General features: G+C 42.9%; 4 protein-coding genes across 7 annotated transcripts in view; 3 read left to right on the forward strand and 1 right to left on the reverse strand.

Moving 5' to 3' along the window:
- Positions 1-8291: 8291 nt before the first annotated feature.
- Positions 8292-40406, forward strand: CD163 (CD163 molecule). Its single transcript, XM_026080316.1, has 16 exons — positions 8292-8390; positions 16502-16816; positions 21684-21992; positions 23581-23895; positions 24721-25032; positions 26600-26917; positions 27684-27998; positions 31160-31474; positions 32244-32306; positions 32392-32706; positions 32902-32937; positions 33249-33386; positions 34061-34156; positions 34883-34966; positions 38379-38531; positions 40140-40406. The coding sequence occupies exons 1-16, from the start codon at positions 8321-8323 to the stop codon at positions 40247-40249; spliced, it is 3264 nt and encodes a 1087-aa protein (XP_025936101.1). The 5' UTR covers positions 8292-8320; the 3' UTR covers positions 40250-40406.
- Positions 40407-44928: 4522 nt separating this feature from the next.
- On the forward strand, positions 44929-49148 carry LOC112973017 (olfactory receptor 2A12-like). The gene is given in 4 exon segments (XM_026080361.1): positions 44929-44989; positions 48432-48638; positions 48641-48681; positions 48684-49148. Coding segments are annotated over 4 exon segments (774 nt in total).
- A 2372-nt stretch (positions 49149-51520) lies between these two features.
- On the forward strand, positions 51521-58277 carry GSTK1 (glutathione S-transferase kappa 1). 4 transcript variants are annotated; one of them, XM_026080318.1, is made up of 9 exons: positions 51525-51637; positions 52346-52427; positions 53243-53371; positions 53725-53825; positions 54253-54288; positions 55861-55977; positions 56498-56591; positions 57862-57949; positions 58031-58277. In XM_026080318.1, the coding sequence occupies exons 1-8, from the start codon at positions 51566-51568 to the stop codon at positions 57909-57911; spliced, it is 681 nt and encodes a 226-aa protein (XP_025936103.1). In that variant the 5' UTR covers positions 51525-51565; the 3' UTR covers positions 57912-57949; positions 58031-58277. The 4 variants fall into 4 exon arrangements, with proteins under 4 accessions (XP_025936105.1, XP_025936104.1, XP_025936103.1 ...); XM_026080320.1 differs by lacking the exon at positions 56498-56591 and having other exon boundaries at positions 51521-51637; XM_026080317.1 differs by lacking the exon at positions 58031-58277 and having other exon boundaries at positions 57862-57996.
- Positions 58278-60605: 2328 nt separating this feature from the next.
- The window catches only part of LOC112973018 (rap1 GTPase-activating protein 1-like), a 45041-nt gene continuing 34641 nt past the window's right edge, over positions 60606-71005 (reverse strand). Inside the window, exons 19-21 of the mRNA XM_026080362.1 lie at positions 67264-67390; positions 67073-67175; positions 60606-61602 (exon numbers count right to left, since the gene is read on the reverse strand). Coding sequence (XP_025936147.1) covers positions 61469-61602; positions 67073-67175; positions 67264-67390 — 364 coding nt within the window. The 3' untranslated portion in view covers positions 60606-61468. The remainder of the gene's footprint in view (positions 61603-67072; positions 67176-67263; positions 67391-71005) is intronic.

Consider the following 71005-nt stretch of genomic DNA (forward strand, 5'->3'; position numbering starts at 1 on the left):
TAATAACAGCTTGATTCTGTTAATCATAACAACTTAACTAATAAAGGTGATCTAATAAACATTGATGGTGATTTTTGCCTCTCCTGACTCAATCCCCTATCAGGAAAATTTACAACTTTTCTAGGATGAAATCATCCTGTCCTTGCTTGATTCTTTAGGGTTAGCACAGGCTTATCAATGGTTGTCTGCCTGAGTCCCATCTGTGCCGCTCCTGACCAATAAATATTCCACTGATGCTTCTCATTCCCCCCTCACTAAACACTCTCAGCCCCTTGCATTTTGTGGGTCACTGTGTAAGGAAATCTGAGACTTTGGAAGTATGCTGGGGAGAGTCTATCTTCAACTACTAGGTGAAATGCGACATCGTTTCTACAGAGTAGGGCATTTTTGGCACCTCTACAGCAAATTTCTCTTGTTCATATTCAGCTTCAGATTTGTTTCTCTAGGGAGTTCCAGGAGACAGAGGAGGTTGCAGTCCTGATGTACCACGCCTTTCGCCATATTTGTGTTTATGCCACCTCAGTGTTTATCAGCAAAGATATGATTTATATAAAAGGTTTTTGGTGGTAATTTCTGAATCACAGGGTCAAGGGATTTAAAAGGATCATCTCAATCATCAAGTCTGTGCTTGTGTTATTCCAGGGAACCCTGTCCAGTAATTTATTTCAGTGACTAGTCAAGACCTTGCTCATTACTAGATAGTTTTTTTGCTATTACTGTTTTTATTGGAAGGTGATTCCAGGACCTTATTTTTCTGATTGCTAGAAACCTCCTTGTGACATCCAGTCTTACACATATTCATAGCAACTTTATGTCTTTCTTCATCTTATACAGTCCTTCTCTCAGTTAGTGTTAATCTCTCTGATGATATTTAGAAGTTGTTCGTTTTGTTAGACAGACATTTTTGGTTAGCCTCTTAGTTGCTCAATCCACTCCTTTGGTTATAAGATGGACTTTTTGTTCCTTTGATCATCCTTGAAGCCCTTCTTTGTATTGTTCCAACTCTAATATATCTTTTTTGATCCTATGTGACCAAAATTGTTCAATGTATTCCGGATGAAAGTACTCTGTACAATGATCTTAATAATCCTATTGTACAACGATCATAATAATCCCCTATCTATACTGAAAATTCTCAACTGATACCACTTAGAATTGCATTTGCCTTTTTTATAACTATAATGGTTCCTGTTCATTGATTACAAAATGACAAGATACAAGCATTTTTCTTCTCCTGTCATAAGTATTAGTTCATAGCAAAGAAATCTTATTTTTAGTCATCCTGTGCCTGATCTTGTATTCTTTAGTAATATATTTCATCCAGTCACCTTACCCTTGTCCTCAAATTATCTTTCCCATAGGATGCTGTGATCCTTCTCTGTACCATTGATGCCTCCCAACCTTGTGTCATCAGCCCAGATTAGTCTTCCCACTTTCTTAAGGGAACACCACACTTTTTTTCAGTAGACTATCTTGACCATTTTAACTTCCAAAATTTACTTGCCTTCTTTCTGGAAAGATAACAGGTTTGATCTTAAGATATTTCCCCATAGGAACATTCCAGGAGAAAACACAGATGGCTGTTGGTATCACAAGTGTGTCTTCCTTGTGAGAAGAAGAAAAAGAAAACAAAGCCTGCTAACAGAAAATAGTTCGAGTTAAACATAAAAATCAAGCCCTAATATCCTCAGTGGAACAGAGTTATGATAGAATTAGTGTTGCAGTGGGAACTGGGGTATGAAGTGACCCAGAGAACAGATAAAAAATGAAATTAGAAATAGACACACAGAATAACATCAAAATGATTGCAGGCAAAAGATGAAAGGAGCTTTAGGGGAAAAGGGAAAATATAGCCCATTGTGAAAGAAGTAACTACTTATGATTCAAAGACCTCTTTCAAATACAGAGAATGGAGAGATACTTGAATATTTATAGAATGCCCTCCACCTCTGCTATACATACCAGAAAAAGCAACAGCACAGCTTTCTGTACCCTTAATTCAAATCTAGCTATTTTGAACAGAAAGGAGGATTCTGAAGAACAAGAAGGGAAGGTGTACCATACATTTTAAGAACTGCACAAGCTGCTTCTAAGAATGGCAGGAATTAAATGAGATTCATTGTCTGTTTAGGAATGCAAACTTAAGATGAAGATGGGGCTTTTCTTTGAAAAGTCTCGTTACCATCAAGAAAAACAACACAAGAAAGAAAAGTAAAGATGAGAAACATTCCAATTCTGAGACACTGAAAGTGTTGGAAAATAGTCCAGACAAAAGGATTGGCTCTGATACAGAGGGGAAGAAACAAGGCCACAAGATAAAATAACAAATCATAAATAAAAGCCAGGAAAAGAAGATTAGGCATGGGACTCACAAGATTTTTGATATTCACAATGACCTGAATGAGACCAAACAACAGTATCAGAAAGGGAGAGGAGAAATGGAAGGGGAAAAATATGACAAGAAAAAAAAAAAGTAATGGAGAAATCTGAAAGAAGGATGAGGTGAGAGAGGAAGATTCTAAGATTAAGATCAAAAGTGAAGACATAAAAGTCCAGCAACAAAAGGAAGACTAGGGAGAACGTGGGCCCGCTACTGAATGGGGCAGGGGCCCTGGTGACAAATGATATAGAGAAGGCAGAGATACTGAATGCCTTCTTTGCTTCAGGCTTTACTGCTCAGGCCAGCCCTCAGGAACCCCAGACCCTGGAGGCAAGAGAGAAAGTCTGGAGAAAGGAAGACTTTCCCTTGGTCAAGGAGGATCGGGTTAGAGATTGTTTAAGTAAACTTGACACCACAAATCCATGGGCTCCGATGGGATGCACCCACGAGTGCTGAGGGAGCTGGCAGATGTTATTGCTAGGCCACTCTCCATCATCTTTGAAAGGTCCTGGAGAACAGGAGAGGTGCCTGAGGACCGGAAAAAAGCCAATGTCACTCCAGTCTTCAAAAAGGGCAAGAAGGAGGACCCAGGAAACGACAGGCCAGTCAGCCTCACCTCCATCCCTGGAAAGGTGAGGGAGCAGCTCATCCTGGAGGCCATCTCCAAGCATGTGGAGGAAATGAAGGTGATCAGGAGAAGTCAGCATGGCTTCACCAAGGGGAAATCATGCTTAGCCAACCTGATAGCCTTCTATGATGGAATGACTGGCTGGGTAGATGAGGGGAGAGCAGTGGATGTTGTCTACCTTGACTTCAGCAAGGCTTTTGACACTGTCTCCCATAACATCCTCGTAGACAAGCTCAGGAAGTGTGGGTTAGATGAGTGGACAGCGAGGTGGATTGAAAGCTGGCTGAACGGCCAGAAAGCTCAGAGGGTTGTGATTAATGGCACAAAGTCTAGTTGGAGGCCAGTAACTAGCAGTGTACCCCAGGGGTCAATACTGGGTCCAGTCTTGTTCAACTTCTTCCTCAATGACCTGGATGAAGGGACAGAGTGCCTCCTCAGCAAGTTTGCTGATGATACAAAACTGGGAGGAGTGGCTGAGACACCAGAAGGCTGTGCTGCCATTCAGAGAGACCTGGACAGGCTGGAGAGGTGGGCGGAGAGGAACCTCATGAAGTTCAACAAAGGCAAGTGCAGGGTCCTGCACCTAGGGAGGAATTACCCCATGCACCAGTACAGGTTGGGGGTTGACCTGCTGGAAAGCAGCTCTGTGGAGAARGACCTGGGAGTGCTGGTGGACACCAAGTTAAGCATGAGGCAGCARTGTGCCCTTGTGGCCAAGAAGGCCAATGGTATCCTGGGGTGCATCAGGAAGAGTGTTGCCAGCAGGTGGAGGGAGGTGAKCCTCCCCCTCTACTCAGCCCTGGTGAGGCCACATCTGGAGTGCTGTGTCCAGTTCTGGGCTCCCCAGTACAAGAGGGATGTGGCACTACTGGAGCAAGTCCAGCAAAGGGCTACAAAAATGATTAGGGGACTGGAGCATCTCTCTTATGAGGAAAGGCTGCGAGAGCTGGGCCTGTTTAGCCTGGAGAAGAGAAGGCTGAGAGGGGATCTTATCAATGTATACAAATATCTTAAGGGAGGGTGTCAAGAGGATGGGGCCAGACTCTTTTCAGTGGTGCTTTTTATAACATAAATTAGTATTTCCCCACTTAAAAGTAAAACCAGAGAGGACCACACTATCCTCTCTTCTTGCACAGCACTTCACAGCTATCCTCTTCCTGGGAGGGCTGCACTCCTGGAACAAAAGACTTAGTGCTACTTGCAAGATTCCTTTTAAGCGGCTATGAAGATCTGGTGTGCTGAGTCTTGGAGTCCCTCCCTTCAGTAAGGGTAGCTGCAGAATCAGAGTTCCTGCAAGTTCAGGGTTCCCATGTAATATCAGCTGGACCTGTGGCAATACCCTTCACCTGGCTTATTTTGGCATCTCAGTGGTGCTGCTGAGTTGCGTTTCAGTTTGCAGGCTGAGGTAGGATGCTTTGTTCCTCCAGTCCATGGGTTTCCCCCAATTTCCCATTGCTATCCCATATTGTTGAGGGCCAGGACAGCTGAGTTTGACTTCGTTTCCTGCAGTGGACACCAGATTGGATCTGATGAGACTGCAGCACGGCCCAGGCGGAGGAGGTGGCAAGCCTTCCCCCTTTCCATCAACTCCCTACTTCTGTTCTAGATACCACTGGCCTGAACCACTGCCTGCAGGAGCAGCTCTTCTCTCTCTCCCATTGCAATCCACAAAATGTGTGGATCTCAGCCAGGCAGTTGATGTGGTTCCAGGTGCCACAAGAGAAACCAGGCAGAAACCCAGGGAGACCCCACCTGCCTGTGCTCCCTTGTCTCCACATATTGCCCTCCCTGTGCCTCAAGCCTCCCTCAAGCCATCCCTTTGCTTACAGCAAGACCTAAGTGCTCTTCTGCAGCAATAGTGAGGAAATTGCAAATGACAGGCCTAGCAGCTCACCTTTGCTGAGCTGCCACTGGCTGAGGCTGCCACTGGTGTGTTCTGTGGGAGGTTCAGTAAAGTTTAGTGTTGATGTGCCTAGACCTTCGGGAGTTGATGGCATTCCTGTTGCTCTCCCCCCCACCAGAGTTGCTGTTGGAGGGCAGGGGAAGGGACGGAAACAGTGTACATTAGTGTTCCTTGTTTAGGCCTCCTGAAAGGTCTGAAGTAGAGCTTGAATCAATTCCTGAAAGGAGGGCTCCTTGGTATGCAGTAGGATGAAACCAAACCTGCAAGCAGTGGGGCTAGAGTCACCAAGCTTTTTGTGACCTGCAGGCCACTTTGGACAGTGCTTGCCTATCTGTTAGACAGTAGTACCACATTCCTGTGCCAGAACAGTTGGAGTACCTATTCCCATGATCTCCCACCCCTCTAACTATGACCTTCTCTACTTCACCTCTGTTCCTCAGGAGATGTTCTCTAACAAGCATTTTCCATGTTTCCTTTCTCATTTTCTAAAAGGGTTTGCACTGCTTCCCTTGTTGCTTGTCCTGCACTAATGTACATACCTTGAATCCTGCAAGGCTCTTGGGCCGTGCAAATAAGCCAGCACAGAGGTTGCTGATGGGCCTTCTTAGTCATCTCCAATACAACTGCTGTCCAGAAGACCTCCCCCAAGACTGCTTGGTACTGCCAGGCCTCTGCCTAAGGTCTTGAAAACTCTTCTAGCAAGCAAGTCTGTTACAACCTTCAAGAAGGGGCTTTTCTCACTGACTTCCTGCTCTAATACCTTCCTCATAATTAAGTGCAAGGGGAGGGATCCTTCATGCTGCCATGGGGGTGGATCCTGGCAGATGTCATGAAGATCAGGTAGTGCTTCCATTGCAGAAGAGAGGGATGGGAGGGACCCTCTGGGTACCCCTGTACTGCTCAATAAGCAAGCAGACTCAAGCACTTAACCTCTGTCTGTGGCACAGGTGCTGTTTCAGCCCTTAGCTTTCTTTTGGCCCACTTCTAGAGAAATATGTTATAGAGAGAATTAGCCCTATGCAGTGTTGGCACAAGTCAGTCTGTGCCACTTGGCATCTGATCTTTTATTTAGCACTGTGGACAATACTTGTGCTGATTGCTTGAAATATGAGGTGAACCTCTAACCACATCCTTCTCTGTTTGCTCTAGGAGATGAATCCCCATGATACTTGCTGTCTTAGCTGAGTCTGTGTGAAAGCAGTCCCCACACACCTCTCAGCTGTGGGTTCCTGCCTCACAAGTCTCCCAGCTCTTCTCACTGCACAATCCATGGGTGATACCAATGCAACCTGCTTCAAAGCCGTGCTGCAAGAACATTTTTATGTGCTTCAGTTCCCCGTGCTGCATTTCTTAGCAGATGGAAAGTGGCAGAACTGAGGACCATCAAAAGAGGGCACAGAACCCTCTCTTCTACCCTACTAATCTCTCAGTGTGCCTATGGAATAAACCGGATATTCTCTCATGGAGCAGTGGGCTATTTATTGGGCTGTTCACACCAGGTATGCCCATTTTGCAGGAAGATAAGTATCTCATGTATATGGACAGAGCTTGAAAGCAAAAAAGCTTCACTCTGTGCTCCAACCAGATTGGAGCCCTGCCCCATATTTATTTTTCTCCTCCTTTCCTTGCAAGCTGGAAAACAATGGGTTATGCCCATTTACTCCTCCTAGTTAGGACAAAGAAAACTGAAGCCTCAACACCAGATTCTCTTGCTGAGGAACAGAGAAGAAGCTATCCTTAGCCAGAAGGTACCCCTACAGATGCCAACAGGGCCCTCTGGAAGAGAGAATGGTACTCACTCAGCTCCAATTCTAGATGTGTCATCAATATGATAATAACAGAGTTGATCTCTCTTGGCTGGCTCATGGTCCTCCAGAGATTCCCTTCCTCAATGTGAGATAAGCTGTCCTGATGGTCCCACTATGAAAACAACAAGAAGAAGTCCCATATGCTGCAAAGTAGCCTGCTCATTTCTGGGTATTTATTTGGCTACATTATGATGTTTACCGGGGAGCTGCATGTCCTGCTGCAGAAGCCCAGATATCAGCAAGTGTAGACAAAAAGTGTTCCTGAGAACATTTCCTGGAGCCGGTATGCGACATTAGTTATGTAGCTGGCCTAGTTTCAAATATATTGTGCTAGTGTAGAAAGACCAAATGATGATTTGGCAGATCTGTCACTGCATCACAGCCAGCCGTACTGCTTGGGGAACAGCATGTCTTGAAATAGCTCCTTAGGAAACACAGAAACAGCTGCAAACCTGTGGCCTAGGTGCCCATTTCCATTTCTGTGAAGGAATACAGTTCATTCAGCTCTCAGAACATATATCAGGGAAGTCTGGCCATGAACACAGGCAGCCAAACCCCTAGGAGAGGGGAAAAAAGTCGCAGAGCTTGTTAGTGCACTAAGGCCCTAACAGCCTGGGTGTCACTGAACTTGGAATTCTGGATGAACACCAGGTAGATGCCACCAGGCAACATGAGCACTGACAATAATGTGTCAGTGACATAAAGATGATTGTGTATTCAGACTCATGCAAATGGACAGCACTCTGCAACTCCTTCCAGTTGCTGAGAATGAGTCAAGTAGCCACGGTTATGATTCACAAGAGCCTTAAATCTTGCCCTAAATTCAGTGTTCTAAAATGAATGAGAGAGTGGACGGAATTACCAGTGATGATCACACATAACCTGAAACAACAAAAAGAACTCAGCACAGGAAACAGGAAGTCCTATGATATTGCCACTGTTGTAATTCGCATCCTAAGGAAGATGATCTTTCAAGAGCTTCTACCCATACAGCTCTGAAGTTTTAAATTAAGAAGGAAACCCTCAGCAGTGCTCACTGCTAAGAAAGAGCGGGTGTCATTTCTTACTCACATGACTACCACCAGTGATAGAACCCCACTTCAACATTTTTTATAGTGAGAATACAATTGCTCCCAAGGAGATTGATGGGTCACAAATTTAGAGATTGTTCTTCCCCTTGTTCTCTTCCAAAGTGATTCATAAAATGAACAGTGTTATGTGTTTTCACATTGCTTTGTCAGGTGAGAAATAACCATTTTACATACTGCTGTACCTGTACCACAGATGTTGGTCCCACAGTAAAACAAGACTATATCAGTGATGACATCAGAAGCACAATCATCATTCATATATGGTCATAGCCACAATTTTTGAATTTTATTGGAGGTTTTGGCTCTTTCAGATTTGAGATTAATCCATTGATAATGTCTAAAAAGGTGAACATTATTTCTATTGGTTCCTTAGTGCAGCTGATGCTAGCACGTGAATCTATATATTTCCTTTTTTGTAGTCACTTGTCAGATACAGAGAAGCCCTTGCAGAGAGTTTGGTCTAGGCAGTGCCTAACAGACACTGAAGTTTCTTCTGGGGATGAAATCAGGATGGCAACAAAGGGGCATCTTTCAATATCAGTGTTGTGGCTGTTTCTCCTCTCCATTCAGGCCTCTTTGGGTAAGTAAATGCTTTATTTTGCATAAGTTAATGAGCAAGGAAGAGAATTTAAATTCAGTATAAATGGGTTGTTGCTCCATCAGTTTCTAAGACAAAGTGTCAAGAAGGTGTTTGAATATCTTTTCATCTTCAGTTAAATCTCCTTGGTGATTCTGATAGAAAGAACAGTAAGCCATTTGTAATAGTTCTGTATTTTTCCCAGACATCAGTGACCAGCTATTCCTGTAGGACCATGAGTCCAAGTTTGACTATAGTGAAACTGATTGCGCCAATGCTTAAAGGTGTTTGGTAAACAGACAAGCTATAATGGAAACTAAGAGGGTATCTGAACTACTGTCTTGCCTCCCCTGTCAAGCTCTGCATAGATGAGTGAATAACTCCAGGTCTTTATTCAACATCAGTTAAAATGATTTTGCTGCGCTCTGTGTGTCCAGTGAGTTTGGCTGGGTCACATATTTTCCCCTCAGTTGTTCCTGTGTATCTGGAGTTCACCACTGTCTCTTCGCTGTTCTACAGCTATGTGGATATGTTTGAAGCTAATGATGAAACCCAGGTTTTATAATCCCTATTTTTGTCTCTATACAAATGGACATGGTACTGTGGTATAGTGACCAGTGGTTGCATCTCTGGATGATGAGAATGTTATGGAAAATCAGGCTCACCGGCCTCCATAACAGGGTCCGACCCTAGGTTCCTGCTGAGGCAGAAGTTCGAAGTCAGATTGAAGAGAAATAAAATTTAATGATACACGTGTGGTAATTACAGCTCGAGCTGGGTGCCTCTGAAGAGGGACCCCGAACAAAGAAATCCCTGGGCAATTATACCCTTACAATCTAAATTCCCCACCCCTTAAGCGATAGTTTGGACCAATAGTAATAGTTATGTCTGGGTTCTTCCCCTTCTTCACTGGGCCCCTTCATTGTCTCTAGGCAGGCTGCTTCTTATCTTCAAGGTTGGCTACTCCTGCTGTCTGTGCAACTTCTTTATCCCTCCAGCTTGAACCAGCTCTGGGGCCCCCTTTTACTTATCTAAGTAAAAGTTCACAGCCTGAGGCCTAAGGCTGCAGCAAATTTAGCTACTAATGCTAAGCAAGTTATGCTAAGCAATTAATTCTAGACAGCTTCAGTCCGATATTCTCTAACAGAGAACAAGACTGCATGGTTGATACTTTGTTCAAAGTAGCAGGGCCCTAGTCTTAGAGGTTCCCACCAGCTGTGTGGATGCAGTCACAGTATAGATGGATGAGAAGAGGAGGCATGGGCCTCTCTGTGCAATAGGAATGTCAAAAATCATATTAAACATTTGTATTAGACATCTCTGGAGCAGTGTTTGAGTGGGGACTGAGCAGCCTTGTAGAAAGGAGAGTGAGTTTTCTGCCAACTTCTTTTCAATAACAGGAAAGAGTACCAGAGTGACTCGATAACAGAAGCAGACAAGAGTAGCTTTATCTTGGCATCACTATCAGCATCTATGATCCACTGCTCTGCTCTGGCTCTGGCTCTGGCAGTACCACTTGCATTCTCAACACTGTACCTCAGCCCCTTCCTGGGCTGCAGGGAGACTGCAGCGTGCAGGCAATGCAAGAAGCACAGGTGTTGGGAAGTGAGCTGTCACTTGAGACTGAGGCAGCTCAGATATGGCCCTGGCTTTCAGAGGGGTATCTGGGTATAGGGGTGCATGCCTTCTTATTCTTATCCCTAGCCAGTGAGGGGAACCAGATCTCCAGCTGGGTCAAGGCACAGTCTGATGCCTTCTTCTCTGGACAGAACCTCACTCTGTGACTAGTATCATTAAATTCAAGTAAGCCAGTTGTGGGATATGCTGTGCAGCATCAGGAAAGATACGAGAGTATGTTTGTAGGTAAAATAAAAAATTCACATGAAACTGATTACAACAAATGACAGTTTTGATTAGAGAGAATGAAGAACTGTTGCTTAGGTTATGCCTAGCATCACCTCTTCATCCAGCATTGCATGCCATTGTGTGTTGAAAACAATATTAGAAGATTTAAAAATTTAAGTGCAGAGGTAGATCAGTCAAGTGATGAGTTTGTTTTGGTTTGGTTTTTTTAACCCCTGAGAATGGCTAATGGAAATAGATTATCTGAGTCCATTAATCATGTACTTTGAATTTAGCTTTTCTTAGAAATGATCTCTCTTTTAAAAGTATATATTTTTAGCTTAGAAAGTTCTTTTCTGGACTATGTTCTTCAAATAAATTATGGGTCATTGTCCAGGACATCTTCCAGGAAGACTCTTCAAGACTCGTTACAGGAAGATTATACTCTCTCTGAGATAATATGTAGCAACTAAGAAGGTATTTGTAGTTATCAGAGGCTGGTGCTACATATGTTAGAGACTTTCTTACTGAGGAAATTTGAGGAGAGAAGAGAGTTTGCAGAAAAATGGTCTCTAGAAGTTATTAGTTATCAATCATTTAAATAATCTCCCATGAACTTTTTGTATTACTGAATCTAAACAATAAGCAGGAAATCATAAGGAAGTCCAGCAGTGTCAGCACAGGAGTAAAACCTTTGCCGATGTCCAAGAGCAGATCATGTATCACTGCCATATTACCTGTGTCCTGATGTGCAGCCTTACTACTTGTGTCCTGACATGCAGCCTCATTGGGTGAAGCGGGGGGTAATCATGCTACAGGCCACGTGGGGATGGAATTGCCTCTTAGTGAATTACAGCTATCAGTTTGCTCTGGAATGAGAAATGTGACAATGGTTAGTTGCTGAAGAGTGTGGCTACATCAGCATCAGTTTGTGGGGTAAGGCTGGCATACTCATGAGGAATAGAGAGAATAATTTAATATGCTTTAAATTTGAAAGCAAAATGATTTAAACTTGTTTCAGCAAGCAGGGTGGTGGCTCTATAGGAACACCTTTCTTTTTTGAGGAAGGGAGAAAGGATGAGATAGATTAATTTAAATTTTTTTCCAGGAAAATCTAAAGTTCTCTGATGAGCTTTTAGTGCAATTTTGTTATCTTTTGTCTCATATCAAATACTACCATTGATTTGAGAGGATCTCCAAGAGGTGTCTTTCTGGACTATCTGCAAGGCTTGCATGACTGCACTGTTTTATATTCACTTACATTGCCCAGTGCTGAATCATAATGAGTACTGCATGTTTCTCTTGGTCACCTGGTCAGGTTCAGACAGCTTTCTTCTTTCCATTGCAGTGTTATTCTCTAAGAATTGTGGCTGTTTTGGGTAACTGTGTTATCCCTGGAGAACACCTATGAATCACAAGCTGGATAGTTGGTGTCAGGGTACAGCAAGCGCTGGCTGCTTCCTAAGGGACAGCGAGCCAGGAGCCAGGTGCAGTAACATGGCCAGCAGGTCAATGTCCTTACCAGCCATGGCCCAGCCCCACAGTATCCGAGTGAAGCAAGCAGGACAGACCTGGGGATGGTAGCCAGGTTCAACCAAGAGTCCAGATCATCAGGCAAGTTCATGGTGAGGAGGTAGGTCCAAGGTCAAGCCAGGAAGTCAGTCTGCAGATCAGGGTCCAGATCAGCAGGGCCCATGACCAGACATCGGCATGGCTGTGGCAGAGCTGGAGACAGGCACACCTACAACAAAGCTCAGGCAGGGACAGAAGGACCAGGCCTGAGCTTAAATGGAGCCCTGCACCCATGGGCAGGGTGAGTGGGTAGAGACCCCTGGTGAGGCAGGTCAGGGCCATTAAGGCCTATTAGTGCACCCTGGGGGGACCTGACAATTGGATCAAATGTGTCTCATAAATGTTGGCTTTAATTTTCCATTGCATGTCAGGTTTTGAAACAGTTCTAATTTGGGGCCAAAGTTACCAGGCTTCTTAAGCAGCATCCTGTCATCCTTCTATAGCTATCTGATCAACCTGAATCAATCTCCAGGCCCTGGAAGAAGTTTCCAGCCCTGTTCAGCAACTTCTCTATTCCATAACATGCTAAAATTCAAATCTGATCAAATTCAGGAGGAGTATCTGGTGCAGCGGCCAAGATCTCCCTGATTTTTGCATGCACTTAGCTTGTCATCTGTCCTGAACCTGGAAATATCAAGGTCCTGAATGTGCTTTTTTACCATTTGAATTTCCAGCCATTTTGTCTTGCTCTCTTTCATGCTCTGAACCTCAGTGGCTTGTCATTCACATGCTCAGTAATGCTAACATAGCATGTTTTTCCCATTTTCTCCTTTTAAGTTTTCTTTTTGAGAAGCACAGACCTAACATCCAACAAGTTGATTCCAATGGCAGCATGAGCTGACAGTAATGTTTTACAGATAAACGTGGTGAGCAGTACAGTACAGAATGATTTTGACAGACATACTTAAAATAGTCCCCAGACTTCTTAGTTCCATCACAAATACAGGAAAGCTTCCATTCCTCTGAGACAAAATTCCTCTCAAATGCTACAATATTCTATTTGTAATTCAGTTAAGCATTTATATCCATGAAATAATTGCACACCTTTCTTCATTTCAAGTTGGCCTGTATCTCAAGGTTTAAGGCATGTATCTTTCTCATGCTATCACTGTTTAAATCTCTGGTGATTACTGCTTAATAAACTGCTCCATGAAATCCTTTCTTGTGCAGACACAGTTCATATGTTCCTCTGGAAACATGTAATGGACACCAGTGCACCTAGCTGCTTGTAGATTGCCTATTCCTGGAATATAAATATTCTGGATAATGTGCAAGCATACTTAGTGATTTGTTAGAGACCCCTGAAATTTTTACACAAGACACAAAGCATTGTGGAATATTGCTAGACATCATTCCTTGTTCTGCAGAGTTTCTTCCATGTAGCAAAATGATACATAAGCATAATGGTCTCTTCTTAGGGTACGTACAATACATTCTTTGAGCTTCATCACAAAAAAACATAAAATGTTGTTATCCCTGCATCCAAAACTAGGGATCCAAAATGTAAATGTATTTAAAATGTGTTAGCACTTGCTGATTCCAGTAGCACAATAGAGGCGAGGTTACTGCAGCACCATGCCCCCAGGTCCAACCAGTAGCAAGGCTGAACATTTATTCCCAGTAGGCACACACAAAAGCACAGGTATATAATACACATATACCCACATACATGGCTGGCCACACAGATCAGCACAGACACAAACATTCAACACTGACACGAACACAAACAGCACCAATGGCCTCATTGTGTTTCCCTTCGTGGCTGATCAGGATGAAAGTCTGTTAGTGGGAAATATCTACAATATGGATCCCTCCAGGTTTAAATACTCAGTCTATCCGCTAGCTGGCCCCTGAATACCTTGGCCTACTCTGTTTGCTGGCACCCAGACATACAAGCCCCCCAAGGCCCACAGCTCCACCCCAGTTGGTGGTACCGCCTCACTCGCACGCACACACACACACACACACACATGCATTTCCCTTCACCCCCACAACCACATGAATGCCCTGTAGCTGGGCTTAGACACTTAGTCCATCCAGTAACTGGCTCTTGATCCCCACCTCTCCCCAGTTCCTGGCACCTGGGCATGTAAGTCCCCAAGGCCCACAGACCCCTCCAACTGCTGGTACAGATGCCTTTGCACACACCAACAGACACACACTGTGAGTCCATCCAGTAGCTGGCCCTGGATCCTCCCTCTCCCCAGGTACCTCCCACGCAAACACACGCATGCACACATGCACACACAGTCCACCCCCAGGCCCCAAGGTCACTCCAGCAGTTGGCCTGGAGCCACTGGTCCCGCTGGTAGCCAGCTCCTCCAGTTGTCTTTCTTCCAGAGAAACACACATACATTTGGCTCCCAAGCCACTTAACCTACTCACTGGCTAGTCTGACTTGATATTCACCATCTATCATACACTGACATACAGTACCCTCACTCACTTCAGTTGCTGGCACCACAGACACACAGCCTCTATGACCTGTGTCCAACTCCAGTTCCTGGCCCTTGATTTGCACTCAGTGCAGTCTCCAGTTCCTGTCACTCCAGACATATGGGCCCTGTGACCCATGGTACCCACTCCAATGCCACACTGAAGACACACATGCCCCTGTGACCTGTGGTCTGACTTCAGTTGCTGGCACTTAGACCTCCATGCACACACATGTGCACAGAATAGAGCGCCCCCTCACCCAGGAAAACAGAAAAGGAGTTTAGTAAGATGACAGGATGGACCACACTGATGAGGTGCAGGGCATGGTCAGACAAGCATACTGACCAACATCTTGTTTACATGCAGTCGGCCCCTTTTATCCCCTTATCCCTTTATTTTCCCACGCTTGTTCCTCCCCAAACCACCTTGACCATTCCCTTTCTCCTTCTTTGGTGTCTCCCTTAAACATCCCATAATAAGTTTTGTGCAATCTCAAGATCTCTTCCCCTGCATCCCATAATGTGTCCCATAACCTTTAGACAGTAACCCTCCTCAGATTGTAAGGTGACCCAGAGAGCCTATCCTGTTGACTCAACCGGTGGGTTTCATGTCTAGACAATGGGGCTGTTGGCTCTCCTGTGACAGCTCTGGGAGGAGCCGGGGCAGGGTGTTCATTTCTCTGACTGGGTTATTGGGGTTATCCCATCTGCCATTGTTCCTCAGTGCTCTTTTTTTACATGTAGAGATGAGCTTTCTATCATAAAACCTAACGTAATGAATGTCATCTGTACTGTTGCTTAAATACAACAGTGACTGTTCTCAACTGAACTTGGCAGAAGATATCTTTTCATTATTTTTTGCTTCACCACTTGTTTTCACAAACATCTACAGATGTCTACCTGGATTCAGAATATTAATTCAACATATATACTTTTTCCTCAAACAAATATGAATCTTTTTGCAAATAAAGAATCTTTTTTATGAACAGATATTCAAAAATTCTTGCCTTAAAATTCCTCACTGGGAAAAAAATACTGAAAATTTGTCAAGAAGTGCCTCAACAAAAAATTCCTGGACAAAAGTCCACTTTTTTTTTACATGTGATTATGTCTTAGGTTATACACTTCAGGTTTCCCAATATTTTCTGTGTCTGTGTAAGATGCAGACTCAAACCTGTTCCCCTGTGTTCCTTGGGCCCTCCTAGAAGGCCTTTGTGTTGCTTGGTTTCCTAAGAGCTGCTTCTGTGTCCCATCCATCATTCCTGCATTTGAATGTAACAAAATTCTTCCTGTGTTCTCTGGCCTTTAAGTCCCTGTGCTAGACTACTGTATAATCCCTTGAAGTATCTATAGTAGCAGCCCAACATCATAAGCAAGGAAATCTCATCTTCTCTCTTCTATCAGACTCTTTTCCATCATATGATCTGTGATGACCATAATGCTATTTTGTGGGTCCCCAGGTCACAGGACTGTGAACTGTGTATCCATACCACTGGAAGAGGCAGGCCTGGGAGCAGAGGCACACGGAATGGCAGGAACAGGGAAAGGAGCAGAGCAGGGATAGATGGTCCTTTGGGGATCAGTCTCATTCCAAGAGACAGTGGGGCATGAATGGCAGATACAACATGAAGGCTTACCTGCTTGTCTCCCACTTATGCTGCTGCATGTCCCAAGAAAGTTTCCCATTCCCTGATGACATCCTCATAAGTAGCCCTCTTCTCTCTTCAGGTACCCATCATTAGGGGACCCCATAGCAAGGGCTGGGGAAGAGGAAAGGGATAAAGAGTTTGGGGGACACTGAGTTGCAAGTAATAGTTAGTCTGAGAGGAAGAAGTTGAAGCAGACATGGCAGTTGCTTCTTCACAACGTACTGGGCATGGGAATGAAGAAACTGGTGCCCAGTAAACATTTTCAGGTGGATATCATCAGACATGGTAGAACAATGGAGAAAAAGGAGGAGTTTCTGATTAAGCTTTTGTGAATCCACAGCAGGGACATTTCCCAGCCCTGACTGCGCAGGGGGAGAGAAAATTTGTCTGTCTTTAGAAATAGCTTACATTTTAGCAGTGTAGTTAGCTCAAACTTGTGAATGCAAACACAATTCCCAAACTTCAAACATTGTGTGGGACTACTTAGAAAGATGAACCTAACAAATCTGACTTAATAATATATTAAGAGTAATAATAATCTCATTTACAGTTGCAATAGTTAATGGTGGTGAAGCTCTGTCCTCTCCATAACCTTCTTCTGTCTCTATATATGAAGGTGATGATGAATTGAGGCTGACAAATGGACCTGGCCCCTGTGCTGGAAGAGTGGAAGTAAAACATGAGGAGCAGTGGGGGACTGTGTGTGATGGCGACTGGAAGACAGAAGATGCTGAGGTTGTTTGTAAGCAACTAGGATGTGGATCTGCTGTTCAGGCCCTTAACCAAGCTCCTTTTGGAGAAGGATCTGGACCAACATGGCTGTATCGAGTTGATTGTCATGGTGATGAATCTGCTCTCTGGAACTGCTCACATCCAGGATGGGGTGTATTTACCTGCCCTCATTATTTTGATACTGGAGTGATCTGCTCAGGTAAGAAGCCATCAAACCTTTTGTAACAGAAAAATCCCGTGAAAGAAAGTAACTGAGATAACTTTTGTCTCAGCTGATAGGTCCATATTACTGTAGTCAGCATAGAGTTAACACTTTCTCTATAGATAGAGGAGCAAGAAAATGCTCTGTTAGGCTATACAGTTGCTCTTCTCCAGATCTCCCTGTAAGCTGAGAAAGGAAAGTCTCCAATGGCAAAGAAATCCAATGCATGTTTGGCTGCCTTCCCCTGCAAGATGCGCTTGTTTTCTCTCCTTCCATAAAGCACCATTGCAATGCATTCTTCCTTCCCAGGTGCAGAACTTTGCACTTGTCCTTGTTGAATTTCCTAAGGTTCCTGTCAGCCCATTCCTCCACCCAGTCTAGGTCTCTCTGAATGGCAGCTCTGCCCTTGAGCGCATCCCCATAATTTGGTGTCATCTGCAAACCTGAAAAGAGTGCACTCCATCACTTTCTCCAAGTCACTGATAAAGATGGCAAAGGGAATGAATGTCAGGAGAGACCCCTGTGGTACTCCATTTGTTGCCACCTTCCAGGTAGAGCACAGCCCACTAGCCACCACCCCTCACTCCCCTCAGGATCTGGAAACTCACTATTTCAGGGTCACCTGCAGCCAAGGCTGCCATTGATTACCACATCCCCATTGAGTTCTTCCTTGTTCGTAAATAGCAGATCCAGCTGCGTATCTCTCCTGAGTGGCCCATCCAGTGCCTGTATCAAGAAGTTACCTCTGACACCCTCCAGAGATCTCTTGGACTGCTTGCATCCTGCTGTGTTGCTCTTTCATCAGATGCCAGGGAGGTTAAAGGCTCCCATAAGTATAGGGATCTGTGATGTGGAGACTTGTGTTGTTTAAAGAAGGCTTCATCCAATTCCTCACCTTCATCAGTGGTCTGTAACAAACTCCCAACACAGTTTCATCCTTACTGCCCTCTCCTCTGATTCCGACCCTCAAACTCTCAACCAGACTGTCATCCATCCCATAGAAGAGCTCCATGTATCAGAGCTGCTCCTTCACATAGAAGGCAACTCCCACTCCTTGTCCTCTCTGCCTCTCTTCCCTGAAGAGCTTGTATCTGTCCATCACAGCACTCCAGTCATGCAAGCTGTCTCACCACATTTCAAGTTATTCCAACAATACCATAGTTTTATGACCATGCATGGAGTTCTAGTTTCTCTTTTTTTTTTTCCCCTTGCTTGTGTGCACTTGTGTACATACACTTGAGGTGGGTGCCCCTTCTCCCTGTTGTATCATTCCTGAGGTCTTTTTCATTCCCATCATCCTGCACTCTTTGTTTTTCACCCCTGTCCATCTCTACCTCATTTAACTGTGGGTTGTAATCTCCCTTCCCTGGTATTCCTAAATAAAAACTCTCCTCACCAGGTTGACCAGCCTGTTGGCAAAGACAGGTTGATCCTTTCTCTCTCCAAAAGTCCTTGATCCTCAAAGTGGGTCCTGTGGTTGTAAAAGCCCTTTTAATGATGCCAGCTGTGCAACTGTGTGTTGACCCACAGGATCTGTCTGATCCCCCCTAAGTCCTTTCCCTTCACCAGCAGAATTGAGGAGAATGCCACCTGGGCCCCCATGCCCTTAAGCCTCACTCTCAAACCATGTAGTCACTGTTGATATGCTGAAGGTCTCCCTTGGCAGTATGATTGGTATCCATGTGAATAAGCTGCAAGGGGTTCGGCAAGGGCCAGACAAGCCTTGGTAATCTCTCCACAAAATACTGGATCTGAGCCCCTGACAAGCAACAAAATTCTGCAGACAATAAGTCAGATCATCAGAGGGGGCCCTCCATCCCTGCAGAAGGGACTCTCCCACTACTCGCTGCTTCCTCTTGGTGGTTCAGGCCTGGCCAGCTCTGATGCCTCCCCCAGACAAAGCTTTCTCCCCCTCATCTCCTACTAGGGCACTGAATGCATTCTGCAGTTGCAGATCTGCGGGTGGAGAAAAAGCCATCCTCTGCTTGCCAGGAGTCACAAGCTTCCAGCCTTCCTCACCACGGGAATCTCCAGTAGCCGCACAATTAACCACAGTCTCCAGCTGCTCCTCCTTCTGCACAGTTACGGGTTCAGACTCTTATCTCTGCAGAGTCTCTGTGAAGATCCTGTAAATATCTCTTTTATCTTCTTTGGTGCTCTGCAGTCTGCTCGCTTCCCCCCACAGTTCCTTAACTTGGTAACACAGCTTCTCAATCAGAGCACATCTCCTGCAGGCAAGAACTCTACCTCTGCCTGCCCCAGCCTTAAGGGGAGGCATCAGACACTTCCTGTATCCCAACACCCAGTGAGTTGCTTCCTCTCTCTGGAGCACTGTCTGAGTAGAAGCCTCTGATGTGCCAGGGGTAGTTGCTCCAGTCAGTGCTGGGGACTATGCCCTGTGGCACAACTGTTGTTGCTCAGTCCCATGCCGCTTTCAGCGAAGTTTCCAGCCACCTGCCACATACCCTTCCACACAAATTGCTGCACAAATTACAAGAACCAGCAGCAACGAGCAGCTGAGCAGCATCCTAGTTTCCCCTGCGTGCATCTTGCTGAACAAACTGTGGGGTCCCCATTCACAGCTCTGTGGGTCACTGCACTCCTTTAAGGGCTGGTTAGATAGCAAATGGAAGCTGGGCACAGGTGTCCACTGTTTTGCACAAGGCATGTCCCCACTGTGGGTCTCTCCTCTTCACAGTCAGCTTTAAGTTTCACTGTCTGGAATTTTTTTTCATATTATAAACAGTCTTTGAACCCTTACTACTAACTGTTCCTCTTGGTACTGAAGAAACTGATAATCCACATTGGTTGAAAGTCCTCTTATATTTATTAAAGAAAAATGTTTACCCATAACATCAAGACTCATTGTCCAGTGGTTTTACACAGTCATTTCTGATAAAGGTAAGACCACATTTCCTTGCATAAATGATTTTGCTCTTTTATTTTGGATTTCTGTCACATGTTATGTTCTGTATAGTCTTTCTGCTGAATAAAGATTTCCTTCTGTAGGCTGCAGTCTGTAAAGTTGCCTAGTGTGTTTAAGTGCACTATGTTCACAAAGCAGTCTCCACGGCATGGTTAAAAAAAACTGGCTACTTCAGAAAATAGTTATTGTCCATAAGAAGGTCTACAACAGTGGTACTGTACATAGCTTGGATATAGCCTATATTCAGACTTTATGCACATGTACAAGCTGATACGTGCATGCACACTGAGCTTTGTTTTTCCCTTTACTTTTCCTCTAAAGAGAGAGCAAGGAGCAGATTTACCAACACTGGGTACTTTGATGAAAGACAGAGAAATTAGTCAGAAATTAGCCATGTGATAATCCTACAATAGAATGACTCTCTTCTATTCCAAAGAAGCCCTGAATTGATGCTGAAAGACCCCCTTCAAAACTAGTAATCAATAATCAGCTTAGCTGCTTCCCATTTTTCCATCTGTTACCACTCCTCCCAGAACAGTTTTTTATTAGTTTCCATGACCCTGCACACTTACAAATTTTTATGGTAATTATCTGTGCCACACAAAAGCAAATCCATCACAATATTCACATCATGTCTGCTAAGAAGAAATAGATGTAAAATAAATGTCTCACCAAGGGATAACAGTGATGAAGCTGATACAGTTTGTAGTATTTCACTGCTGGTAGAGCTGCGAGCTGAGAAAACAAAGATAAAATATTGTTTTATGCTGATCTGCAGGACATTCTAGCAGTAACTGGAGGTAACAAAAGAGAAAAAAGAGGCAAGGTACAGGTGCTGAGCTGGCTACATGCAGAAGCAACTGGAGTGCAACAGGGCATACTAGCTCAGGAGCAGTGCCACAGAAGCACAGTTATGCTGTTTTCAGAACAACTTGTTTCTCTCATGAGCTGCTGTGCTTGAGCTAGCAAGCCCCATTGTAAATGAGCTAAAAAGTTCGTCGGAAATCTGGAGCTCATGGAGTGATGTGCGAATGTGAGACATTCAAGTAAGTATATGGGAGCCAGCATGGATCTAGCAGGGCTGGCACTGTGCTTGAACTAATAAACCTGTCAAATTCCAGTTGACACCATGCCTTTTGAATTGTCTCTGCTTGGTGTTTTTCACCAACAGTTCAGTATTAAAATCTCCCTCCTTCTATTGTTAGGGATTGAATCTTCTTCTTCACATCTTCTCTTTAGCTTCTCAAACACTTGGTCAAGATTTAGTATTTTCACATACTAAAAAATAAGCACTCCTATGTTGCAGTGAAGACGAGACACGGCAATACACTCAATATGAATGCTACGCATGTCCACTTTATTGTAAGCAGGATCACACTTTTATATTCTGACTCCATATGCTGATTCATTGTTTACTAATTACCTAGTTCGCTACTTGCTTATCAATATGACATTTAATATAATCCAGCTGGTCTTTAATGCTATTCACATCCTGAACTGTCAGTCCATTTATCTTTTGGCGATGTTCTACATCCTGGATAAGCAGTCCATTCGTCCTTGGCGTTCTTCCTTCACCATCCGTCCTTGGCATTCTTCCTTCAAGGTTCACCATCCGTCCTTGGTGTTCCTCCTTCAAGGTTCAGGTTAAAATTTACTACGTCTTTCAAGTCCTTCTGGACTTTTCGTCGTTTATCACAGTCATTGTCTCACAACATAGTTCATCAACAAGTCACTTATTTCACCGCAGCAAACCCCACACTCCTACACTGTATTTTTTCTCTTATCAGTGGCATACAGAAATTGCAACAATGGCTATTTAAAAGTGTCACTGGTCCTTGGAGAAGTGAGTACCATGTATCTTGACCATGAAGGTATGGGAGTGATTAAATTAGGTCAGTGCAATCAACCCTCAGTGCTAAATTTCTTGAATGTTTTTAGGTTTCTCTGGGCTGCATCTGACTGGAGGGGACAGTGCCTGCTCAGGACATCTGGAAGTAAGGCAAGAAGAAAGCTGGGCTACGGTTTGTTATTCACATATTGATTTCAAAGCTGCTTCTGTTATATGCAATGAGTTAGAGTGTGGGCAGGCTGTGGATATCTTGAGAGGAGCTCACTTCAGAGAAGGACATGAACTGATCTGGCAGGAAGAGTTCCAGTGTGTCGGGAATGAGACTCACCTTGCACACTGTCCCAGGATGTTGCACCATAGTAAGACATGCTCCCATGATGCCAGTGTTGTATGTTCAGGTGAGACTTTGGACTGATGGCCATAATTTACATGTGACCTACATTTCTTCTTCCTGTCAACCCACTGTTCAGAGTTTCTGCATATTTGTGTGGTCCTCAGAGGGTTCCTGACTGCTTCCTTATCACACCTGAATCCAGGGAAAGCAAGGAAGTAAAGGAGAGCAGTCCAGCAATCTCTCATTCTCTCTAGAGAGTGTCTGCTTCTGCACCAGGGATGAGGGTCTCAAAAGGGCTGTCATTTGTCTTATGGTAATAGAGGTATGGGCTCTCTAGTGCTGAGAACTCCTTCCTTGTCTTTCTTATACGGGTAAAAGGAAGGGTGGCCAGAGCAGACAACCACAAACATGGAGAAATTAGTTTATTTCTGCTCTGATAGTGTGTGTGTTAATCCCTAATGCCTCAGTTAATCCAACTATAAAACAGGGAGAGGCTGAATTACATACCTCCGAAAGGTGATAGGAGGCAGAAGTTACAAACGCTTATAAAAAAGCTGTCAGAGGCCTGGATGACTGCTGTTTATGAATGCCAGGTGTCATTCTTTAAGAACTTTGTACATTCATGTCTGCTTTTATGTTCTGGGGAATCTAAATATGGTTAGCTTTGTGCCACCCACTACAAAAGTGATGATTATACATAACAGCTATGACTTTCTCCTTAGGACAAAAATCAAAATGGAAGAACTGAACAGGGGACATCGCTGCTGGCAATTCCCTGTCATATAACATGCCCATTTTGCAGCTGAAGTGCTGCAGTCTGTTTCAGCCCTGCCTTGGACACCGTTCCACCGGTCGAGGTGATCTGGAGCTCTGCCTGGGTAGCTGTGGCAGCCAGACAGCCCAGTTTAGATGTCAATGATTGACAGTTCTTGGCTGCGGCTTCTGTCCTTCTCCATGATTCACAGCACAGGAAGGAAATCCAGCACTAGGAAAGTCTCATTGGGGGAAGTATAATGCAAGGATGAGGCAAGAGCTTGGAAAGTAAAAAGAAACAGTGTGAGAAGATAGGCAGACTGCATGGGGCTGGCAGTCGGCCCTGTCTGTCGGAGTGCTTGATATCTTAGGCCCCCCAATCCTAGCCATACCACAGTTACATTACAGTACTGCGAATCTGCTGATGTGCATGGCCTGCTGTGTTCAGAGCCTTACGCTATGGCAGAGATGAAAACTAAGAATCTGCACACCACAGCTGCTGCACACTGAGTAATGTGAGATAAGCTGCTACTGGGAGAGAGAGTGATACTCATAGCCCCTGTTCTGAGTTTCTCACGTTTCAAATGCAAGAAAATGCTGGGACTGATTCTGCAAGTTAAGATGTTAAAAGGTAGCAGTATTGTGCTGAAAGGAGAGGAGAAGAGAGGAGAGGAGAGACTGGATTTAAAGAGTAATGAGGCTTTTAGTCATGTAGTGCAGACATGGACAATAACAACTTGTTGTTTCAGAGCTGGTTTATGAGCATCCTGGTCGAACATTCTCCCCAGTACCCTGGGACGGAGTGAGTGCTGGTCCCATGCAGCTAGATTTTCCTTGTGATTTCTAATGCAATAGCACAAGAAGAATATTGCTGATAAGTTCCTTCATTCTTCCTGCAGGCTATGGTGGGTACAGGCTGGCAAATGGCACTACCACATGTTCAGGGAGAGTAGAACTTCTTCATGGAGGCTTGTGGGGAAGCCTTTGTGACTACCTGTGGGATTTCCCAGCTGCCAATGCCCTCTGCCAGCAGCTGGACTGTGGAGTTGCTCTGTTGATCCCAAGCGGACAGTCCTTTGGGAAAGGAAATGGGTTGTTCTGGAATGGCACATTCGTCTGTGAAAAGAATGGCTCACACCTGAGAGACTGTCGTGTCAGTGTGCTGGGTCACACTGACTGCCCCACTGGAAAAGATGCTCGTGTGGTATGTTCAGGTGAGCAGCAGGAAGAGGGAAGAAGAGAACTGAAGAATTCCTTCTTTGAGACAGATATGAACCCAAAATCCAGAGGGTATCTATCTGTGGAGCCGAGCTCCATCTTTTGCCTACTGCTACAGGCATTTCCAGGAGCTGAGGCTGCACAGCACCTGTACCACAAGGCTGCTCTCTGTGAAATATTTCTAGTGCCCATGAATAGTAAGAACAAGGCCGGTCACAAGGGAGGATGACAGGGGAATAGAGGGTGGCCACAGCACATGCAATTTCCTTGCCAACCAGGGCACAGTCCAGAGCATCTGAAAACACAATACAGAGGAAAGTGCTGATATCAGAGTCCATCAACAGTCCCAGACAAATCGAAGTAATCAGTCAGGTCCAAGGTCCATCTGGGTGGACCAGTCAGGAGCAGACAGAGATAGGACTGGAGGCAGGTACACCAATAACATAGTTCAGGCAAGGACTGAAGGCCTGGTCCCAAGCTTAAGTGTTCCCCTGGACCAATGGCTGGAGCGTGCATAGGTCAGGGTCTCAGGTGAGGCTGGACCCAAGGCCTGTTGGTTCACTCAGGGCCCTGAAACCTAATGACCTCAGTTTAAAAATTGCAAGGGAGACCAGATTTGGATTTCTAGTCATTCTTCTCAGTAAAACAGAGGAGACTGAAGTGTAGGTATGATGAAGTATGGAAATTTCTGTGACCCTGTGGAGTAATTTTTACCCCTGAATGCCAAGGAAAACCCACTCCCACTTCCCAGTCACCTTCAGATCATGCCCATGAGCAGTTACCAGTATGCCATCTTAGTACTCACTTTCTCTCCTACTCAGGGTGCCCAGGGGCCAGGTTGGTGAATGGCACCACATGCTCTGGCAGAGTGGAGATCCGCCATGGAGACAAATGGGGAAGACTCTGTGGCTCCCACTGGAATTTGCAAGCTGCCAGTGTCCTCTGTAATCAGTTGAACTGTGGCTATGCGAAGTCCATTCAAACAGGACACCATTTTGTGGATGGGAACGGACCTGTATGGAGAGACGCTTTTCACTGTGAAGGAACTGAGTCCTGCCTGTGGGATTGTGCTCATGTGACTTTGGGCAATCCTTCCTGTTCAGTCAGAGAAGCAGCCACTGTTGTTTGCTCAGGTAAGTCAGGAATGGCCTTTTATGTGTAGTGTGGCTTCAGAGCAAAGCAGCCTTGATGATCTCAGCATGCCCAAGTAGTTCAGGTATGTCAGCCTTTATTTAGAGCCCCTTGCCTCCCCTCTCCTACCCTTCCTTCTCCTCCGTTCCCCTTCCACTTCCCCAGACAGACAGATCTGAGGATGCAGTAAGAGATGCACTTTGGCTGATGCTAAGGTTGCACTGGTGCAAGCTGAGGAGAATGAATAGTAAGGCTGAACCTTGCGATTTCCAAACTTCCTTCCATCCTGCCAGGGCCTCCATCTCTTCTGGGGATGGCATTTCAGAGGTGGCTGTATTAAGGTCATGTTCAACTGTGTGGCCATTATACGCCTATATCACTTTTGCTTATGGACAAAATCCTGCCGTCACCTCCCTCTGTCCTTTGTGTTCCTAATAAAGACTTTGCACTGCATGACCCAGGGTGTGGGTGTGGGTGAGAGACAGTAAATGTTTGGTTGTGTTTAGTGAACCAAAATATTCATACAAATGTCTGTTTCTTTGCCAAAGATCCAGATTTTAACTCTGCTCCTATTTCAACCAGTGCTTCTCCAGAGCATTTCCTCCAGCCTATTCCGCAGTTGCCTATTGCCACATAGGCGGATAGAACTAGCTGAAGGAAGAAATTTTAGCCAAAGGTTTTGCTAAACCTTTGTTATTTGTATTCTGCATTAAGAACCAGATTCTGAATACCATCATACCACTTATCAGTGTAAGGCCATAGAGTAAAATGAAGCATGAATGCAGGGATCAGGCCTAGAGCGATTTTCACAGAAAACAGCTATATCAGTTTCTCTTTTCTGTGTCATGGCAATCCTCCCCTTAACTGTGAACCTACTGCTTTGTCTGTTTAAAAATAAATACAACTGAAATGTGTATAGAATTAATAACTTGTCATATGAAAATATTAAAAGCATTCTTTGACCAAGAGAATTCTCTTAGACTATAGGAAATCCTCACCTTTATGGTAAACACTTCAGCACTTTTATGTGTCACTTTATTTTGGTAGTTCCTTATGAATGTTGGGCTGCTTTATTGCTAGTACATCACCAACATGCTGCACATTGACTGGAGGTGAACAGGGCAGGCATTTTTTTGGCACAGCTACATTTTGCAGCAAAACTGAATGGGGAATTCTGGCAGGACAATGGCATGCTCATCGTAGGCCAGTATGCAGACTCCTGGCATGCCCAGCTCCCTTGGAGTTCTGTCAATGCTGGTGCAGCATGCACTTCTGAGAGTTTCAACATAAGCACTTCACTTAATAGGGTTCTGCTCCAGAAGGATTCACACTGTGCCTGACTCCTCACAGGATCTAGCCTTTGAGCTGGGGAAGCCTTTTTCACTTCCATTACAGACTTTTGTGTGCATGGAGGCAAGCAAAGCCTTAACAGAGACTGTCTGCTTGATCAGTGGTGAGGACTACTTTTCCACAGACGTAGAAATTTGACTTTCATCTCTCACCTACATGCTATTTTTACTGAGGTAAGAGCAGTAGATGTTATTCATTTTCCAACTCTCTTGAGTTCAGGCCTTGCTGAATCACTCAGACTCTCAGGTGGAGATAGCCGCTGTGATGGACGAGTTGAGATCTCCCTCAATGGTATGTGGGGCAGAGTCCTGGATGATGACTGGGACATTAAGGATGCTGATGTGGTGTGCAGACAGCTCCAGTGTGGAACTGCCAAAAAAGCCTATTACCCTTCAAGGTCTGAACGAGGGATGGGTCTTGTTGGTTTAAGAAGTGTCCAGTGTGCTGGAAATGAGACCCAACTGATGTTCTGCAAGACCTCCTATTCTGAGACAGTGCCAGTAGGAGTTGCTGAGGATGTTGGTGTGATTTGCTCAGGTGAGTTACTGTGCAAAAGGAACAGAGTGCTTTTGGGGGTTGCCTCTAGCCCACCTTGTGCTATGTTCTCACCAGATCTTAAACAGGCATGGGTCCGAGCTTGTGATCCTCAACTGCTTATATATTCTCAGGGATGAGTGATAGTTAAGGGAATAACTGTAATTTGCATAGTGCTTTTTTCATCTGAATGTCTTAAAGAATTTAGCCTATAAAATCAGAGAGAAATAATAGAATACAGAAGTCTATAGAACACTAAATTGGCTATGATTGCCACACATTCTGACTGTCACTCAGAAATTAACTAGGTTTTGTTATGTGACATTTCTATATCTATAGAGTCAAGCAGTCTTTCTAAACACCTATGTAAAGGAAATTGAAACTGTTGTAAATTGAAAACTTCTACTTTTATTTTATTTTGTAACCTGATCTGTAACAGAAGCTGTTTCTGCAAAATGAGTTTAGTTAGAAAACAGCTTCTCAGGGTTTCCAAAATAAGATGATGCCTGCATACACTTAGCATGACTAGACACCCATACCTGTTTGAAGCATCTCACAGGAATTGTTCAAATATTTCACAGATGCAGAAGTAGACCTTTCCCTTTATGTGGTCTTAGCATCACAGGAGTTTTGCCCAGGTAATCATAACAAAAGAACTGGAATATGACAAGAACATGATGCCTTAAAAGTGCTTCAAGGATACAGCCATTACACTGACCTGTGCATTATCATTATATTGCATGCTGACAGATGGGGTTTCTTCCTGCAGGGAGCAGGCGGATCAGGCTCATGAATGGGACAAACCGCTGCGCTGGCAGAGTGGAGCTTTATCATGATGGCATCTGGGGAACTATCTGTGATGATGCCTGGGATCTATCAGATGCCAATGTTGTTTGCAAACAGCTGGGATGTGGGCATGCCATCAAGGCTTTTGCCTCTGCTCATTATGGAGAAGGCTCAGGACAGATCTGGCTGGATGATGTGAACTGCACTGGGGCTGAATCTGATCTCTGGGCATGTTCCTCCAGGGGATGGGGCCAGCACAACTGCCGACACAAAGAGGATGCTGGAGTCCTCTGCTCAGGTGTGTTCAGGGAATGCCTTTGTGAGCATGGGCGTTGTGACCGCAAGGCAGGCAAGAGAGGGTCAGATACCATCGTAGAGAGACACTCAGGGTTCATAAGGGGTTAAACAGGATAGGTTTAATAAAGGACTTACTTACACTACAAACTACATGGGGAGCCCCAGGAACCACATGGAGGGGTCACCAATGGGAGGCTGCTGGAGGCACGGATTGGACACATGGGTTGGACGCCCAGGTGGGATTTGACTTGTTGTTCCTAAGGGCCCCTTAAATCTGCTAGAACTATTTCCTTATCTCAGTTGTGCTAACCTTGAGAAACTACTGTCCAGGAAGCAGCTAGACGTTACTAACAAAACGGAATATACATGCCTGGCCCTGACAGGTATTTGGTCAGTGGGTAGTTTCACATGCTGGGCCTGCTACCACATACTCTGCCAATCACTGACTCCTCACCAGATCTTTTACAGGTGTTCTCACCACAGGGGTTTAAAGGCAAGTGACATGAAAGGGAAGCTGAGAATGGCAGAGATTTGCTTTGACAGCTTCTGACTCTCTCTTGACTGCAAGCGTGGTGGGTCAGCATGTCCCCTTGGTTCCCGCAAAGATAGGAAAGGGATGCTGAGTCTTGCTTTTGTGTTAACAAAAAAAAAAGAAAAAGAAAAGAGTGGGTGTGGGTGCAGTGGGCATAAATTGCAGGGTTTCTGTAGCAGGGTGATGCTGGTGTGCCCTGTGTGGGAAGAGGTCAAGAACTGTCATGTGCCAGTCACAGCCTGTTCCAGATGGCTCTGAAACTAGGGTAAACATCCCATTGTGTACCAAAACTTCAACCAGTCAGAGGAGCACATGGTGCCTCTGCTCAAACATATTTAAGAAAGAGTAGCAGCTGTGAGGGGGAGGAGGAATGGAGGAGACATGTGGAAGGGGACATTGTTGGAGACACAGCTGGAGGTGCATTCCTGGAAGTAGGCACTCCACCAGAGGAGACAGTGTTTGTCCAAACTGCATACCAGGATTAGTTGAGCTTATTAGCCAGTGGCCAGCAAAATCAACAGTGTGAGGAAGACCAAACTCCTTGGGTTGTTGAAGCCCCAATGAATAATGAATCAAGTGCTGAAAATAAACAAAGGAGTTGTTTGTTTACTGATGGAAAACACAACAGAAAACAAGGGGTGGCAAGTCACTGCCTGAAACCCCTCTACAGAAAAAGCTGTCACTGGAAGGAACTCGAGGGTCCAGTCAGTTTGCAGAAGTAATGGCCTTGAAAAACAGCCTTGGAGAATACTCAAGAGCATCAGTGGCCCCAAGTATATGTATATACAGACTCCTGGATGGTGGCTAACACAGTGTGGAAATGACTCAGAAAAGAGAATCATGATAACTGGCAGCAGTGAGGAAAACCAATTTCAGCAGCAGGAGAATGAAAAATAATGTAACAGCTACTCAAAAAAACCTCTACTTTAATACCTCATTTTAGTGCACATATTCCAAATTCAAAAGCAACCAAAGAAGAGCAACACAGTGATGAAGTTGACCAGCTGATCTGGCTTGCCAGCATATGTTTGAGATGGGAGCATAAAGAAGAACTATCTTTAGCCAGGTGGGCCCATGAAATGGCTGGACATGCTGGGAAGGTTCAGACTTACTATTGGGGCAGAGAATGCTGCTTAGGCTTGTCTCAGGAAGCCATAAGGCAAGCAACTAGGTAGTGTGAGATCTGTGAAATAGGACAGCACACTCAGGAAGTATGAACGATGAAACAGTATACAGAATGGGAGAAATGGATGTTTGGAAAAGCCTGGCAAGTAGGTTATTCGGGCCCCTACCCTCCAGTAACACTGGCAGGTGCTATGTTCTCACAGCGGTAGAGCTATCACAAGGGTGGCTAGAAGCTTTCCCCACTCAGACAGCAAATGCAAGTAGCACACCAGAAGGAAAAAACAAACATATCTGTTATCGCCATGGAATGTTGCTTAGGCAAGAATTAGATAACAGAAGTCATCACAAAAACACAGACATCCAAGAGTGGGCTGAAGATCATGGAGTAGAGTTGCTGTATCATATTTCCTGTCATTCCCAGGCAGCTGGAAAAGTAGAGCTGTGCAATGGGTTAAAACCATGCTAAAAGCCCTAGGGAAAGGGAATCTCATATTCCCCAAATAACCCTAAGGATACAGGTGGGAACCTCACGTTCAGGAAGCTGTGTGGCTAGTTTGCACAAAGCCAGAAACCTGTCATATTAGCCCTGAAGAAAACCATGTAACCTGAGCTCAGCTCGGTGATAAAGTACCAGCCAGCCCTGGGGACACCTGGAATGGAAAGCCTGCAGTAATCAAAATCCCTAAGGAAGGGCTCCTTATCACTCAAGGACTGGAGTTTACTTACTGGTCAGCCTTTGGAAACAGGACAAAGAAATGTGTGCCATTACATACGATAAAGAGAGTAATCTTACTTTACCTCGTAAACTATGTTCTTGGTTATGTGTTTTGCAGGGACAAGGTCTGAATTTTGTAATAGTATATGTTGAGACTGGCCTGATGTTAACCCCTGTAATCTAGTTCCCAGAGCAAGAGGGGAAATTTTACTGAATATATGTACACATTGTTACAATGTCAATACCTATTGCCTGGGACCAAGGGTAGAATTTATAATGCATGTATGTTAAGATTGTGATGATGTTAAGAGTCTATAATGGATGTAAGTTGGATGGAATGTATTGGGCATGAATAGCAGGGTTTCGGCAGCAGCAGGCTGCAGGGATGACCTGTGTGGGAGGAAGTCATCAAGTGCCATGTGCCAGTCACAGCCTATTCCAGCTGGCTCCGAAACTGGGGTAAACACCCCATTGTGTGCCAAAACTTCAACCAGCCAGAGGACTACATGGCACCTCTGATCAAACATATTTAAGAAATATGCCCACAACCGTGGGGGTGGTCATCCCTGTTTAAGTCTATGTGGATGCTGGTGAATGCTGGCTCTTCAGAGGGTATCACTGCATGATTTTTGGTTTTATGAGCTTGTTGGTTTTTGAGTGATTTTCTCTGGCACTCTCTCATTCAAAGTAATGGACAGGACTGTTAGCAGGTTCTGGATTTCACTCATCACAGCCAAGTTCCTAGCAGAATCAGACTGTTTGAATTCCATTTTTGTGTCTTCACTTCTAGAGTTCCTGGCTCTAAGGCTGGTGAATGGCAATGACTGTGCTGGGCGGCTAGAAGTTTTCTACAATGGGACATGGGGGAGCATTTGCTCCAATTGGATGTCTCAGCTCACTGCAATAACTGTATGCAGACACCTGAAATGTGGAGATGGTGGAGAAATCGCAAGAGACTTCCAATACGGCAGAGGTTCTGGACCCACATGGCTGGACCACATTGAGTGTACTGAGCAACATAGCTCTCTCTGGCAATGTCAGTCAGACCCCTGGCATCCTCAGTCATGTGATAATCGAGCAGAAGAGACCCATATTTCTTGCACTGGTAATTACAAATGCACCTCCCCCACGCCAGACATACACATAAACATGCACATGTATATATAGATGCCTGTACTTACCTCACATTCATTTGTTTTCCAGTATGGATTATTTTTATTTTCACAAAAATGGTACAAACATTTTTCTTTGTCGACATCCTTGATGTAAATGAGTGAATTATAAATGAAATAAGTGGTGCCCAGTGCATTTATCTGGTGGAAATCACAGGGAAGGCTCTCATAGGATGGTGTCATTGCACATTTTTATGGCAAAAACCTATGAAAGCAGTTAGTCTGTGAGATCTGAGTAAGGATCAGACTTCTCAAGAAGTCTAGATACATTTATGTTTGTGTACATCTGTGTAGGCAAATGGGTGCAAATGTATATGTACACACATGTGCAAGCACATAACCATATGCAAGTGTATGAATCAGTTCAGCTCTAAAGGTCCATTTCTGGTGCCTGCTCTTATGATAGTATTCCTTATCTGTGGGTTCCCACTCTAACAGAAAAGAGTATGAGATGACATTCAGACCTCTTGAATATGACTGCATTTACTTCACTAAAGAAGAAAGAAAGCACAGCCATCAGGGAGCTTCAGAAAGATTATTTAATTCACAGCAACAGCCAAACATTGATCCACCAAGTATTAAATAGGCCATATACATGTTACAGGAAAAATGAACTTGGTGATTAATATTCAGGCAATTTCTACTCTGTTATTCTTTCCAAAGAATAATCAAGCCATTTACTTCAGTATTTAATTTCTGTAGGAAGAAAAAGGGTAGTGACTCCAGCTGCATTTGTTGAGTGTCCAAACTCTACAAGTTGTACAGGTACCACTACTTCTTTATTTTAACTTCTTGGTCCCTCTAGACCTTCCTGCTGTTCAAGTGATATAGAAGTTTCTGGGTTTTGCAGACAAGGAGAAGTTACGTGTCACAGGAGGAGAGGATGGATGCTCAGGCAGAGTGGAGATTTGGCACCAGGGTTCTTGGGGAACAGTCTGTGATGATTCCTGGGACATGGCAGATGCTAACGTTGTATGCAGACAGCTGGGCTGTGGATCTGCTGTGTCTGCTCTGAGTGAAGCTGCTTTTGGGAAAGGGACTGGTCCCATCTGGTTGGAAAAGGTGCACTGCAAAGGGACAGAGCTGTCTCTTTGGGACTGTCCTGCCCAGCTCTTATCTGACAAGAACTGTGATCATAAGGAAGATGCTGCTGTGGATTGTTCTGGTTAGTGACTGGTCCTTCAGTTCATTACACAGATCTGGGGAGGAGGTGGATAGAGGAATGTATTGTCAGCTGTATATCCAAATGACTAGCCCTGCCACAATCCTGACTGAAGGAATCCCACAGATGATGTGAAGTTGTTCTCCCTTTTTTCCACAATTACCTCTTCCTTAATCTAGACTTTCCTTTCTTCTGCAGGTGTGACAGAAACAACAGCATCACCCACAAGAGCAGGTGAAATATTCCCTCTTCCCCCTTTCTTTCCCCTATCAAGTGAGGGTTTAATGTCCAGATAGTGCATAGCAAGGAAGTCAGCAGTACACTCCAATTCATGAGAAAGGATCTTCCACAGTATTTGTAAAGGAGGGCTGAGTGGCACTATCCCCAGCTGTTGGATTCTAGCTTCTTTGAGCTAAAATGGGCAGCAGGTGACATACCTCCGAGACACTCATCACCCTTCTAGCACAGGTACAGCAGGATGCTACAGAGGAGCAGCCCTTTGGGCCACCTGATTCTCTACCTCTTGCTTGTTCATTTCCATGCAGTTCCTCCCTGTCGTCCCGCAACCGAGGGTGGGAGAGTCACGACACCTGTCATCCTCTGCATTATCCTGGGGGCCCTTCTCTGCCTGGTTCTTGCCATTCTTGGCGGACAGTTCCAAAGTGCCAGGGCACAGCAGAGAGGTTTGTCCCTCCTTGAAGTGGCGGGGTTTGAAGTGGGTATTTGAATGGGTAGTGAAGCTGAGGGGGGCTGAGGTGAGTACCAGCTGTGGTCATGATGAGGCTTTCATCACCTTCTGGTATGGGAAGAACCCAACAGTGCAATTGGGAGCTGGCAGTAGCCAGGAGGAGCACTGGGAGACTTCAGCCCTGCCTTGCTCAGTGCACATCCTCCAGTGCTGACACCTGTGAGGACAAGAACAGAGAGGAGGAGACAGAAGGTTTTGCATGAGAGTGGAAAAGGACACCAGTGTGGAGAAACAGTTTTAGAGTGAGAAAGTGGGAAGCAAAAACACCAGGGAGTGCAACCACCCGACTAGCAGGTGGCTTTTTTTTTAGGGTATTAAATCAGTGCAGCAACTGGAATACACACAGCTAACACAATTGTTAAGTTTCTAGTTGCTGCACTGATTTAATACAGAATAAATTCAAATGATTTGTAAACCAACCTGCTCCCCCACCCAATACCTACTGTCTCCTTGTCAGGGTGTTTTTCTCCAAGCCTGTTCTCAGTCAGACCTGTGACTTTGTAGGTTGTAACCAGGCCATGTAGACCCCTTTGGGTCACTCCTTTTCGCCACCTCAGTCTGAGTATGAGCAGAGACTGTGTGAGAATGATAACAGCCTTTTACTTTTAGGCTCCAGACAATCCTATGACCCCGTCTCTGAGGCTGTCTATGAAGAGATCAATTATAGCCTGATGAGGGAGAAGCAGCAGGTGACTGGCCTCTCAGGTCTGTGCATCTTGTTCTTGTCAGGGGAAAATAACAGAGGCTATTTCCTTCTGGTGACCCAGATCCCAGTCCAAAACTTTTTAGCTTCCAAGCCTACAGGGTAACTGAACAGTTCGCAGATTTGAGGAGAGCAGTTTCCTGCTCACTTGACTCTGCAAATTTCAGTCCTGGGGACAATTCATTTTATGCTGCCCACACTATAGCCATAGAGTATAGCTCAGTATGGGTCAAGAAAAATTGTTTTTGCTGGGATTCAGGCTAAGCAGATGTTTAAGATGGGAATAAATAAAGAAGTAATCTCTATCTCTCTCCCAGCAGGCACATCTCTGTAAGGCTTACTCCTGTTAACTACTTCCTCCCTTCAAGGCTTGCCTCTCCCATGATCCATTAGTTGTGTTATGGGGCCGCTGAAGCATTCCCAGATATTCCAGTGTTAGGCCTAGTAGCAGTAATACTGACCGCCCAAGCATCTGTTTCTCTTCCAAGCAAGCACCTAAGTCTTTTGATATCTCCTCTGTGTCCCTCACACACTGCCACAGGTGCTTTGATAAGCAGCTACATTATAGACTAATAATCTAGACATATATAATCCATTAAACCAGTCACATTAAACCTCCTCTTATATGCCTTGGATAGTGTTACTTTTGCCTACTCTTTCTCTCATAATGCAGTCTTATCAATTCAGGAAGGTTTACTCTGATATCACACTGTTTCTCATCTGCCTAGATTCCTATCCAGAGGGTTCACCAACAAAAGCACAGTTTTACAGTGGGGACAGCGATGAAGAAAATGATGCTGGAGCAACACAAGGTAATGGAATATAGGTGGTCTTACAAAGAAAGAGATCCAAGTATCAAGGTACCTTTTAATTTGCAAAGCACTATCAGTGATTAAAATTTTTTCACTGCATTTTATGTCCGCTAGTGATGTTAGGTAGAGGGCTGCTGAAAATTTCTGTTTAAGTCTTGTGGGCAAAGTATCATACAATCTCATATACAAGTGCTAGTCTTTTCTAAAGAAGAAGTGGAAAATAAATGTTTGCTAGTAGTATTGCACTCTTCACAGGATCCAGCCACACTAACCCAACAATTTGACAACTGTTTCTCCCAGAAACTGTGGCTGTAACCTGTTGCTCCCTTTCTGAGATACACGGAGAAAATCAAGAGTGAGAAAAAACATGCTCAGAATAAGAACACTGGCATATCATTGGAGTTGATTAGGGAATTTTCACCTGAGTGATCTGATGGAAAATGCAGTTTGCCAGATGTTTACTCTCATGTGAAAAAGCTGGGGGAGAGTGAGGGTTTGGAGAAGAACTGCAGTTTTCCTAGAGCTGGTCAAAAAGTTCACTAAATTATTGCCTACTCTCAATGAACCCAATTGCCAAAGGCACAAGCAGTTTTTGCACATATCCCTGACTCTCTGCTGTGCTGTCTTCAATTTTATTTTCTACTGTTTTTATTTTATTAAGGTTTGTTTTTATTTTATTATTTTTTTTAATATTTAAAATTAAACTAAAAGCTTTTTTTTTACTTGCTCATTCCAAATAATTTTCTTATTCATATTTCATATTGAGTACTGGGCACCAAGTGAAATAAGAGCTCTTTGAATAACTTTTAATTTTATGTGTGTGTCCTTATGGGTATATATACCATAAAACAGTGAAAACTAAGATTCTCTGAGAGATGGTTGTCAGGTAAGTATGCACCACAGAGCATGCACCCCCTGAGGAATCAGGGAGCTGGCTACTTACAGAACTTGGCAGCCTAGAATTTATTTACCTCCCAGAACAATTTTAAGAATGAAGTGTTTTGAATTATGCTGAGCAAACTCTTCTGATTTCTCATAATTTTTCTCCTCTGCTACCCTCAGATTTCTATATCTTAACAAGAGCAGTTTGCTTTTTTATTGTTGGGAACATTCCCAATTTCCTCCAACCCTGGCCACTCAGGTGACTTCAGAGTAAACTTGCATCTGGCTCTATTCAGCACTTCCAGGTCTTTGTCTCCATGATCATTCTGGTAGATCAGACATCCTAGGGAAATCTCTGCAAGAACAGGCTTCTGCTTTGTGGCAGCTTTCCTTCATTAACATTTGTGGTTGGTTTCACTGATTCTCCCTTCTAGAGGCAGTGGAGAAAGAGAGAGAAGGGAAAAAGAACTGCAGATATTTTTCTCCAAAGGCTTGGCCAAAGATTGTGACCACATGTCCATAAACAGAAGGCCAGGGCAGCTACTTAGTTAGACAATTTCAATAAAATTTAGAAGAAGATGGTTAAAGTAATGAAAAGACTAGGAAGCGGGTGTTGCACAGAGATAAACAGCGAGTCATTTGACACTGTGCAGTAATGAAACGTAAAGGAGAAGCTTACTGTGAAATAAACCCTACCACCAACTGCCTCCTTCCATATCTTCTTCCTCCCCCTGCTGTCCCTCCTCCATGCTTGATTTATGCTTTTGACTCGCTACAGCAATGTATAACAATTATTGGGGATATATCATTGTTGTTTGGAATAGCTTAGAGTCAGCAGGAGGATTCTTGGTTTCTTACTGTTCTGATCATGTCAGAATTAGAGACCATTTAAGCAAACCTGACACCCACAAATCCATGGGCCCTGATGGGATGCACCCACGAGTGCTGAGGGAGCTGGCAGATGTTATTGCTAGGCCACTCTCCATCATCTTTGAAAGGTCCTGGAGAACAGGAGAGGTGCCTGAGGACCGGAAAAAAGCCAATGTCACTCCAGTCTTCAAAAAGGGCAAGAAGGAGGACCCAGGAAACGACAGGCCAGTCAGCCTCACCTCCATCCCTGGAAAGGTGAGGGAGCAGCTCATCCTGGAGGCCATCTCCAAGCATGTGGAGGAAATGAAGGTGATCAGGAGAAGTCAGCATGGCTTCACCAAGGGGAAATCATGCTTAGCCAACCTGATAGCCTTCTATGATGGAATGACTGGCTGGGTAGATGAGGGGAGAGCAGTGGATGTTGTCTACCTTGACTTCAGCAAGGCTTTCCACACTGTCTCCAATAACATCCTCATAGGCAAGCTCAGGAAGTGCAGACTAGATGAGCAGACAGTGAGGTGGATTGAAAGCTGGCTGAATGGCAGAGCTCAGAGGGTTGTGATCAGTGGCACAGAGTCTAGTTGGAGGCCTGTAGCTAGCGGTGTCCCCCAGGGGTCAGTCCTGGGTCCAGTCTTGTTCAACTTCTTCCTCAATGACCTGGATGAAGGGACAGAGTGCACCCTCAGCAAGTTTGCTGATGATACAAAACTGGGAGGAGTGGCTGAGACACCAGAAGGCTGTGCTGCCATTCAGAGAGACCTGGACAGGCTGGAGAGGTGGGCAGAGAGGAACCTCATGAAGTTCAACAAAGGCAAGTGCAGGGTCCTGCACCTAGGGAGGAATAACCCCAKKCASCAGTACAGGTTGGGGACTAACCTGCTGGAAAGCAGCTCTGTGGAGAAGGACCTGGGAGTGCTGGTGGACACCAAGTTAAGCATGAGGCAGCAATGTGCCCTTGTGGCCAAGAAGGCCAATGGTATCCTGGGGTGCATCAGGAAAAGTGTTGCCAGCAGGTGGAGGGAGGGGATTCTCCCCCTCGACTCAGCCCTGGTGAGGCCACATCTGGAGTGCTGTGTCCAGTTCTGGGCTCCCCAGTACAAGAGGGATGTGGCACTACTGGAGCAAGTCCAGCAAAGGGCTACAAAGATGATGAAGGGACTGGAGCATCTCTCTTATGAGGAAAGGCTGCGAGAGCTGGGCCTGTTTAGCCTGGAGAAGGCTGAGAGGGGATTTTATCAATGTGTACAAATATCTGAAGGGAGGGTGTCGAGAGGATGGGACCAGACTCTTTTCAGTGGTGCCCAGCGACAGGACGCGAGGCAACGGGCACAAACTGAAACACAGGAAGTTCCATCTGAACATGAGAAAAAACTTCTTCATTGTGAGGGTGACAGAGCACTGGAACAGGTTGCCCAGAGAGGTTGTGGAGTCTCCTTCTCTGGAGATATTCACAACCCGCCTGGATGCGATCCTGTACAATGTGCTCTAGGTGACCCTGCCTGAGCAGGGGTGTTGGACTAGATGATCTCCAGAGGTCCCTTCCAACCTCAACCATTCTGTGATTCTGTGAATTATCAGCATTTATCTCTGAATCATCAATTATTGCTCTCTTAAGGGGAAAATCTCTTCCCATTAAAACTAATGCCTGTACCTGTTTCAGAGGTCCCTTCACTGCCTGGAAATACTCTGGAAGATAATTATGATGATGTGACAGAAGCTCCTGGACCAAAAGATGATCCTCTTTCTGAGCAGAATGAACAGGAAATCATTGTGGTCATTGAAGAAAGTAAAGGAAGCCGGGATTCACAGACCGGTGAGGATGAAAGAGCAGTGCTGCTAGTTTTCATAAACTACAGCTATTGTAATGAACTCAGGGAAAATGAGGCTGGAGGATACCTTAAGGGCTCACCTAATTTTTATCTAACCACTGGAAGGTGAGAACACTATCTATCTACACTGTTCCAGTCACATACTTGTTAATCTGTTCTTACAGTCATTCAGTGAACGTTTCCACAACCTCTACAGGTAATCTATAGCAGTGCTTTGTTCTCCTTACAGGTACAAAACTCTTCCCTGTGGCCTAAGTCTTCCCCGCTGCACATTAAAATTGTTACTTCTTGCTATAACCACTGTGGGGATAGAGAAGAGTTTATTGTAGTCATCATTGTAACAGCCTTTTAAGTCCTTGAAGACTTAACATATCTCCCCTCAGTTCTGCTTTACATTATGTTTCCCTAGACTAAAGCAATCTAAATTAGTCAATTTTCTGCACAGGTCCTCTTGGCTAGAATTCTGACCATTCTGAATATCTCCACCTAGACTGTTTCAGAAGGCCTGTATCTTTCCAAAAGTGTGGTAAAAAAAAATTCAGTACTTCTGTATAGTACAGTACAAAGACCTCAACAGCATAAATTAGATTTATCTTGTGTGATTTATTTTTGATAAATCCATGATAGCTGATATCTACCTCTATTTTTTTCTTCTGTCGCCTTACGTGTAATTTATTTGTTCTCATATTTTTCTGATACTGAAGTTGAACATGCTGTAATTCCTAATCTCCTTTCTTCCCCTCCCCTACCTTCCTAAAGATAAGCATATATTGTTCACACTTTCCCAGTCTTTCAGAGCCCCGCCTGTTTTCTGTGAGTTCTTAAAGACAGTAGATAGTGAATGGAAGAGGGATTCAACCATTTTTTTATCCTAGCATCGAATTTCATCAGGCCTGGTTAATACAAAAAAAAAAAAAAAAAGTTAAGATAGACTTTTCTTTCTTTGTGCACTTTTAATATAATCTTGGAACAACTTCTGATCTTTCATCAGTGGCTAAATGGCACCTTTTGGGGTAGTGATACATATATTTGACAGATTGAAGTCATGAAAAAACAATCAAAATATTTTAGGATTCAAAATGTTAGAGAAACACTATAGAACTTTTTTTTTAAATGGACCATGATTATATTCTTTTCTACTTTATGCATATACTTACATAAATTTCTACATCACATAAGGTAATTCTCAGTGTCTTTGTGAACTTCATCTGCTGTTGACTTCATACAAATCTGCTTGGTTGTATTGACAACCTCTGTCATTCGCAAACACAAAAAGCTTTCTAACACTTAAGGCAGTAAAACATGGGATGGGTTATTGATGGATATTGAAGAATTGACTTTATTAGAAATGTTCAAAGTTAGATCAGTAACCTGTTTTCTGGGAACAGTATGAGTGATGTTGGGGTATGTGTGTATGCAGGGGGAAGCAGGATGAGACAACTGATTTTCAGGTCTTTCACAGCCATGCATATCTATGGTTCTCACATCTGGAGGAGACAATTGACAGCCCATGCTGCCAGCTGCATAACCATGTAAAGGTAATACATACAGAATGTGCATTTATCTCAGTGTCCTTCCCTTCATGTTTTCAGATTGGAATCCTAATGCACCAGGAAACAGGACCTCTGAGGCTGAGAGAGAGGATTTATCCCCTCCTCTTGAAGATACAGCTTATGATGAAAGTGAAGAGCTGGGACACTGACAAAGACTGCTGGACAATACCAAACTCTTTTTGAAATAGATCTCTGTCTATAAAATGCTAATCAGGTACTAGCAGAACCAGAGCAACCTTCACTTAGTATTAGTTTACCTACCTTTTTTTTTTCAGGAGAGGGATTACATATTTAGAAGAAACAGAAGTTTGACTGTTAAGAAAATTTCTTATTTCCCTTCTAATTTCTTATTGCCATGTCTGCCTGGACAGTTTCTGCTTTTTATTTCTAAATATTTTCACTGTTTTTTTTTTTCCTACTGAGTTAATATTTCAACTTATGATATTTCCTTATTAAGAACTGTTTAAAGTGTTCATAATCTTGTACCAAGGACTAAGGCAGAAGAGGTTGGCACAGGGATGAACTAAATACTGTTTTATATTCACTGAGTAGCCTGGCAAACCTACACTTCTGTGTATGTCTTGATGGGGCACTGGATGGAGCTTCCCCATGGGATCTTGTGAGAGTGCAGGAGTGCTTGTTATTCTGTAATGCATAGGATGTTTCAACTTGTCTGATATTATTCTTTCTGAGCTAGGCTGAAAGTAGTGAGGAGGAAATTCAAAAGGAAAGGCAAGTCTGGCAGAGACAAGGCACTTCATTAGAAGAAAGCCTAAGGTAAAGCAACCACCTGGACATCTAGCTCCAGGCAGGAGTGGTGTACTTCTTCCCTGGTTAAACCTACATCACAGGAGGACCTGTCACAGGAACCAGGCCTGTAAGAAAAGAAGACTTGCTGGGTGCTTCTCCAGCAGTATCAGTAAGACCTGACAGGCAGGCTATGAGATACAGATGGAGGGAAACAAGTAGGTGGGATTTGTACCTTGTGGAATGCAAAAAGACACTTACAAGAGTATGTACCAGCCCTCCTGTAAGTAATAGATCACTTCAAAGTATTAAATCAACAACCTATATTGGCTATAGAGCAGTAGGAAACCTGAGAGAATCAGGCTAAGGTCAAGGTGTCCTCAAATTGAACCTTCAAACATGTGAAAAAATCAGGTATAAAAGGAAAACACACCATTGCAAAGGAGTAACCTCAACTTAGAGAAAGATTCAAACCCTATGGAGCCAGGTAGCAAAACCCGATGTACTGTAGAAAAAAATCAATGAACTATGGGGAAGAACAAAAGGTACAAATTTTAACCTCACCTTGTTTTGCTTTGTTTGATTCTTTCAATCCTCCCACACCTATTCTTCCCTATACCTCCTTTAATTCCTACTCCTAAACAATACTTAACTCTGTAAAAAACATAAATAATGTATGTATACTGGAAAGATAAATTCCTCATGGCTCCTGTCATTAGACAAACACGTCATCTTGCTTGTAAAGATGAGCTGGCTGGACAGGACAACCCAGGATCAGCCAGTGTTATTCTCAGCTTCACAAAGGGTCTGTGTTTCCAAGGATGCTCAGATAAAGACCTTGACCCAAGGGAATATAGGCAGTTCCTAAAGACCTGGGGGTCTCCTAGAGATCCTTAAAGATTCTGCCCTTGAAGAAAGAAAGCAATATGGGTGCACAGGATGGATCAGTTTACAGTTTAAGTATCACAAGGCATGACCCCTTCCCCCTCAATAATTTAAGCATTAAAGGTAACAGCAGCAACACTTTCTGGAACAGGGGTCACCACAGGGGAAGGAGGTTGAAATCATTTTAAGACACCACCACCACAACCCTGCTACAGAGAGCCAGAGATGCAAGGCTCATTCACCATAGCAGCAGGAATTGTGTTTTAATTTGTACTGAACCCTCTCTAAATTAACTACTGAACCACCACAGACTGAGATCAGATACTGGAATGGAGGACTGAACAATGAAGATGTTGAGGTCAGTCAGCTGAAGCTAAGATACCCCCCCTCCTGTAAATCATCATGAGAGTCTGATCAGGCCCTTGCTGCTTGTCAGGGGATTTCTCCCTATGAGATATTGACGAGAAGGAACTTAAGGAGAGGTGGTGAGACTTGTGTCACTTCACTCCCGCCCCTCTACTTTCAATAGCTGTAGTTAGGGTACAGTTCACTTGATCACACTACATTAATTATACCAGGCTGGAATGATTTACTCAGATCCTTGCAAAACTGCAGGCAATATGGCTTTGGGAGTACAGGAAAAAGAGTAACAGATATACCTGACCACATTAACCTTCTCCAAGTAGCCACAGAACCTTGTACTGAAGGAAGATTCTTAACCAAGTAAGAAAATCTATATCTATTAATCAGAACTATAATAACTAATGGCCTTGTTAGGTCCTTCTTGATTTGGTTTACACGGTAATCCTTGGAAGAACCAGAACTTTAAGAGAAATAACTAGACTGAATGATAGAATTGTAAATTTCAGTAATATTTTTCCCTTTTTTTCAACAAGTATGTAATCTGCCAATATCAAATGTAAGGGGGGGGGGGGGGGGTGAGGGTTACCAGTACATGACTCTTTCCTTCAGGTGGTAGGAGGAGGTGTATAAGATTATGTAATGCATCAGGTAATTTGAAAGGCACATAGTCATCCTGAATCCCGGTTTCTGGTTTGCAACCCATTAAATGATGGCAGGGGGTGTTTGGGTTAGACTGGGAAATCTATGGGAGGGGTTGCCACAACATCCCCTAAATCTCAATAAATAGTCCCAGTAAAGCCAGAACAGTGGTTCACTGTAAATGAAGAGGTGTGGGAAGAGTAGTGCTGACCTTAACTAGAAAAAAAACACCAATTGCCCTAAGATTTGTGAAAGAATGTGTAACATGGACTAACATTACAAATGGTACTGAGCTAAGACTGATTCTAAGAAGCCAAGAGGTAAACTTAACATGATCTTCAAAGCTGTGATGTAACTTAGCAATCAACACAGAACCAGCCATGAAGTAAGATCACTGATGCAGCTCTCTCAGATCTGCAGGAAAGGGACCAAAACTACAGAATCCACCCGGCTACCGATATCCCGTGACTTTGGGCATGGGGGAGAGGCTGCTGTCAGAGCCAAACAACTGGACTTGTCTGTACAGATTGTTACTCTTACAGAGGCATTATTGATCTTAAGTGCCTCACACACTGTATTGTCTCAAAGGAGTCATGGCTGTTGGGTCAACCATGGGACGTTACACTGCAGCTCCTTGCACCCTGCCCAGGAAATGCCTTGTGGAATCAAGCTCCTGCCCCCATTGTTGCGTGAAGGGGAGGGACGGAAGGCCCTTCCTTATCTTTATAATTTATGTTTGCCTGCCAGAGCCCCCCTGTTTGAAGACTTTCCCTGAGTCAGTTTCGCAAAGTAAAAAGAATAAAATTTTATTAAAGTGACAGATACAACAGGTTCGGAATTGCTGTTGATAAATGCACTTGCTGCTACAAATTTTCTTTCTATGAGCTCAAACTGACAATTAAGCACTTTCAATAATAATATATTTTCCCGGGTAACACTTGATGTTTGTCGGAGGCACAAGTCTTACCAAAGAGGCATCCCTGTTTGAGGGAGGGGAGAAGGAGGCTCGCTCGTCAGCAATCTCCAATGAACAGGTTGGGGGTTCAATTTTCTTCCCTTCCAAAAAACTTTAGTGAGCTATCCTCTGTTTTATAGTTGCTGAAGGTGGGATATGGAAGTGCGGCAGACATACTTCATTGGCCAGATTGCCATTTGCACGGTTGTTGGGGGTATGCCCCCCTTATTTACATATCATTCTGCAGCAAAGGGCATGTTTTTTAATATGGTAAGCAAGGATAATGTGGCTAGGGGTACTATAGGTCAACAGTTAGTCTGTGAGCAGCAATTATTTTTTCAGGATGCAACCCTTTGTGGTCAGGGGCGGACCGTGATACCTCCATCGCTCCCTCCTCCGCCGTGCAGCTGGAACAAACTGTCTGGCCTTCACCAGCTAGTTTTTTTACTCATGTTGCAAAAGGGTGGTGTGCTTTGGCTGCCATGTACTGTTTTTCCTTTGTGCCCCCTTATCTTTCTCCCTGAATTCTCTCTTGATCCCACACCCATGTGTGCAGCCCATGCAAGGGGTGCCATGGAAAGCCCAGTCAGGCTCAATGGGGGGGGGGGGGGGTGTAGCTCCTTGTGGTAGTATGCAAGTGGGGGAATGCAGGGGAATGCAAGGGAATGTGGAATGTGAGAACACCTGTCTCATTAAAGTTATCAGATCGAGGACCTTTTCAGTTCAAAGGGAATAAATAATAAGTAACAGGGAGAGAGATAGAAACAAAAACACAGAGGCACAAACCTGATAAGGGAGACAAGACTAAAATTCTTCAGCCACTAGTTGATGGGCCATTAAGAAACTACAGGCAAAGCTTTGAAGAGGGTCAGCCTGAACTTTGTAACTGACAAGCAGGGGGAAACAAGAGAACTTGAGTATTATAGATTTTTGAAGGGGTCTGTAAAACTTATTAAGCAACATTTAGGGGAAGGGTCAAAGGTTGGGAAAAGCGGGTATAAGGGAGGACCAAGGGGAGGAAACAGAGAGAAGAAAGGATAAAAGAGGCCAGTCATATGTAAGCAGTCACCGATGAGTACGCTTGTCTGCAGGCCCTGCACCTGAACACCACAGTCTATCCTATCCTATTAAATCCTTTCTTAATTATCTTTCTGTGTAATTTCACTCTATTCCATGTGTGAGGCAAGGTCTAGGTGCCAGCAACTGGAGAGACACAAGTGAGTGAATAAAGTGTCAGCAATGGGAATCAGGTCACGGGTGATAGTGGCCCAGGTGTTTGTGGTACCAGCAACTGGAGCAAGTGAGGGTCTTAGTATCAGCAACTGGAGGAAGTGCAGGTCATAGGGGCCTATGCATCTGGGATGCCAGCAATTGAAGTGAGTAAGTGGAGCTAACTGGCCATGTAGGAGTCTGGAAAGACTCTTAAGTCTGAGCCAGAGGTGGTTAAGGGAGCCTAGAATCCAGGCATGGATATTAAGCAAGCTGAGAATCTGTGCTGCTGTTCAAGGGATCTATGGGTGTGGGAGTGCTTGCGAGATAAGTGGGTGAGTGCATGCCTCTGTTTGCTAGCAAACATCAAGCTGGACTAGACAGCAGGTAGGAGGAGATCTGTATACTGGAAAGCAGCCCAAAGACCCAGGCATGAATTTTAGATGGGTTGAGGGGCCATGCTGATATTTGAGGGATCTGTGAATGGGGGTGAACCCGTGAATCTAGAGTATATGGGCACGTGTTTTCACTAGTGAATGTCATACCTGATCAGCCAGAGAGGAGCAACATGACTGGGCTACCTATACTTATGTTTTAATTGAGTTCTGGAGGGGCAATATGTGGGTGTTGTTGAAGGCAGCACAGCTTCTGTGTATCTGGCCATGTTAGTGCCCTCTGTGTGGGGGTATGTGTGTGCCTTTCTGGGATACACACTCAGCCTCACCAGTGGTGGAACCTGCAAACAGTAAAACAGCAGATGCAGTCCTCAGCCTGGGATGGAGAGACGGACCTCCAGGTCTCTGGGCTGGGCTCCAGGGGCCAAGAAGGAAGAATCCCCAGGTTCTGGAGATGGTGGCTGATAAAATCCCTTAACCCATCCTACTCTCCATTTTTGCTGACCCCTTGAAAAAAATGTAAGGCAGAATTCTTGAGAAGCCAAATAGACATTTTTATTCAGGTATCCATTAATTCTTTTTTATTACCATTTCTACCAGTTTGCCTTGTACAGACACCACACGGAAGTTTCCCAGCTCTCCCCCAGATCCTTCTTAACAATTGGTGCCACACTCCTCACTGGCCATTACTCAGGTATTAAGAAAGGTTTCAGTGAGACGTCACAGATTGCTGTCTGAATTACTGTTGATAATTCAGATCTTTCATCCTTGAGTTTTTTTAGAACTTCTGGGTGGGTATCATCCTGTTTTGGTGACTTGTGTGTATAATTGCTCGTCTGTGTGTACCATAACATCTTCCAATTCAATCACTTTAAAGTAGAAATTAAAGTTACTTTAATTTCAGACAGTTCCCCTGCTGAATACTCCACCTCTCCACTCTCTCAATAGGGCACATGCAGACCAGCACAGATAAAAGCCTATATCTAGACTCCTTCCTCTTGTCATTAAGAGTGCCAATCCCACTTCTTGGCTTTCTTTTCCTTGAGAACTGCATATTTAGATGATCTCATATTATCCAGATTTATTGAGGGTTTCATAGTTACCCTTGAAAGCTTTTTAAAAGCTGGTGTCACAGCAGCAACCTTCCATCCTCCTGGAATCGTGATGCTAAGTGAGATGTCACACATCCCTGGTAGTTATTCAGCTATTTTATTCCCGAATCCCCTTAGGATACTTGGCTAACATCCTTGGAGCATGCTACTGCTCATTTTATCTGTTTGTTCTATAACCTCCTTAAATCACTCTTCAATTTGAGATAAAGGAGGATTCTACCAGAAAACTTCCCCAAGCTCCTTCACTATAAACACTAATACAAAAAAATTATTTTAGGGTTGTTTTTTTCTTTTGGGGGTGGGGGAAATTCTTTTGCTATGGTTTTATTTTCTCTGAGCACTTCTTTTGTACCTTGATTGAAGAGTGGTCCTATAAACTCTTTGGAAGGTTTCCTGCTCTGAGATGTTAGAATAAAGATCCATAATTAATTCTTTGCTTTTCAGAACTGCTCCTCAATGGTCATCCCAGATGCAGAAGCACATGGTCATGGTTTCTTTGTACCTTACAACACCATTGCACCTTTACTGAGGTGCATGAGTCAAATTTGAGATCTGTTGGATCTTAAATGGTTTGAGATCTTTTCTTTCAAATGTTTGTTGATGTGTTTCTTAATAACATTCCAGGAAAAGATCACGAGTGTCTGCTCCAATGCATATTCAGACTCTCCAGGCTATAAAGGGTGAATCTCAGTGCTATTTTGTTAAGCTTATTAAGGACCAGATTCATGAGACACAAATAAATTAACAGGATATTTATACTTCAGATTATTATGTATAAAATCCTATAGGATTTTAAAATTCCACAGAAATTAATTTTCAACATCACTTGTCTCTACAGTGACATTAGAGAAGTATTCCTGTAACTTAGTTGGGTAAGGGCCTAAGCATTGTCATGGAGTCACACCTCCAACATACTTGTCTAGAAATACAGTACTGATTTGACATAAAAATAATGAACTCGATAAATTTTCATAGCTCTGTGATGCCATTAAATGGAGGAGAAATAGTTTCTCTTCAAACAGTAGGTAAGCATGATGAGATGTTATCTTTAATTTTCCCTAATATCATGACAACTGCTATATTTGTGTTTAGGTCTTTACACAATATAGTATACTATTTAGGCATGTTCTATGTTTCATGTCATAGCATGAAATTAAACCTAAGGTCATAAGACATCTAAAGTTAATGGGTTGTTTCGTTTGACAGATATAAGATCTGCTGCATGTGAGCAGGTTAATAACCATCTGATTTGATGTCTTCTGAATATCCTCAGGATAAACAACAGAAGAATAATCATAAGATTCTTTTTTTTTTTTTTTCAAAAGAGAATGAAATATTATTCTCCAATCTTACATCAATTAACAATGACTCAAACAATAAAATATAAGAACTTCAATACTTTTAACATCTTTTATCTTCACACATAAAACAGGACAGGCTATAGAGCCCTTCAAATAGCAAAATTTCTACTGATTGAGATTACTGTTCTGCCTGAATCAAAATTCAGTTGTGATGGCAGGATTATAATCTGCATGTATCCTTTTTCACTCTATCTTCAAATAGAACAAGATGTAAAGAGAAAATAAACACTATACTGGGACTCTCCTGTAGATTGCTTTCACTTTTCTCTTAATTATCAACTCAAAGTAACAGTATTTGTCATTTAGAAAACATTTTTCTCTATACTAAAGCTGATCTTCTCATACATATGTCTTGCTTTTAAAGACACAAGACTTAGTTTAATAACAGAGGAGAAATTATTGTTTGTGATCTTTAATTATACTTTTCAATGATTTTTAATAGAACATTTGTTAGCCCTAACACCTACAAATACAGGCAGTTGTCTAGACCATGCCTACCTTGGCTCTATGGCAGGGTTTCTCAGTGCTAGCATACAACAACTGTTTGGGCTGTTTACTGTCATCCACACCCTTGCTCTGGTGGGAAATATGATCATACTGGTACTGACCTGACTGGATTGCCAGCTCCACACACCTATGTACTTCTTCTTGAGACACATTTGTAGACATCTGTTACGTATCCAGCACTGTCCCTCAAATGCCGGCCAGCCTCTTGAACCCCCAAAGAATTATTTCTTTTGCTGGGTGTGGTTTTCAAATATACCTCTTTCTAACCTTAGGCATCACTGAATGTGTTTTATTAGCAGTCATGGCATATGATCGGTACATAGCAATATGTCATCCACTGTCCTACACTCTGATCATGAACCATAGAATTGCGTAGGGCTGGCAGCAGCAGCTTGGATATGTGGCTTCTTCTCACTATGATCCATACTGTTCAGACCCTGCTGATGCCGTTCTGTGGCCCAAATGTGATTAACCACTTCTACTGTGATATCCTGGCACTACTTAAACTCGTTTGTGCTGACACCCACATGAATGAAATCACTGTGTTTGTTATCGGCATTCTTGTTCTTCTTTGCCCTTCTTGCTTGATCCTGATCTTCTGCATCCAAATTCTTCTGGCCATCTCAAGGATTCACACTGCTGTGGGATGGCTCAAAGCATTTTCAGCTTGTGCCTCACACCTTACAGTGGTCTTACTATTTTACGGCAGTGCCATGTTCATGTACATTAGACCTAGGTCTAGCCATTCACCAGATCACGACAAAACACTCAGGGGTGTCATCACCCCTTTGTTCAATCCCATGATATACAGTCTGAGGAACAAGGAGGTGAAAGGAGCTATAGTGAAAGTGATGCAAAGGATCACGATGTTCTGAAGGAGGTAGACTCATTTTGGCTGGGAATTTGTTGTATTTCATAAGAAAGTATTCAAGTGTGGAATGCTTCAAAAGCACGCCCAGGATATAAGCCACTGAAACAGCATTTGTAAGCAGCTGAACTAGAAAATCTACAAAGAAGAGAGAAAGGAGTAAGTGTTTAATTAAAGGAGTATTTAAAAGTCAGAGTTGTCACATGATACAAATTCTCTGGGTTCTTCAAACATCTCAAGAACTGAATTTTGGGTTCTAGACCCCAGACCAAGTAGGCAAGTGTTTTGCTACTAAGTACAACTTGATTTACATTTTGTGTTTGTTTAACTTTTAACCTTTTTGTTTCAAACCCTAATGCCTATTCCAATGCAGAACTTTTTGCTTTAAAATTTGTTGAACCTCGACTTTGTTTTACTAAAAACCTACCTAGTATTTAGGATAATGATTAATGGGACTGAAGCCAATGGATTGAGACTGTTTTTGTCAGAGTTGTGTATCAGGGTAAAGCATAGAGCACAAGCCATCTGCAAGGGCCTATGTACTAGATATGTTCAAGAAGCCTTGGGATCCGAGGCATATATAGTGCCAACCTTCAGGGAGGCAGCAGCTGCATTGGAAAACTCAGGACCTAAAAAGGTTGGCTGCCCACTTTTTGGAAGAAATTTGCCCGTGAGTACAGGCACAGAGGGAAGGGGAAGCCCTGTACAGCAAACAGGAAGCAGGAACTCACTCTACATCTGGCACTGCTTTGGAGGGCACTGATATGCACATAGCCACCTGAAAAAGGTGTATTTCCAGAAAGTCCTTCTCCAATTGCACTGCATGGTCAGAATTGAAATCTCCTTCTTTTAGAGAGAATAGTCTGGATCCTCACACCCCAGAAAGCATGCTCATCAATGGCCACTGCAAACTCCACCTCATCTTGAGAAAGGAAGGGGAGGAATAAGGAAAGAAGGACTAATGTCTATCTCGGGAACAGGCTCCGGGAGAGAGAGGAAACTTTCCTCCTAATAATTTAACGATAGCACTAATTTCTAATATTAGTAGTAAAAGGAGCTTTTAATCTACTTAATACATTACAGTAACTTTACTGAGTTTATTCTTAGGAATTTGAGAGAAAGTGGAGAAAGTGCTTGTTTTATTTCACTTTATGCATGGAATTGCAAACTGAACAACCCAAGAGTCCACTGCCTGTTCATGTTGAAGCTCCCCTTGCAGGATCACTTTTTAATATTCTTTTCCATGTGTTAATTTTCCTTTCAACATGTTGATTTCATTTCCAATATACTTGCTCCTTTGTATTTTTGTAAATTCCCCTTGCATGAGAAGAAAGCAGAGCAGTTTGATTCCCAAATTGCTGCAAACTGTTAGAAAGGAAGTAATAATCTCTCTTTTCTGACAAAGACTTTATTTGCTTTTTTAATTTTTCTAAAACCTTCTGAGTTATTAATGATATGAAGTCACTTTCAAGAGGAAGTTCCTATTTTTAGTTTTGCATAAAAGGAAAATCAAGCTGCCCCTTTCAACATTTGTGGATAACTAGGATTTGCTGGCTTGTGGAATCATTTCAATATAATGAGAAAGAGATGACAGGACAAGTATACCTTGACAAGATGTTGTTTATTTTCAAAAACATAGTTAAAATCTTCTTTTCCAGAACACAACAGAAACAAGAAAAGAGCAAATTATTTCCACACCCATAAACTGTCAGAAGCACACCCATTTAAGTCTTATACTTCCCTCCAAGGTCACTGTTTCAGCCTTTTCCACTACCCTAACCTCTGCATGCTTGTATTCTGCCAACAAAGGAAAGGCCTATCACACCAGAATAATCCTTAGCAAAGATTTGCATCAGCTAAGTGGTTCAAGATGTGATTGCACACAATCTGCCAAACGAAATACTCTGAACTAACTCTGCAGAATGAGCTTGGAAAAAGGACAAAAATTTCAGAGAAACACTACCGACACTCAGAATGAAGATCTGAGGATAAGAAGTAAGCACGATGCAAGGGGCAGAGATGAAATTCCGACTTCCTGAAGCAAGCTTCCTAAGGGAAGGAAAGAATAGGCTTCTGGGGGACAGGACACATAACTCCTTTAATAATAACTATCACCATAACAGAGCATTCTGAACATGCACCACAGGAATACACAAAGCACTGCCTGGGAGCTGCTGAAGCATGTACCGTGCCTGCAGAGCATTTGTCCTGGCTTAATGATTACCACTTTTCTCTGAAGCACCAAAAGTTTTATTTACCAGAAAGGAACATTCTTATCCAATTTGGGAAGGGAGGGAGGGAGGGGGGAGAGACAGGGCCAGAAGCCCGGCCCAGCGCCGGGCCCGGAGCAAGGGCGGCAGTGGGTCCCCGGCTGCGCGGGGAGGTGGCGCCAGCTCTTCCGGCGGGGGCGCGGCGGCTGCGGCGATGGCGGCGGCGCGGACGCTCGTGGAGCTCTTCTACGATGTTGTGTCGCCGTACTCCTGGCTCGGCTTCGAGGTGAGGGGCTCGGCGCTGCGGGGGTGGGCGGAGGGGGGCTGTTGGCGGGGCGCCCCGTTGTCCCCCGCCACCCCCTCCTCTTCCGCGGCGGCGCTCCTGCCGTCGCTGCGGGCGCTGGGGCCGGTCGGGGCGGGCGCAGCCGCTTCCTGCGGATCCGGCTGTCCTTCAGGAGTTGGTTGAAGGGCAGCTCGTCCGGCAGCCTCGGGATGCCGTGACTCCAGAGCCACTTTATCTAGAGCTTTTTCCCCTACATATACTTAGATTTTATCTTGTTAAGAGTTTACTTTTAACCCGCTTGTGACGTCTTTCGGTGTCTTCCTCACGTGCTGAAAGCCAGGGATAACAAGGAAGCATAATTCAGCTAAATGGCAGCATGGCGTGTGCTTATTTGATATTTATTGCTGAGCATTTTGCTTTAGAGAATATTTTAATGTATAACAAATGTAATTGTTCCCTCATGAGCCTGATCTTTTGCTTATTCTGCTCCTGCTCAGACTTGCATAGTCTTAATACAAGTGTGGTCCTTTCAGTTTTCTGAGATCAGATTTCTGTAGCAGGCTCCAGGAAAGGAGTTTTAGTGCTGTCACCATATGATAATAAAGGGTTTTATCTGCAGTGCCCATTTCATGCCTTAGCTTATTTCGTGGTTGCATGCAGCTCTACAGAAATCTCAAACTGTCCATCTGTCCTTACTTTTCTTTGTTGCAGGTACTCTGCCGGTACCAGCACATCTGGAACATTGATCTGCGTTTTCGTCCAGCTTTTCTTGGTGGCATAATGCAGGCAACTGGTAGGCTTTATGGAGTGGTTAACTCTGTAGGGAAATACTTCACTAGTAGGACACTGCTGTGCGAGAGCTCTCAGTGGATCCTACTGAGTGCAGACCCTGCAAAGACAACTTTAAATGCAGTTTTGACACTAATGACAAATTAACTATAGGATTGTGGAGCTAAACAACGGTTGAGAAATCAGCTACAAGGAATATCACACTGTTAAAACTATACTGCCTCTAACACTCATACTATCTGCAGCACATACTGTCCATGCCAAAGTTCACCAGTTCTAAAAGAAGTTAGTAATATTTTGATATGTGATTTTTTAAAAAGTTTTTTGTTATGTTCAAACCAAAATTAATTTATGGAACACTTTCAGTGTAAGATGCAGGAGGGATCAAAGTAAGTCATAACATATTACATGTGACCTTATTAGAACAACTGAATCACTGAGATTTATAAATCATAAATCAAAAAATTAACAAGTCTCATTACACACAAACATGTGTAAATAAGCTTGGAGACTTAGAAGGGCATCTGTCTGAATCAACATAAATCCCTGCCTGGATTGTACTTTAGTATCTGGACTTTGTACCGTAGTTAAAACTGGTTCTGCTAATTGTTTATCTGCACATTGCAAAACCAAAGTAAATTATGTTCAAACCATAGCATTAACTTTGGAAAATCTGCACATTTCACCAAATTAATATGAAATTGCAGTCTTATTTAGGTATATGTTTGAGAAAGGTCTATTCTGTCCGATGTTGTTTTGTCTAATGTTGTTATAATATAATTGAAATCTCCTGCTTACCATAGAACCTTTTTTGGAAAGGTAACAAGCCCCCAGCAATGTTGCCAAAGCGTGCCGAATATTTGCTGAAGGATATAAAAAGGATGGGAAAATATTACCAAGTCCCTGTACAAATTTCAGCAGATGACTTCCAACGTGTCCTCGATAAAGGTAACTAAGAGACCCAACTCAGCTGGTGATGTGTGTTTCATCTGTAGTGCTTCTGGTTCAAATTTTCCATGACAGTAAAGATGAAGGTGAATTCTCTGTGGCCTCTTCCTGTATCTGTGAGCAATATGCAATCTGTGCATTTTTAATCATAAAGGGAACTTCTGAACTGGGCAAATGTGCTTGTGAGTGATATTAGCATAGAAGATGCTGTGAATCAGCACAAGCTCTACCTTTTGGGAACCATTGCAGAGAAAATCGTGCTGTCCTTAGGTAGCATTTCTGCAGACTTCATCCATTTTTGCTGATCCTGTGCCTTGTTTCAGTATGTTTCTCTGTCTTCTCACCGATCCCAGGCAGTCTTGGTGCCATGCGCTTTATCACAGCCATTGATATGACACAACCACGGTTCTTGGAACCTGTATCTAGAGAGTTCTGGATACGTTTTTGGTCACAGGTCAGTATCCTACAAAGCGAACTTCTTGCTCCTTTGTCTGACTCCCCTCCAGCCCCACTTCATTCAAATGTGGAGTGTGAGCAAGAGAAAGAAAACGTGTTTGAATGAAGTCATGGCAGGAAACTTAAGATCTTAGTGGTTTGGGATTCATTGCAAGAAAAGAACTAGCTTTCAGTCAGCTTAATTTGCAGTTTCTCCTGTTAGGTATGTATGGTGAGTCCTGTGTGATGAGTGAACCGGTAGTTCATATCAGAAGGCACTTAATATATTTCTAGATTGTGTGACTTAAAATCTTTTCTAAGAAAGTTTCTCCAGCAGGATCAACTAATATTCTTTCTATTTCTATTTTCTTAGAAAATTTGCTTTCAAGTCCGGAACTGAGCTTTTATTTATAAATACTGAATTACTTATTTTCTTCTTTCACCAGCATGAAGATATCAGTCAGCCGACAAGTATATTGGCTGTAAGTGTCTCCTTGTTAGTGCTTCTGCATTTGTATGTTAAAGGATGGAAGGATAAAAATTTCTATTGGTGGGCTGGATCAGTAATAGTATTTGTTTGCATTTTGCCTCTTCAAGAGGCAGCATGTGAAGGATATATTTAAACATACAGAGAAAGTACTTGCATAGCCTCTGAATCCATCATTCCTTAAAAACAAGGCAAGGACATGCAGAACTTCAGAAAAACAAACTTCATACTCAAAAAGATCTCTGTAATTTAGTCCCAGCTTCACAGTCCGTGAGTATCCATCCGTATTCATCAAGGGAGATAGGTAGACATCTCCTTGTTGGCTTGTTTCTGTCTTCATTCACTCCTGCAGCAAGGACTAGACCTTCCTCTCATGTGGAAATACGCCATCTAAAGCTGTGTGAGGGTTCCCAACATCTTCATCTGAGTTTTTGTGGGTGAATTTATTTTATACACTGATGAACAATGGTATGTTGTTTACTTAATGCAGTTCCTTAGTGTGGCTGTACTACTTTTTTACTCCTTTTTTAGTCAGTAGTAACTTCTCATAACTTACTATAGAAGCAATGTGGTCTTTGAATCCTGCCCTAGACTTCCTAAATACTCCTTCTTCTGCTCTGGAGTAGGGATGGCCAGATGTTATGTCTCTCTAAATACTGTAGTTTAAGCACTGTGGCTGCCAAGCACATGTAACATTTTGTTCTAGTGCTGTGCCGCACTTGTTTGTCTCCCATCCAAGTAGAGCAAAAAGAAGTCCTGATCTCCCTGATGTGGAAGGAGGAGAAGGCACAAGAAAATATGGGTATTAAATGAAGGAAAAGTGATTGTGAAAGAAGGAATCTGAAAAAAGACCTGCATATCCAGTATTACTGGTCCATGTTGAATACTTTAAACAGTTTTAAAAAAAAGAGGGGGGGGATGTCATTCACATAAATGACATGGAAGTTAACATTCTTTGTGGCATACTTTATTAAAAATAAGTATTTGTAACTTAAATGTGACCCAATAAATTATATAGCTTTTACTTTTGGCCACTTTATCTTATTCCTGTACTGCTGGTGTTGCATAATGTCACAGGTGAGGGTGAAGAAGTACAGCAGTAGCACTAGCAACTGTTTAACCTCGAAGAGTTACAGTCTCATGCAGCATCATTCATATTTCCTCTGTGGCTACATTTGTCATACATACTGTCCATTTTTGTCTTAGCAGGCTAGTACAGTAAGACTCTTGCTTTTCCTTTTCAGAACAATACTTTTTTTTATTAAGTTGTGTGATAACTCATTGGAACAGAAGTTAAACTCATTATTTTATTCTTCTATTTAAGAACTCCTGCAGAAAGTCCAGATTTGGGGGTTGGAAGAGTAAAATATTCCATCTACTTTCTATCTAGGAGCTGATAAATGATGAATGGGTTGGGAATACAGCCAGACAATTGTACAAGAAGTGCTTCAAGAGTACCTTGTAATTTTTTTTGTAATAATTTTGTGTGATCAACACTGAAGATTAAATTAATTAGTCCGTGGTAGGAATTAAAATACTTAGAATATTCTTATTTATGTCTTCTTAGGTTGCAAGACAGGCTGGGCTGTCATCAGAGCAGGCCCAGAAGCTACTTGAAATGGTTTCATCCCCTGCAGTGAAGAATCGTCTGAAAGAGACAACAGAGGATGCAATAAAATATGGGGTAAGATGCTTTAGTGCCATTTGGGATCACAGCTATGCAGTCTTTCCCTGTTAAGAATACTGGTGATGAGGGCAATGATTAGAAAACACTAAATAGACCGTTTCTCTTAGTCTCTTTTGCTTTTTGAACATGTGAAAGCTAACTTATTATTACTTAGTTTATTGTATTGTCATCTGGGAAACTAAGGTTGACCCCCTGACCCATTCCAGCTGGATGACAAGGATGGGAGGCCTTACCACTTACAGGGCCAGTACCAAGAGACACTGTTTATCACTACTTGACATAAAGCTGTGGGTTTGGTAGGTTGGGTTTTTACTCAGTCACAAGGGGCTCACAGGCTTTGGAGAGTCTTCTACTGTGTGATGGCTACATTAGACTGGTGTTTAAGAATGAAGAAGGTGAAAGGAAAGGGAGGAAAAAAGTCAATGTTTTCAGTTGTTATTCCTGAGGATTGGTCATGTATCTACAAAAATTTCTTTCACTGTAACATTCTTTATTTATATCTCCATGGTGTTGATAGGCATTTGGGATGCCTGCTGTTGTGGCACATTTTAATGGGGAACAGCATCTCTTTTTTGGCTCTGATCGTTTAGAGCTGCTAGGAAGTGTTATAGGTGAGTGTACTTAATAACCTCACTTTCAGTTTCATGTTTTTACCTTCATTTAATGAAATATGGAATACAGTTAAATGAAACACTCTTAATGTCTTTTAAATATTGAATTATGTTTAGTATCCTTCTTGTGGGGTAAAACTGTTGAATGGAATGTCACACAGTTGCAGTGACCAAAGATGTAGTCCTCTTCCAGACATTTAGTAACTTGAGTGGAGAACTCCCATTGGTATGTTTTAAGGCTTTGTGTTGTACATGCTATTTTCAAACTAACAATATGATACTGGGCATTAGATCTTGGCTCAGATTAAGACTATGGCTGATAATCCTCTATTTGTGGTTTTAACATTGTCATCTTAAATCTGTTCCTTCTTAATAAAAAGCGCATTATCACAAGTCCCCAGTTCATAATTGTAATTATGTAACTACACAATTCCTGTATTGACTTTCCTCTTGGATGTATATGTCCTTGTTTTCATTTTTCTGTTAAGAAAATCTAAATTTCTAATTTTTTAAGGGAATGTGAAGGGGTTGTGATGATTAATACAACTCAGTCACCCGCTGTTACTTGAGTTAGAGGGAATTTGACTATTGATCTTAGATTTGGCAGCACTTGCAGACTAGGAAAGCAGCCATGAGAAAGAGTTACGAACATAACTAGTTCTGATGCATTGTTGAAGTTTCAGCAGAAAATTAAAATTAGTTGTAGGATTCACAGAGGGGTGGCATTTTTCTGAGGCTTATTTTCTTTTCTGAATGGGTCTACAAAAATATTCTCGATGAAGATGAGAGTGAGGAAGATTCACTTCCCAACAGTCACTACCATAGTCACTAATCCTAACTGAATTGTCATGACCTGATTCCTAGTCCCCACTCCAAACAGGGCAAGGACTTAAACAGATTTTCTTCTTGTTTCTCTATCTTACTCCCCAGCCTTCCCCTCTTTCCCTCCTCCTCACCCTCAGCCCTTCAGAAAAGGGATCTTAGAAAGAATTGGCTTCCTCCTCATCTGGCGTGCAACAGACTTGCAGAACTTCTTATCTGTGACAAGAGGAAAAAAATTATTCTGTACAGCTCCAGTTGTGACTGGACAGAGAAGGATTTAGGACATTGGCTGAAGAATGTCAAACAAGATAAAAATCTATATCCCATCATCAGTAGTTACCCTTCAAAAGAGGAGTAAGAACAGTCATCCTGCTGCAGAAATGTGACTGTCCAATCACTTCTGTATATTGAATTTTAACTTCCTCTTTTGTGCTGGTTTGTCTTGCAGGAGAAAAATGGCTGGGACCAGTTCCTTCACTTCCAAGCCCCAAGATGTGAAAAGTCCAGGGGGAAAATATAAGGAGAAAAAAATATATGTATGTATGTGTGTGTGTGTGTGTGTGTGTGTGTGTATATATATATATAAAAAATAAGTAACAATATTGTTTTCCTTACAGAACATCCCAGAGATATGGCATTTATGAAAATATGGTCAATCTCTGGTGATCATTTGAATGTATGCAATTTATGGAGAGATGGCTTTCTCTTCCTTAACTACTAATTTTACAGCTCAATCTCATTTCCAAATAAGATGAAGTTTGAGGTTTGCCAATATTACCTGTCTGGTCAGGTCTTTACAAACACCAGTATGCTTCTTTTCTCTCAGCAGATTTGTTGAACATTAAAGATTTTTTACAGATTACACATTCTGCCTTTTTGATTAGTTTTCTTTAAAAGCATGAGGATTAACTGTTGTTACAGCACTGAGATCTTGACTGTGTAGAGATTTCTTGTATCTTCACACATATTCAAATCTTCAGAAACAGACACACAGCCTAAGAGAGCTTGGCCATGTTCTCCTTTTATTTGCCAAGTCCAAGATATTATATAGATACTTCAAGAATGGAATAAGGCATTTATGCTTCCTTTTAACTTTTATGCTTCCTCTGTAACATGACGAGTGGAGGGGACACTAGAGAGAAAACTGTAAGAGGGACGAATCAATCCCAAAGGAGAATCTGAGAACCCATCAAGTACTTCAGAAGCAACTATCCCCCACATGGACAGTAGTTTATATGTATTGCATTGCAGTGACTGACATTTGAGGTGACCTCCATGCATTCTCAGGGACCAGGCCCAGCCTTTGCATGGGGGCTTTCATTAATGCCAAATTTACAGTAATGTCCTTGGAGGACACTGATGAATACCATGTGAATTTAGTTGGTAACTGAACTAGACTGTGGTTCCCTTCCTCAAGGATGGCCTAATTGCTGCCTATCCAAAGGTGGTTCTGGGATATGGCTATGAGGGACATCCTATCATATAGTCTGTAGGGAGAAAGATAAGCAAACAATCAAATTAAAACCAGAACACTTCATTTTTCACTTTCTCGTTACAGTAGTTAGTTCACACTGAAATAGCTTGAACCTGGCCCTGTATTGGTTGAATTGGAGTAATACACTTGAACAAATCTGTACGAGGTTTCATTTGTCAGTGATTCCTGGCTGCCTTCGACGCATCACTGGAGGAAGGAGAAGGACTAGCAGCATCTGGAATTCCTGTTTTGTCTCTTTCAACTTTAAGGTGAAGCATCTCCACACTCGCTCACTTGAACAGCAAATCCTGAAACAAAGCAGCAGAAAAAAAATCAATTTCCTTCATGTTCTTGTACCTGTTCCTTACATCTCTTTCAGCTTTCATAGGAAATATCTTATAATTTGAGAACTCCCTTCTCACTTCCACCAATGCATCCATTAGTCTCTGGGCAAATCCAGCCTGGAATTTAAGGAAATCTTTGTGAGGTATAAGAGGCTACATTCAATTAGGAGTTAGAATGACAGGGAAGTTGTATGTGTTTGGATGCTGTAAGTACAGTTTCTTTGAATCCCTTGAAGTCATGTCAGAATTTTTTGACTATTTTCCCTGAAATTTGCTACTCCTCAAATTAAGCCCCAAGACTGATTCTGAAGCTGTGATAAAAATTGAATGACTGAGATATCATTTTTAGCCAGATCACCCCTATGACTGGATTTGCAGCACAATCTCAGAAATGTTTGGAAAGCACATTTGTGGAGGTAATGAACTGTGGTACAAAGGTGAGGAAAGTGCAAAAAACAAATTAACTTCATGGTCAAAACCAGGATCTCCTGAAACTTTATCCTCTGAACCAGCTTGACTGAAAAACACCTGCCTCTGTGACAGAACTTGTTGATAATGGCAGATGGGCCAAATGAGATGGATTATACAGACTGATGCACGCTTCTCAAAATGGTCTTCAAGGCCCTCAGACCCATCTGATATCAGTGGGAATGAAAATGCTCAAAGTCTTAGGTACTGAAATACTATTTATACGCTACTGAGATTAACAAAATCGAAATTCGGTTCTTTCCTTACATTGCTTATTACCTGTCATAACCAATGTTAAGTGATTACAGCCTCTGCAGTTCTGCTGGTGAATATGCACGTTGCTGCTAAGCTCATAACTTAAAACTCTGTATTTAGCGCCAGCAAAATTTGCCTGTTTGAGAGAGAGATTGGAGCTAGTTCTGTTTCTTCTTTAGGTAACCTTACTCCTGTGTTACAGCAGAGAGCTGATCAGGTGCACGAGCTCTTGGCAGAGACCCTGCTGATTACCCCAGGATGTGCTAGCTGGCAGCTATCCTGTCATTCTCAATGCAGATCTTTGGCATAGCAGGCATTTAAGTTGTCTCAGCATTGACTTACCAGCCTCCTTACCTGGCTTCCCTTTCTGATCTGGCAATGTCAGTCCACTGGGACACCAATGGCCAGCACTATATGAGGAGTTCAACTTTATCTCGCTGCTCTGAATGTCACCAGGTGGCTGAGCATTATTTGAAAAACCTTTAAGGATCTAATCTGTTGTGTCTTCTTTTACCAGGCACAGAGGTAGGTACTAAGCACTACCAGGAACTGGCAGCTATTTAGGACACAGCCTAATTTCTTCCAAAAAAATGATACCTCCTCTATCTAGTTATATAGCAAACTAGTTCCTGAGAGCCTTACATCACTTACATCAAGGTAGCATGCTGTTTTGCTGTTAAGCCAGAGAGGATACTAGGCAGGGAGAGGGATTTTTGAGTTCAAAGAAACAGCTCTCAAAGATGCAGGCAAAACTGAACTTAGAATCTAGGGAACAAACTTGGAGACTGTGTTCCCCTTTGTCCTATTGCAGACCTCTCCAGGAGATACAGTCCCACTCCCTTTCTGCAAAAATTGTGCAACTGACATGGAGAAGTAGGTCCCACCAATGCCAGGCTGAAAGCATACAAGCAAGTGTAGAAATATGCACAAAGTCAGGAAATGAGCAAAAAAGAAAGTGGTTCACTAAAAAGCCAAAACAACAGGAAGCAGAGGATAGGTGTAGAGAACATAGTCATGGCACCTGAGTAAAGGAAACAGAACAATGGAAGAAAAAGAAGAGAGCAGAGCTGAGTATAGATTACTGCAGATAGAGGTCCCTCAAGAAGGAATACTGTTCACTGAGAGGGAGCAGGCAACAATGAAAGGTAGAGTTTAGGTAGATTAAACAGGCCAAAGTGAGCTGGCCATAAAAGGTCATTTGGGGAGGAAGGTATAGGATTAACTGTATTTACTGTGAAGCTGTACAGTATTTTTTAAGAGTTCTTTTAATGATGGGCCAGAAGCCTGCTTCCACCCTGAACCACTGGCCTACAGTTCTATGTCAGTTAGCTGTGCTTCTTACCCAGTATGCACTGAAACAATCCTCCAGCGATGGGGATTTTCACACACAGCACAAAATGGACACCTGCAGAACAAGGCAGTTTTTTAACCTTTCCCTGCAAGCACCTTCTTGTCCTTTGAACCCTGAGCAAGCAAAGTTTCCTAAATTAAGTCCCTCTCTTTCTCTTCTATCCTTATCTCTGTGCAAATGAGAAGGAAAGACATTGTATTAAAGCACTTACTGGACTATGGTGCTGAGCATTTGCTTTGCTGCCTCTTCCTTTTTCAATGGAGCCAGCAACACTGCTGGAAGGAAGCAACCTGCTTCCTGGAAGGAACCAAGCCAAAAAAAATAAAGGGATAATCAGAAGAGTATTGCAGGAGCAGCACAAATAGCTGTTTTTACCCCAAAGTTTTCTCAGATCTGTTGCTCATCCAGTTACAGTAAATGTTAGAGACAATGGAGTTTATCCACACCCAACTCAACTAATGCTATCTTGAGCTACTTATCTTTCCAACCTGAAACACAAAGAAAGTGACTACCCATCTTTCATTTAATACTAAAAATTATTGAATTTGACCAGTAGTTCCAGACTGTTTCAATTGCACAGCTGTTATGCCTATAGCCTCTTGCCTAAAAAAGCTATAGCTGTCTAACAATTAATGAAGGCATTCTCCAACTTTCCCAAACATTTCCATCAGTCCATTCTTCAATTTCTGTATCAGTCTACTGTTACACACAAAACCCAGTTTAAAATAATACAGCAGCTTCCTGCTGTATCATGCAATCAAGCTAAGAAATGCCATTACTGAATGCATCTGTGCAATCTGAATGCCTTATCCTTATGAATTTAGTTTATCAAGCAGAATTTAATATTATGATCTCACACTATTTCTCTTCCCTCTCCTCACTCTGTCCCCTCTCCCAAGACTCCCACATCTAGCTCAGGATTTAAAGAATTTGCCTAGTATCACCTATCAACACTGTGGCAGAAACAGTGATGAAACATATTGCAGACTTCAAAAAGTTAAACCATTCTTTTGCTTTCTGTAATCATCTGCTTGTATTCACCATACACATTCCACAATAAATTAGTATGATGTTCTTCAGATAATGGTCCTCTTCCTTGCACAGTTCTGGTTTATTCTTAGGTGACTCTCCATCCTATGCACTAAAGGTGGTTTAAGAGTATTAAATATTATCATTTCATAAATGATATAGTACCTGGGAGTTTCATGCATAGATGTAATGCCACAGTAAATCTATATTATTACTCTTTTCTTCAAATCAAAGAGAGAAAGATGGACAGAGGTGAAGTTGAAGAGCTGTTCCTGTTGAATGTGCTAAAGGGACAGAAGAAGCAGATAAAAATGACTTCGATGGCACAGCTATCCACCATTCAATCAGGAAAGCTAAGGAGGCTGTAAAATTTAGTTAATGAGGGATTCCTGCAATAAGATGGTAAGCCAAGATGTTCTTGAAAGGAACCTCTTCTTTTTGAACATTACATGATCATACCAATATTTGTTAGGGGACAAATGAGAGAAAGTGCTTCAGCTGTTTTTCAAGGGTAGACTTTCCCCCTCTCCCAGCTTCATGACATAATTCAAAACTCTGAGGAATTAAAAAACAAAACTGGTAAATCACTGCCATTTGTCTCTGAACAGTAGCTTTAAACAAGAGGAATCTGCACTAGCAGGGTTCTGATCCATTTGTAAGTCCATCTGATCCTGTCTCCTATACTTAGAAATTTAATTATGATATAACAGACCAAGTAACTGAATAAAAACACATCTAAAACAACTGTATGCATATTAACTAACCTAGGAATGACATAATGAAAGTGTTAATGAGGATTACAGCTGAGTTTATTTCCTGGCCTTGAAGCTGCAGGGGAAAGCCACCTCTGCCTTATTTGATATGCACTGGTATATGAGACACATCAGTACTTTACAGCCAACTCAGAATATAGTTTTTGCAATGGCTTACTTGGCAATGGCTTACTGCAGTTCTCTATGTCTTTATTTGGCTTTGGCAGCACAATGACCATAGACTGCTGCTGGTTTTTTTTTCTTTTCTGTAACTTTGCTCTCGTAATCTGAATGGCAAATTGGACTATCCAAGAATGCACGCATGAATCAAATTCAGGAATTCCAGAACTGCTCAGAGTAAGATCCAGACTTACAGTGGGCATCCAAACTGAGTTTCATTTGATTTTACACAGTACATTAACTGTGGCTGAACTTTTACTGTATACTTCACTAAAGGACAAAACTAAAATATCTAGATGCCTCTCCATGATTGAAAATGTTTTTTTTTGTTTTCAGTTTAGCTTAACTCCTCAGTTAATTTCCTCAGTTTGTTTTGCTTGGTTAGGGGTAATTACAGTGCCTCCCTGTTGCACAGATTAATTGAAATTACTAATGTTCATTTAACTGTAATTTTGTCTAGGAATGTTAATTTGTAATGCAATGCTTGACCTTTCAGTGATTAGTCTTCTATCAGGACTGGCTGTAGTATAAAGATAGGAAACTTTTTCATATTTGCAGAAATCAAAATAAATATATCATCACCAGTTTTCTTCTGATTATATTTAGCACAAATAATTGCTCTTAATCCCATGACTTTCTAGCTAAAGAACTGTTGGAATTTCTAGAAAACGCCCCAGTGTGTCCTCAGAAAGTGGAGGCTCAACACTGCTACCTCATGTACCTCACACTCACAATGACCTTTTTTTTCCTTCCTTTCTGCCCCTTTGTCTATTGCCAGAGGAACATCCTAAATGTTGCAGATGGTGAGATCACCAAGCCTTATTACTGCAATCTACAAATGGCACTCAAGACTACTTCTTTACAGTCTCTTGATTAGGTGAGTTGATTCTATTTATTTAGAAAAATATCTGCAATGTTTATCCCCTTTAACCACGGTTCTCCTGGCATAAGTCAGAAGCCCAGGTACAAATCTACATATTTGTTTGTGTATCTTCATATACATTTTTTAAGAAAACATCTCTGCATGGAAGACCAATGGATACATATGATATAGCACTACATCACCAATCCTGCAGGGTGCAGCTGACTCACAATGCCAAGATACTGAGAAACCTCAGTGAAAGTTTTGATCTGTCAGTATCAGACCACTGCCATTGACAATGGACTGTAGAAAACCTTAAAGAATATGCTGAACTTCACATCACAATTAATGGTTATTCTCAGTGTGGTATATAAATATACCTGTGAGATGATGAGCAGTCAGCAGGTAAGAAAACTTTGCAAAAAGAAGCAGAAGCCACTGGAAAGCATCCCTGCTTCCAATGTCCGTAAGAAAAGAGTAACAGCTAGGGTGAATAACCTAGAACTCTTTTACTGCAGGGTATACTGAGTGACAGAGGCTTTTCGCCAAGAAGGCAAGCTGGGAGCTCAGAGAGAGCAGGGCCTGTACCATCAGCCCAGCACTGGCATCCAGATCTGAACCTTCGTAGCTCAGGAGCAGATCTAGGATCCGGTGGTATTTTCTGGAAACAAAAGGAATGCAGGAAAGAAAATATTGCACAGGTAGTTAGAGGGGAACAGGAGAGAGAACCCAAGCCAATGTAATAAAAAGTCTAAAGTGGATCAGTGGGATCAGTCCCACCGTGCTTTATGTAAGGTAGGTAGATAACAGTGGTAGGTTGATTTGTGCAAAGATCACAGTTGGATTAAACTATGGGCTATAGCAGGGGAGGCATAATGGTAGTTGAAAACATCACTGCATTATGTCTGTGTCATTCACAATCATCCCAATGCCTGGGAGCACTCTGGGAGAAATGGAAGGCAAGGGAAACCAACATCGCCCATAAGGTCAAGAAGGAGGTGAATACTTTTGCTGATGACATTAGACAACTTCTGACACACAAGCAAAACAAGCTAGTTTGCATTTACATTAGTTTTCTGCTCACACTGGTATTTCTCTATCACAAGCAGACACAACCTGTCCACTTTTCGCAGGGAACCATCTCTCACACCTGCTTGGTCTCAGTGTTGTGCCACAGAGGTTACAAGAGTGAATAAAGCTCACGTTTGTGAGGGGGCTGTGGCCTGTTCTCCCATAGGACAATCCCAGAGCGGTAGAAATGGCACCCTGAACAATGCCCTGGTGATACAGTGAAAACTCACACACCACCAGGCACCAAGCAGATAATACCTGGTGCAATTCCAGATCGCTTCAAAAAGAGACCTTTCGCAGTGTTGGGCTTCCTGGCCTTATAGTATTTATCACTGCTGCTCAAGAAGTGATGGCACTGAACTCTTTCTCCCTGGCTTTCAACACAAGACTCTGAGGAAGCTCACTCCCAACTTCTGCTTCTTCATAGTAGCTCTTTAGCTGTCTTCTACTGTGAAGGTTCCTGACATGCTGCGTTTTCATATCACCCCATATAACACCTTTATCTCTCTCCCTCAAGACAGACACGCTCTGTGTATAACTCCCCATTTCCTGATTACAGCCTAAGGCATGGCCCCCTTCTTCCGCTGCACTATCAGCAGCTCCACTTGTTCTTTCTCTTCTTCCAGAGTATCAGCCCTTTAGGTTCTCTTGTGCCTCCAAGTGTGCAAGCACTCATGCTCTGTGAGTCTCCACTTCTGCAGAACATCTCACAGTATCATATCTTCATTGCTGTTGCTACGATACAGACAATTTTAAGCAGGGTCCTGATGGCCACCTTTGATATCTCCAAGAGAGGGCTGCTATAGAGATTGAGAGACCTAGCTCTGTCTTTCAAGTAAATTGTCTCCCCTTTTGAATTCTACTTCTAAATTTTTCCAACAATCCCTTTTCCCACAATTCCTATAAAGGTTTCCGTTTTTCCAACCATTCTCTTCCTCACCAACCACACAAATCTCTTATCATCTCAGCCTCCTCCAACTTGAGAAACTTTTAGCAACAAATATAAGTTTTGCCTTCCACAGATCCTAATGACTTCCCAATCTCAGAGCAGTCTTTTCAATCATACTATCCCAAAATCTTACCCAGTCCCTCCAGGCTCATTCTCAGAAACAGCTGTACTGTTTTGACTGAAGTTTTCCAAAATTTTAGCTTTAGGCTGATGCCCAGCATGAAATGTTTCAATCTGAAGAGTTAATTTTAACAAAGTGAAAACACAACTGCAAATGGGGTCTGAGATCAGGATGGCTGACACAATCTCAGCAACAGACAGTGCAATAGTTCTGCCTGCTATGAGACTAAGCAGAGTTTGTAGTAACTGTAAACATCTCTGCACTGTGAACAGATCCAAGCTGATTTCAATCAAGTACTTTGCCTATCACTAAAAGCCCAGCTGTGGCAGTTAAGGACAGATTAGCTCCCTGGTTACCCATACTGCATACTGCATTGTGCAGGGAGCACTGTTTCTGTTGTGGCTGCAGTGATGCCCATATCCAGACTCTGCAGTTTATAAATGGGAATGGGTATATAGCACTGCAGTCATATCAATAACCAATGCATCAAGATATATGCTCTCTACAGAGACCTACAAACACATTAACTACCTAGAATCTGCTGTAACTCCTTTTCCAGTGTGTACAGCACTATTTTTTCATTCTACTGAAACACCTTTCTCCCTGCCCCATTCCCTCCCTATTAAAGTTTGCATACTAACTTCTCTCCCTGTTCCACTGAACCTGTCATCTCTCTATGCTCTTCACATCCTCAGTATAGCACACAAAAGATTTTGCCAAAAGTTTACGTAGCTTAACCTATCATATGTTTCTAGATGCTTAAGTAGAGGATTTTTTTTCTTTTTTTTTTTTTCTTTTTTTACCTGGTGAGCTGGAAGTAGTGGGTGTGCAGTCACTTTCATCCAGCCAGATACTCTGAACCAATGAATCCTGCTTTGGAGGGCCCTCAAGAGAGCACGTCAGCTCCTGAAGAAGGCAAAAGAGACTTGTTTTAATAATGCAATTTGTAAAATCAGGGAGGGTAATTGTTGTATGTTAGAGATCATGCACCCACCCTGTCATTCTCCTCTTCCTCAGATGTTTCATTTTCCCTCAAACCACTACAACAACTGCTTACATTGGATGAAGAATGTGAGAATGGCTGCATTGCACAGTATCCTGAAGTTTGACTCGTGAGTATTCTGTGAAATACAAGCATTCAACATCATCATGCTTATTGTTACATATAGGCTCGCACTTTTTGTGATGTAGCTTTATTATATAGTAATCAGAAACAAGAAGAAGAAATTACTCATCCAGTTAGGTTTTCAACTAGGAACTGAATTCAAGAGAACTAGCTCATGTTCCTTAATTTCTAGTATTTCATTTATTAGAAACACCCCTCATTACTTCCATTCAAGATAGCTGTATGAAAGAACAACAGTCATGTTCAGATTAGCTGAATTTTTAATTTACAGACTTAAGTGTCTTATAGTGAGTCAAACCACCTACATTTAAGCACTTTACCTCTAGACGTTCATTAAAATCAACAGATGCCTTCACTTTGGAGATCAAAGATTTTAGGGGCCTAAACACAACATGATCAAATTTAAAACTGGATATAAAGGGTGGGCATTACCCAGTCTAGGCAACTCACTCCCACAGCCACCAGCAGCCATGTTTGCTCTTATATGAAACTCCAGGCAGTATAAGGGTATTATAACAGAATGTTTTTCTATTCATACACTTTGTAAAGTGTTGCCACTAGGTTTCTGGGCAATTGTAATGGGAGGAGTCAGGAGGGCATATACACATTACACAACATTACAGAATGGTTAATTAAGAAGAAAGCAGAGGGAGGGAGAAACGAATTACCAAAATCTGCATTACTTTGGGATGTCTCAATGCCAAATTACTTTGATCAAGTGCCAAGCTCTTGCAGAGGCAGGTCAGAACTCTCTTCCTGCTGGCAGACACAAACACCCCCATGTCAGGGAGCCCATCCTGATGATTTTGCATGTGCCCAGTTGCCACTAGCCTGGCTCTTGTAGGTCCATCCCACTAGATTTTTAGCTCCTGCAGGGTGGTTATGAAGGGAACATTCAAAGCATTATATATGAAAACTACCGAATCACTTGACCACCAGTCTCTCAGATGTCATGTACATCAAGGTAGTCTGCTGCATGTTTCATATCCACCAAGACAAGACCCTTAAGGTCAGCTTCCTCCAGCTCAGAATGTGGGACCCACTGCTTGCAACCAGCCAGGAGAAAGAGCAGTCCATGAGGCTCAAGTGCTTACATGGTTCAAGGTGCACTGTGCATGTCAGTGTAACATTTATGCTGAAATACTCACTGCCTCCATGAGAGGCCAGCCAATAATAGAGAGATGAAGGGCTTAAAAATGCTAAGAAACCCAAAAAAGCTAGGAGAGACAAGAAAAGACAACTTTAACATACTAAACATATTTATTCCCTCAGAAACACTGCAAAATATGGCCAGTCTTGATCTACAAGCAGTTATGAAACCTAAAGTCCCAGGCATACTACCTGCCAGCATGCAACAGGGAGAACATTAAAGGCAGGGCCAATACAGGCCAAAGATATTTCCTCAGGAGATAAAGAAATATATTTCAGAGGAAATGAAGGCCAGCATGCTTCTCCCTTAGCAGAACAAATCAATAACATGAATTTAAGTGAGCTGGGACCTAAATTTCCATGAAATGTCCCCTTCTCAGCATCTTTCCTCAGCAGATTTCTCCATCCTCATTCTCTGCATTGCACTTCCTGACCTTTGTCATCCAAAGGCACTAGAGACAGAGGGCAAGGTGTTTCTCTGCTCCTGCCTTTTGTAGGCCAAGCTGTTCTCTTTTTGCTCATCTGAGGGGAGAAGAAGAGAAGGGGAGCACTCAAGGTGGCCTCCTCCCCCCAGTCATTAGAGAAGCTGGTTCAGTGACTGCTGGTTGGGCAATGGGAAAGGCCTAGAGCCGAAATGCTCCAATAGGAGCTGTCTGTCCATCTCCCTTTCCCAGGATTCCTGCTCCAGGAACTGCCAGTGGAGCATTACATCATGCCACTTGGTCTCTGCACAGTCCTTGAGGTCCTCTAAGCAAGTTCATGCTCCTCTTAGCCAGGGCTCTCATTTCAACCCAAAAGTCTTGTCAGTATCTTCAGTGAGGTAACCAATGACTGATTAGCATCTGGTCCACTCCTGATTGAGTTGATGTTTCCACTCAGATGTGTCTAAGGAGGGAAAACACATACACAAAAAAAACATGTACTTTTCCTAGGATTTGGACATACACAGTACAGTGCTTGATTTTCAGATGCAACCCAGAAAGATATCTGGTCCTGGGGAATTTTCCTACCTGGTTACCTAGGCTGGGTTCATTCATTTGAGTCTGCTTCTTGGGAAGAAGGATTATTTGGAGGGCTACCTGAACAGTAGAGCAGAATAACTAAGGATAATAGTCCTTGTATGTGGGAGAGAAGACAGGATTAGCCCAGGCAAACAGTGCAGTTTCACAGATTTCAGGTTGATCACTGCAGAAGGGTTGTGTTGGAAATTAGCATGTGAGGAAGAAAAGTAAGTGCTAGTTTATCTCTACTGTGTAAGAATTAATCTGTTATTTGTGTGTTTCATTCACATTTATTTCTATTTATGATCTTAGTAGAACACAGATGAATCTAAAATGATTATTTAAGACCAGCAGTGACATGCTGGACATTTTTGCAATAGAGAAATTTTCTGTGATGCTATTTCCTGGAGAGAATCAGGAGTGGGTTGATGGACTATCAGGAATGACATTTGCAGTATGGGCTGCCCAAATAACTCTAGAAAGAGCTAGAGTTCTTTATCATTAGAAATATGCCTATATCATGATCCTGATTCGTGATTCTTCACTTCATGAACAGTAAATAGAGTGGTCCAGTAGAATTTTAGGGAGCTCTGAGAGAGACTGATGGAATGACACCCCTAACCTGTTCCTGCAATATTGTGCTAATACTGTCCTGGTGCAAATGGTCTGCTTTGTATGGTGAAATTACCTGTCTGTGATTACCTGTCCTGGATATGATGCAGAAGATATACTTGGATTTGAGCTGGTCCCTGGCTCTGAAAGACTGGATAATCACAATTGTTGCAAAACTACATGTTACACTCTTCTTTGTGAGCAAACTATCCAGGAATGGACTAACCCACTAGAACTGTGAATAGACATTTTTGGGGTTGTACAAGTGATTTTGAGCCCATGATTAGAAAAAGATGCAAAGAGAGAATCACAGCGACAGAGGTAGATGGACTGCAAAATCAGAAAGACCATGTCTCATTTTCATAAACAATATTCATGCAAGTATTGTTAATGAAATCCCATGCTACGTTTGCTATCCAAAAGAATGTGATACCAGTTTGAAACAGCCATTGCAGCTGGCTTACCTACCAGCTGATGAACAAAGAATGGGAGTTGGGAAGTAGGGGAAGCTCACAATTAAGTGCAGAAATCAGGAACAGATACCAAGAGCTTCAGTTTTTCCAAGACATGCACACATTCCATAATAGGGTAATCAGGACTGGCCCAGATATAAGATATTTTCTTACTAGGCAGAATTCTAGCCGGTTATGATGACTTCAGCTACCTAATCAGAGCAAGAGCCCCTTCATGTGCCTAGTGAAGAACTTCTAGTTCTCTATCAAAGCCCCAAGCAGGATGAGGGAACAGATGTGGAATGATGTGGTAATGCTGAAAAAAGGGGATTGCTGATCAATCAGTGGTTCTATGTCCTGCATTCTCTCTTGTCCTTGGCTGACAAAGCTAGCATC

Source organism: Apteryx rowi, unplaced genomic scaffold (genome assembly GCF_003343035.1).
Source record: "Apteryx rowi isolate R43461 unplaced genomic scaffold, aptRow1 scaffold_515, whole genome shotgun sequence".
NCBI classification, from domain to species: domain Eukaryota; kingdom Metazoa; phylum Chordata; class Aves; order Apterygiformes; family Apterygidae; genus Apteryx; species Apteryx rowi.

Coding starts and splice junctions, on each gene's coding strand:
- CD163 (XM_026080316.1), top strand. CDS start 8,321: ATGGCAACAAAGGGGCATCTTTCAATATCAGTGTTGTGGCTGTTTCTC. Junction 23,896..24,720: donor TGCTCGTGTGGTATGTTCAG/GTGAGCAGCAGG, acceptor TCTCCTACTCAG/GGTGCCCAGGGGCCAGGTTG. Junction 33,387..34,060: donor TGCCAGGGCACAGCAGAGAG/GTTTGTCCCTCC, acceptor TTTTACTTTTAG/GCTCCAGACAATCCTATGAC.
- GSTK1 (XM_026080318.1), top strand. CDS start 51,566: ATGGCGGCGGCGCGGACGCTCGTGGAGCTCTTCTACGATGTTGTGTCG. Junction 53,372..53,724: donor CCAACGTGTCCTCGATAAAG/GTAACTAAGAGA, acceptor CACCGATCCCAG/GCAGTCTTGGTGCCATGCGC. Junction 53,826..54,252: donor GGATACGTTTTTGGTCACAG/GTCAGTATCCTA, acceptor TTCTTTCACCAG/CATGAAGATATCAGTCAGCC.